We start from the raw sequence: 72,089 nt of genomic DNA on the forward strand, positions 1-72,089 counted from the left end.
GAGCACTAGCCCCGGTCTCCAGAGACAGTAATCCAAAAATCCTGTTTCTGATATAATTGTTAGTCAGAGAATGTCTGCATGGCTAGGCCGGTTCAGATTCCCAAGCTGGTTGACAGTGCCAGGCAGTTTAATAGACAAACTGGATTCTGAGGTTTTTAAAACAGAGGCGCACTGAACCTTTACCACGATTCAACCAGGAACCTCTCTCTCTTGTTCTCATTATTGCTCTCTCCTTCAAGACGCTGTGTGTAACCTACTCTCACTATCTCTAGACACCCTGATGAGCGAACAGCAAGTAGTGAAACAGATAGACCGAGAACCGAAAGAGTATCAAATCAACACTAGAGTTATCTGTATGTCTGTGTCTGTCGCCAAACGGCTGCTTCTCTCCTCTCTAGCCTCCTCGACTCAACGTCATCCATCGACTGTCGTCACTCTGTTTTCTTAATTAGCTGGTATTCATTGACTCTGTTTGCTCCCTCATTCAAACAGGAGGAGTTGTCAGAAGCAATCCAGCGCATCTCTGCTTTCCTGCAGTCAGTGGCAGATGACTCAACTACAGTAACAGTGATCATGCTGCGACAATAGAGACAGCAGCAGAGAACAAACAAGCAGGTCCGGATGCCATTGGATTGAACAAGAAGAAGATGCCTACAGTTCAGATAACAGTGTAATTGGACATTCACCTGGTCCCAGACAACTTACTTACCCCTGTACGCTTCACTAATTCACTATGCTCCCTCTCTCTCTCTTACCAGCAGCAGATCCATAACAATGAAACAGGTGACTTTCATGCTGCTGTCAGGACTGATCTAATTTTAGCTGGGTGAATGATTGCAATTGGCTTTGCCTCATCAGATAATTAATCTATGTCACCATTAATTGGAAAAGAGAATAATTACAGGCAGTGTTGACAGAAACTCTACGCTTCTCCAGATTTCGAGATCTAATTATGACTACTAAAACCCTCCGTGACCTTAACTAGCACTTAGTACATCACCTCGACCACCCTGACCAATGCCGAAGCAAAAAAACTTCCTCTCGGTAGACATTAAGCCCTGTTTTTGTTGTTTCATTTTTTCTCCCTCTCGTCACTTTTTCTCTCTCACTCTGTGCTCTCCTAGAAGCTGTCTCCCTCAATCACTTTTCAATGTTCAATCTTCATTTTGTGGAAGTTTGCATTTCAATGAGCTGGGATGAATGATTAATGAATAAATTAAATGCTTCATTTTGTCCATGGATCATTAGTTAGTCCTTTGTGGAAGGACCTGAGAAAGGAGTAAAAATTATTGAGACATTAGCCTGGAGCAATCTAGGGGTAAATAGTGCACATTATAAAATAATGTTGTGTAGCGAGTGCAGATCCTACTGCTTTCTAACTGAAGAACCCCCAGGTAACGCTGCTTTCAATTTAGGAATCCCACATAGTATTTATTGAGGAGAAAATGTATTATTTCATCAAGCATGTTCCCATTGCCTTATAGGCCTACTAATGATGTGGCACATTAATATTTATTACATTTAAATTTTTCTGTTTGATAAAAATTTGTGATACAAATATTGTACGACAACATTGTTATATAGATTATTGGATGACACCAATTTCAAACTATGGCTGGAAATTAGCTATTCGGCTATGGAGATGGCATATGATTATGTATGATATTTCTCACCAAGATGTTCGTCAACTCAACTCAACTCAACTTGAACTAGTGACAGTGTGATTCCTATTAGGTCACTCAGCCAGGTGATAGATACTGTTGTCCATTCGGTCTGCTGTCTTCTGGTTCGGTGTGTGGTAGATAGAGACGTTGTTTTTTGTTGATGGCACTGAGGCCTCTTCCCCTCCCTTGCCGCCAGCCAGGCAGAGGGGGGGGGGGGGGAGCATGAAACAACAAGATGGAAGGAGACATTGACATCACCATGACTTTAGCAAGACAGCTCCATTTCCTCTCTGAGCATGTCCATGGCCATGTAAGGTTTTCTTCCGGGTGAAGGAGAGGACCAAATGCAGCGAGCCAGTGTCAACATGTTTATTATAAGAACAAGTGAACACTACAAACAACTTAATAAAATAACAAACGTGCAAAACCGATACAGACTATCTGGTGCAGAAACACAAACACAGAGACAGGTAACAATCACCCACAAACAAACATTGAGAACAACCTACCTTAATATGACTCTCAATCAGAGGAAATGCCAAACACCTGCCTCTAATTGAGAGCCATACCAGGCAACCCTTTAACCCAACATAGAAACACAACACATAGAAATGCCCACCCCGCTCACGCCCTGACCAATAAACACATACAAAACAAGAGAAAACAGGTCAGGAACGTGACAGCCATGCTATGTCATAGAATAGCATCTTAAAGTGTGTGTTCAATTTGATCATTTGGTCTTTTTAAATCTAAAGACAGATACAGTTAAAGTTAAAGGCCCAGTACAGTGCAAATGTGATTTTCCTGTGATTTAAATATTTCCATATTTATATATTTTATATATATTTGGAATAATACTGTGAAATTGTGAAAATGCCCTTTTGGTGTTTGAAAAGATTTCCATGAAATTTCAGCCTGTTTTGGTCGGATGGAGTTTTGACCTGACTGGTGACATCACCAGAAGGTAAATTAGTTAATAGACCAATAAGAAATGGAGTTCCAAACCGCTCTGCAAATAACAGCTAGTCTTCAGTTTCCTCTCCCCAATCAGACCACTCCCAGAAACCTCTGGCAAGATTCTTGCTTATTAAGAAATTGCTCTTTGCTCCTTTGTTTCTTTTGACAATTTTTATTAAAAACAATCAAAGTAATGAGAATGGCGCCGGAGGAAATGGCTACAGTTTTATGGGCTCCTAACCAATTATGCTGTTTTGTGTGTTTCTTCACGTTGTTTGTAACTTATTTTGTACATATTGTTTCTGCCACCGTCTCTTATGACCGAAAAGAGCTTCTGGAYATCAGAACWRMGATTRCTCACCTCGAACTGGACAAAGATTTTTTCTTTAATGAGTCGGACGCAAAGGATTTACTGCTGACACCGGACCAGGCCCAAATCCCCTACATCGCATGAAGAAGAGACGCCGATACAGGGGACACAGGTCCGGGTGCCTTGTGAGAATTAGTCGGCAAATGCGTAACCCGCCTCTACCATCTGTCCTATTGGCCAACGTGCAATCATTGGAGAAAAAACTGGATTAGCTCCGTTCAAGACCATCCAAYGGGACATTAAAAACTGCAATATCTTATGTTTCCCTGAGTCGTGGCTGAACGACGACATGGATAATATACAGCCGGCTGGGTTTCCCGTGCATCAGCAAGATAGAACAGTTGCCACCGGTAAGACAAGGGGTGGCGGTCTGTGTCTATTTGTCAATAACACCTGGTGTGCGAAATCTAATATTAAGGAAGTCTCAAGGTTTTGCTCGCCTGAGGTAGAGTATCTCATGATAAGCTGTAGACCACAATATTTACCAAGAGAGTTTTCATCTATATTTTTCGTAGCTGTCTATTTACCACCACAAACTCCTGCTGGCACTAAGACCGCACTCAAKGAGCTGTATAAGGCCATAAGCAAACAAAAATGCTAATTCAGAGGCAGCGCTCCTAGTGGCCGGGGACTTTAATGCAGGGAAACTTAAATCCGTTATACTTCATTTCTACCAGCATGTTACATGTGCAACCAGAGGGAAAAAAACTAGACCACCTTTACTCCACACACAGAGATGGGTACAAAGCTCTCCCTCGCCCTCCATTTGCCAATCTGACCATAATTCTATCCTCCTGATTCATGCTTACAAACAAAAATGAAAGCAGGAAGTACCAGTGACTCGCTTAATATGGAAGTGGTCAGATGACGCAGATGCTAAGCTACAGGACTGTTCTGCTAGCACAGACTAGAATATGTTCCGGGATTAATCTGATGGCATTGAGGAGTATACCACATCAGTCACCATCTTTATCAATAAGTGCATCGATGACATCGTCCCACAGTGACTGTACGTACATACCCGAACCAGAAGCCATGGATTACAGGCAACATCCGCACTGAGCTAAAGGGTAGAGCTGCCACTTTCAAGGAGCAGGATTCTAACCCAGACACTTCTAAGAACTCTCGCTATGGTCACCGACGAACCATTAAACAGACAAAGTGTCAATACAGGACAAAGATTGAATCATACTACACTGGCTCCTCATCGGATGTGGCAGGGCTTACAAACGATTACGGACTACAAAGGGAAGCCCAGTTGCRAGCTGCCCAATGACACAAGCCTACCAGACGAGCTAAATGACTTCTATGTGTGCTTCGAGACAAGGAACACTGAAGCATGGATGAGAGCAACAGCTGTTCCGGACGACTGTGTGATCACGCTCTCCGTAGCCAATGTGAGTAAGACCTTCAAACAGGTCAGCATTCCCAAGGCCGCAGGGCCAGACGGATTACCAGGACGTGTACTCCGAGCATGCGCTGACCAACTGGCAAGTATCTTCACTGACATTTTCAACCTGTCCCTGACCGAGTCTGTAATACCTACATGTTTCAGGCAGACCACCATAGTCCCTGTGCCCAAGAACACCAAGGCAAACCTGCCTAAATGACTACTGACCAGTAGCACTCACATCTGTAGCCATGACGTGCTTTGAAAGGCTGGTGATGATTCACATCAACACCATCATCCCTAAAACCGTAGACCCACTCCAATTTGCATACCGCCCCAACAGATCCACGGATGATGCAATCTCTATTGCACTCCACACTGCCCTTTCTCACCTGGACAAAAGGAACACCTATGCTATTCATTGACTACAGCTCAGCGTTCAACACCATAGTGCCCTCAAAGCTTGTCACTAAGCTAAGGACCCGGGGACTAAACATTTCCCTCTGCAATTGGATCCTGGACTTCCTGACGGTCCACCCCCAGTTGGTAAGGGTAGGCAACAACACATCTGCCACACTGATCGTCAACATGGGGGCCCCTCAGGGGTGTGTGCTTAGTCCCATCCTGTACTCCCTGTTCACCCATGACTCCAGCACCATCATTAAGTTTGCAGACCCAACAGTGATAGGCTGATCACCAACAACGATGAAACAGCCTATAGGGAGGAGGTCAGAGACCTGGCAGTTTGGTGCCAGGACAACAACCTTTCCCTCATCGTGATCAAGGAGATGATTGTGAACTACAGGAAAAAGAGGGCATCATCGATGGGGCTGTAGTGGAGCACGTTGAGAGCTTCAAGTTCCTTGGTGTCCACATCACAAACAAACTAACATGGTCCATACACACAAAGACAATCGTGAAGAGGGCACGATTACACCTATTCCCCTTCAGGAGACTGAAAAGATTTGGCATGGGTCCTCAGATCCTCAAAAAGTTCTACAGCTGCACCATCGAGAGCATCCTGACTGGTTCTACTGGGCCGTAGTGCGTACGGTACATCACTGGGGCCAAGTACATCACTGGGGCCAAGCTTCCTGCYMTCCAGGACCTCTATACCAGGCGGTGTCAGAGGAAGGCCTTAAAAATTGCCAAAGACTCTAGCCACCCTAGTCATAGACTGTTCTCTTTGCTATCGCACGGCAAGCGGTACCAGAGCGCCAAGTCTAGGTCCAAAAGGCTTCTTAACAGCTTCTTTTTACACTGCTGCTACTCGCTGTTTATTATCTATGCATAGTCATTTTACCCCTACTTACATGTGCATATTACCTCGACTAACCTGTACCCCCGCACATTGACTCAGTACCGGTACCCCCTGTATATAGCCTCGTTATTGTTATTTTATTGTTGCTCTTTTATTTTGGTTCATTTTGTTAATATTTTGTTAACTCTTTTTTTCCCTTAAAACTGCATTGTTGGTTAAGGGCTTGTAAGTAAGCATTTCACGGTATTCAGTTGTATTCAGCGCATGTGACAAATACTATTTTATTTTGAATTGTTACCCAGAAATGATTTAATATTGAGTTAAAAACAGCTGTGTTGGACCTTTAAAGATGTTCCTGTTCGGGGAATGAGGCCCCCTAGGTGCAGTACTACTAAGTTGTGTTATTCTCATCACATGTAAAGGGTAACAATTCAATGTACTATAGATCAGGGATCATCATCTAGATTCAGCCATGGGCCGTTTTTTCTTTCTTGAGCGGATAGTCAGGGGGCCGGAAACATAATGACAAATAATTTGTAGACTGCAAATTGACCGCAAGAAGCCCAAACAGATATAATACTGTATTTGACAAAAAAAAAATTAAAATTAAAAACAATACAATAAATACAGACAATATAAATGGCCGCTCCCACAGCGGGTGTACTGGTCAGAGGGTGCGCTCGCCCCACCCTTCTGAGACGCCGGCAAGGCTCCGCACATGGCCGAAAGGGATTTTCCACAGCCGGGAAAAACCAAGCCCGACGCCTGGGCAGGAAGCGAGCGCACCCATAACTACCAGGACCAGCACACACACCATTCACAGCATGAAGCCAAAACACAAAACATAAATAACGAAAAGCARAACATACAATAATCCCATCCCCACCCTCAACATGATTGGAGGACCTCAAACACTTACACTGTGCATTTGTGTATATAATTATTCCAACACACATCAATTCCACCCTTTAGACAGCCACAGCCACATCATTCTTCCATTTCCTCTCACCATACTCCATTCTCCATTGGTGTCTCACTAAGGACTTGAACCTTCCGATCTTCAACATTTCTGCTGAAATTGCCCCCAAAATAAAAMATTTACCCAAGAGCACAATGATATTTCAAACCTTGCTTACATTTGTATACGATCACTTATATCTCTTTATTATGCATGGGAATACTTTGGAACAGATTTCGAAATTGTAAATCACTTGGAGCGGATTTGCTGGTATTTTTGGTGTTTTATGTGCCCCCCCCCAAAAAATAGAGATTTTTTTGGTCAAAGAAAATCACCCACGGGACAAATTCGGCACGGGGCCGACAGTTGAGGAACCTTGCTATATTGTTGTATTGTATCATCCGATTCCTCAACAGACATGTCTAAGACGCTTACATAGGTTAATGGTGCYAAGACCGTGTTTCAGATCAGCGTCTTACTAAGCTGGGAACCGGTTCACTCTCTAAAAGCACCTTGAGGACATGGGAGTGTTTTGAAAAATGCACTGACTGTCTGCTATCTCTTAAATATTATATGGCAATATATCAAAGGAAGGCACCGCCCCAACACATTCATCTCCTCTCCTCGCATCTAATCAATCCCCCAAAATAAATGACACTGAACCAGCGCCGGCTGTCATCACATTTGTCTGAAGGCTAGACTCAAGGTACACACACCTGAATGTTGCTACATTTTAGTGGGTGTACTGATGTAGACTTGTGTGTGCATGTGTTTGCACTACTGTAGTGTGTGGAGATATTGATGGAAAAAATGCTTGACAACTGAGATATACACATGTAGGCCCACTGTACAATATTTGACATTTATTACATGTTATATACACACACTGGTATTATTATGTGAAGTCTATGATGAGCAAACAAAATTAAGAGCATGTCTTGCAAACATAACATAACACAGCACAAGCATTTTTATTGTTGTAATAATTTGTGACGTGTCACAGTCAGTGAAGGGTCTTTCACTATTTCAAACAGACGGGTTGTAAAGATATGGTGGGAGGAACTGATTTACAGGTTGTCTAATACTGTCTGCCTGTTTGAGATCATGGAAAATGGGTGTCAGTTTGCCCCTTTGCCCTGTAAAGCCTTCCTCTCTGGTTGTTCATGAGAGACCAGCACTTAAAAAGAGTTGTTTCGGTGCGTGCCATTAGGCTATTTACTAAGTTTTACAGGAAGAAAAAGTGGTTATATTTTTCAACAACCTGGACTTAGGGGTAGACGTAACATAGTAAATGTAAATCCGGGCCACTCTAACTAGTATAATATGTTACATTTAGTATGGTATTAATATGTCGATGTACATCATCCATTTTCCTTTGATATGTTACGAATTACAATTCGTATGATATATTATGAATTGCAATTCGTACAATTTTGCCTTAACTTACTGTAAGTGACCTTCTGTCTTATGTAACCATACCAAATGTAACATATCATACTAATTTGAGTGTGCCGGAATTACTTTACTATGTTATGTCTAGTCTATGAGACCAAGCCAGTTTCAAAATGGCTAGAGTTGAGAGCAGTAGAGAGCTCATGGAGGCAAGGAAATAATAGAGTGGAGATGCAGCTGTGTCTAACATATCAATGAGGGAGATGCTGCCAAGTTTTAGTAGACACAACAGGAATAAGGTCTGTGCTTAACAAAGAGAGGTCCAATTGCTACTGTAGGTTCCTAGATGAACCTTTTCAGACTTTTAATTGTGTAGACAGTGCAGCCAAGCAGAGTTCTCAAGCTTTCAGGAGATATACAAGTAGGGTTGCGAAGCTACCGGTAATTTACCAAAGTTACCGGAATTTTCAGTAATTTTGGTAATTAACAGAAAATCTATGGCAATCTATCGTAACTTTGGTAATTTATGCTTAATTAAGCTATTTTCTATCTACTAGAAACTCATGGACAATATGAATACAGATATAATAAATGAATACGATAAGAATATATACTTTTATTCATATTGTCCATGAGTTTCTAGTAGATAGAAAATAGCTTAATTAATGAAACAATCAGCTAATCAACAATGCCACTATTTTCAATTAACTCTGCAACTCTTCCAACTATTGACTTTTTTCACTACTTCAACCAGTTTGACGGCAAAATATCGACAAGAAATACATACATACATAGTCAAATTAAATAAAAATGTATAAATAAAGGATATTTCTTGCTGAAACCCTCATATTAAACACCAATGGTATTTTACAGCTTTGTCATTCTATTCCTTTTGTTAAAATCATCTTGTTCAAGGCCACACAGAGGTCCAGAGACTATTACAGACACCTGTGATAATTTGAAGTACCCAAAAGGGCCACTAGATGTCTTGAGATAGATTACATAAAATCCTTGAAAGATAGCAAAATTCTGGTAGTTTACTGGTAAACTTCGAAAGTTTCCAATAATATACCTTTCCTCTGCAACCCTATGTCCAAGAAGGTTTTCTAAAAGGGTGGCATGTAGACTAGTGGTTGGAACGTAGGGCCAGTAACCGAAAGGTCACTGGTTCAAATACCCAAGGTGAAACATCTGTCGACGTGCCCTTGAGCAAGGCACTTAACCCTAATTAGCTCCAGGGGTGCCGTACTACTGTGGCTGACCCATTAAAACTGCACCTAACCGCTGTATGTGACAATAAAGTAACTAATACGCCTCTATTTTCTGTCTTTCCACCATCTCAGTGGAAGACCATTTATAAGTTGTCATTTGTTGTTTTTTAGAGTAGACAACTGAAGTTTGGATAGTACATAACTTTCCATTCATTGATAACAATACCAATCTTGCATGCCTACCAATATATTAATGTTGTTAATTCTCAGTCAGACTTTGAGAAGAAATTAGAAATCTGCACATAAGGTTTCCAGGCTACTTTTGCAACGTGTGACCAACAACACGTAAAAAACATGCCAAACAAAATGTATCACGCAAATAATACTCCATGTTCCCTGTGTTTCCACACTCCCTTGATGTCCAATACATTTATCTTAACAGGATAATCATTTGTGAAAGTCTGTGACATTTGTGGCTAGCTAGCATGATAATAAATCCATGGCTCTCAATTTTGTTGTTGTTAATTAGAGTCAATCAATCCAAACTTTGCTCACTTACCGGTTATGAAACCAAAGTATAATGAGCAGAAATCAACATGGTGATTGGAAAACAACAAATTACAGCTGTTAAAGAAAAAGGCATCCACTCCTCTTTCTGTTGATGTCAAATCCTGCTGTGAGGATTTAAACATGGTGTGACATTATTTTAATGAATGTTAGAAGGGAGGGAGAAAGTGATCCACAATCATTTCAAAACCTTTCATATCCCATGGTAAAACTGCATGCCAATACTGTCAAATCATCAAATCAAAATGTATTTGTCATATGCGCCGAATACAACAGGTGTAGACTTTACCTTGAAATGCTTACTTTCGAGCCCTTTCTCAAAAATGCAGAGGTAAAAAGTAAAAACATTTGCAAATTAAAGTAGAAAATACTAACACAATAAATAACAATAATGAGGCTATATCCAAGGAGTACCAGTACAGAGTCAAAGTGCAGGGGTACGACGTAGTTGAGGTAATAAGTACATGTACAGTACCAGTCAAAAGTTTGGACACACCTCATTCAAGGGTTTTTCTTTATTTTTACTATTTTCTACATTGTAGAATAATAGTGAAGAGATCAAAACTATGAAATAACACATGGAATCATGTAGTAAAACAAAGTGTCAAAGAAATTAAAATATATTTTATATTTGAGATTCTTCAAAGTAGCTACCCTTTGCCTTGATGACAGCTTTGCACACTCTTGGCATTCTCTCAACCAGCTTCATGAGGCAGTCACCTGGAATGCATTTCAATTAACAGGTGTGCCTTGTTAAAAAATGTTTTCCTTCTTATTGTGTTTGAGCCAATCAGTTGTGTTGTGACAAGGTAGAGGTGGTATACAGAAGATAGCCCTATTTTGTAAAAGACCAAGTCCATATTATGGCAAGAACAGCTCAAATAAGCAAGGAGAAATGACAGTCCATCATTACTTCAAGACGTGAAGGTCAGTCAATCTGGAAAATKTCAAGAACTTTTTGAACGTTTCTTCAAGTGCAGACGCAAAAACCATCAAGCGCTATGATGAAACTGGCTCTCATGAGGACCGCCACAGGAAAGGAAGACCCAAAGTTACCTCTGGTGCAGAGGATAAGTTCATTAGAGTTAACTGCACCTCAGATTGCAGCCCAAATAAATGCTTCACAGAGTTCAAGTTACAAACACATCTCAACATCAACTGTTTAGAGGAGACTGTGTGAATCAGGCCTTCMTGGTAGAATTGCTGCAAAGAAACCACTACTAAAGGACACCAAGAAGATGAAGAGACTTGCTTGGGCCAAGAAATACGAGCAATGGACATTAGACCGGGGGAAATATGTCCTTTGGTCTGATAGGTCCAAATTTGAGATTTATGGTTCCAACCGCTGTGTCTTTGTGAGACGCAGAGTAGGTTAACGGATGATCTCCGTATGTGTGGTTCCCACTGTGAAGCATGGAGGAGGAGGTGTGATTGTGTGGGGGTGCTTTGCTGGTGAAACTGTCTGATTTATTTAGAATTCAAGCCACACTTAACCAGCATGGCTACCACAGTATTCTGCAGCAATACGCCATCCCATTCTGGTTTGCGCTTAGTGGAACTATAATTTGTTTTTCAACCACACAATAACCCCAAACACACCTCCAGGCTGTGTAAGGGCTATTTGATCAAGAAGGAGAGTGATGGAGTGCTGCATCAGATGACCTGGCCTTCACAATCACCGGACCTCAACCCAATTGAGATTGTTTTTAGATGAGTTGGACCGCAGAGAGAAGGAAAAGCAGCCAACAAGTGCTCAGCACAAGTGGTAACTCCTTCAAGACTGTTGGAAAAGCATTCCTCATGAAGCTGGTTGAGAGAATGCCAAGAGTGTGCAAAGCTGTCATCAAGGCAAAGGGTGGCTACTTTGAAGAATCTAAAATATTAAATATATTTTGATTTGTTTAACAGGTTTTTGGTTACTACATGATTCCATATGTGYTATTTCATAGTTTTGATGTCTTCACTATTATTCTACAATATAGAAAATAGTCAAAATAAAGAAAAACCCTTGAATGTGTAGGTGTATCCAAACTTTTGACTGGTACTGTAGGTAGGGGTAAAAGTGAATAGGCAATCAGGATATATAATAAACACAGTAGCAGCAGCATATGTGGAGTGTGAAAGTGTGTGTATGTGTGTGTGTCTGTGTGTGACATCGATATGTGTGTGTGTGTGTGTTGGACACTGATGGAATAAGTACCTAATTGTCATATTTCAGTAAAAGTAAAGATGCCTTGATAGAAAATGACTCAAGTAAAAGTGAAAGTTACCCAGGAACAAATACTGCTTGAGTAAAAGTCTAAGAGTATTTGTTTTTAAATATACTTAAGTATCAAAAGTATATGTAATTGCTAAAAGATCAAAAGTAAACGTATAAACTATTACACATTCCTTGAATTAAGAAAACCAGACGGCAGAACTTTCTTGTTATTTTTATTTAGCCAGGGGCACACTCCAACAAATAATTCACAAACGAGGCATTTGTGTTTAGTGAGTACACCAGATCAAAGGCAGTAGGATGACCAGAGATGTTCTCTTGATAAGTGTGTGAATTGGACTATTCTCCTGTCCTGCTAAGCATTTAAAATGTAACAAGTACTTTTGGGTCTCAGGGAAAATGTATGGAGTAAGTATGTGTGAGTGTGTGGGTAGAGTTCAGTGAGTGTGCATAGAGTCAGTGTAAGAGAGTCACTGCGTTTTTTGGTTGATCGAAGAATTCAACACATTACAAGTATTCCTTTTATAAAGGAAAAACTTGATCTGCATGAAGTGTAACGGCGACTCTTGCCAAAACCCCTCAAACTTTGTCTTGTGTGTTGTTATTGTAATTGTGTGCGTGTACCTTGAGCCTGTGTTATATTTATGTTATGTGTGTTCGTCTTGTGTCTGTGTATGCTGTGCTCTTTATGTGGGATTGTGCTACCTATGCGCCTGTATGTACAGTACCATGCCTCTGTGCTGGTCAGTGGTGACCTTGCCTGAGTTGCTGGACATCGATGCATGTCCATGATGTACAGGACAGGACAGTCTGTGCTATGAAAGGGCACTGTATGTACTGTACTGTATATTTACGGTCAGGCTGTATTCATATTGTTCCTGCCATCCACCAGAGCTACAGCGTTATCAATGTAATGGTGTGAGTAATAACCTGGTAATAACCTGATGATATTACTAAGGTCTTGTAATGGGACCTATATCCATTCTAAGGTCGGAAACCAGACTGAGCATGTCTGTCCGTCCATACTGGGGACTGTGGTGACTACATCATCAGCTATGATGACCTCACGGACTGTGTGGTGACTACATCATTAGCTATAACCTCTCATTTAGCAGGAAGTAGTATTTTCCTCTCTATTAAGAGCTCTTCTAAATGGGAGAGCTTATGTTTAGTTTATGTCCCCGGGGTTGGTCATAGCGGCTTGCCATTGTATTAATCATTGTTGGGGAATCCAAGGGGTGTAGATAATACAGAATGCACTGGTTGGTCCCCATTTGTTTCACTTGTCAGTGGAGTGAATAATTGGGAGTGCTGACAATATTAGCCACAAAGAATATTCTAAAAGATACAACTGCGAGAGTAAAAAAATGAAAAGGCATGTCTGAGAATTTTTTGAATCAATATGACATCATGTGTAAGGTCCTCGGTGCCAAGAACATTTACTATGTCTGTTATATATTATATAATTATATATCAGTTCTGTCCTGTATCACAGCCAAACTCTGCTTTATGATAGCAAATGATGCTATACATCCCATTTCATACTACTATGGTTTTAATCAGTGTCGTAAAGTACTTAAGTAAAAATACTTTAAAGTACTACTTAAGTCGTTTTTTGGGTATCTGTACATTACTTTMCTATTTCTTTTTTCCAACTTTTACTTTTACTTCACTATACATTCCTAAAGAAAATAATGTACTTTTTACTCCTTACATTTTCCCTGACACCCAAAAGTGCTTGTTACATTTTGACAGGAAAATGGTCAAACTCACACACTTATCAAGAGAACATCCCTAGTCATCCCAACTGCCTCTGATCTGGTTGACTCACTAAACACAAATCCTATTATTGTAAATAATGTCTGAGTGTGCCCCTGGCTATCCGCCAATAAAAATGTAAAAATAAAATTGTGATGTCTGGTTTGCTTAATATAAGGAATTTGAAATGGTTTATACTTTTACTTTTATTTTTGATACTTAAGTACATTTTAGCAATTCCATTTACTTTTGATCCTTAAGTATATTTAAAACCAAATACCAGTATTTTACTGGGTGACTTTCACTTTTACTTGAGTCATTTTCTATTAAGGTATCTTTACTTTTACTGAAGTATGACAATTGAGTACTTTTCTACCAATACTATAGGGACTGGACTGTATGTTCCATTTAAATGATTGATTCTATAATTTGGTWAAAAAAAACATCTTACCAAAACTGGAAATACAGCATTGGTTTTGCAGATACCACATTTTCTTTGCATCCCTTAAAAAAATACTTTCATGGCTCAACAGCATTGATACAATTTGGGGTGGGGTAGTGAGGGGTTTGCTAATACAATGGGGCTCATCTTACAATTCTCCCAAGGAATAACTATCAGTCGTGCAACAGCAGCTCCAGCGTCCCTAGGTGACCGCGCCACTGAGCCCGTGCTTGCTCCACCGCACCCCACTCCACGTCTGCTGCCACCCTGAAGGTAGATGCATCACGCGGGGGAGACTGCACATTGGCACCCCCTTACTCCCCCCAGCCTCCAGCCCTCACACACCACTCTAGTCTACACCACAGTGGCTTTGGTTGGCCCCTTTTGTCCTCCACACCTTGGTGTCCTCTCCAGTCTCCACCACACCTCTTCCTGTCCCAGTAGCCTCTCCCTAGGTGAGTCTTTCCTCCCTCCTTGTCACTTCCCGGTCCCCTCCGTCTTTCCCTCCTCTATCGCTCATCCACTCTCCTTTTGTCATTTGAGAATGCCTCGCTCTCTCTCTCTCCCTCACACACACACACACGTACGCTCCTGTGCTCACTCTGGAGGGGACACCGCCTGTTCTTCTCTCTGCTCACCTCCCGGCTGCTGGCTGATTCTGTGAGCCGTGTCTGTGTCTGTGGTGCCTACACTCCGCCATGTGTGAGGATCTGGGGGTTTCAAAAAGCAGCAGCAGGCCCTCTCCATGGTCCCAGAGTTACCAACGACAGCAGTAGAATTAATACACGGTAGACTTTAGATGAGTACTAACACTAGCTTTGCGCTGACATGAAACCTGTACTGTAGCTGTACACATATTAGAGGAGTTGATCATTTAATATACATCACAGCTTTACTTCTCCTTACAGTGACGTATTAGCAGCTGGTGCTGTACAGACAACAGCACCTTTCACTGTGTAAATGATGGACCTCCTTCCTATGGTTATGGATCATTTTCAGTAACGGAGCAGGCCAGTAACTTACTTTTTTATAACTGGAATAGTTTGTCTCCAGCAAATTCCAACTGCTCTTTTTGTGACTAGACTGTGCAGAGTGGAGATGATTAAACTGGTAAAACTGGCGTCGGAGACAGTTAACAATGCATAAGGTTCTGGAGCAGTGAATCAAATCAAATCAAATTGTATTTGTCACATGCGCCAAATACAACAGGTGTACACCTTACCGTGAAATGCTTACTTACAAGCCCTTAACCAACAATGCAGTTTAAGAAATAGAGTTAAGAACATATTTACTAAATAAACTGAAGTAAAAAAWWTWATAAATAGTAACACAATAAAATAACAATAATGATGCTATATACAGGGGGTAACTGGTACCGAGTCAATGTGTGGGGGTACAGGTTAGTCGAGGTCATTTGTACATAGGGGTAAGGAGTAAAGTGACTTTGCATAGATAATAAACAGCGAGTAGCAGCAGTGTAAAAACAAAGGGAGAGGGGGTGTCAATGTAAATAGTCCGGGTGGCCATTTTATTAATTGTTCAGCAGTCTTATGGCTTGGGGGTAGAAGCTGTTAAGGAGCCTTTTGGACCTAGACTTGGCACTCTGGTACCGATTGCCGTGTGGTAACAGAGAGAACAGTCTATGACTTGGGTGACTGGAGTCTTTGACAATTTTTGGGGCCTTCCTCTGACACTGCCTAGTATATAGGTCCTGGACATCAGGAAGCTTGGCCCCAGTGATGTACTGGGCTGTACGCACTASCCTCTGTAGCGCCTTACGGTCGGATGCCGAGCAGTTGCCATACCCGGCGGTGATGCAACCCGTCAGGATGCTCTCGGTGGTGCAGCTGTAGAACTTTTGGCGACCCATGCCAAATCTTTTCAGTCTCCTGAGGGGAAAAGGCGTTGTCGTGCCCTCTTCACAACTGTCTTGGTGTGTTTGGACGATGATAGTTTGTTGGTGATGTGGACACCAAGGAACTTGAAACTCTCGACCCGCTCCACTACAGCCCTGTCGATGTGAATGGGGATGTGTTTGGCCTTCCTTACCCTGAACTGTATTTGTCCCCCACTTTATCTTTAATTTCCTTTACTCACACTAATAATATCCCTTCAACAGTAGTGAAACTCTTATCAAATACAATGAAAGCCTGCAGTGATTAAATAAAGAGGAAAGTGTTTGAGTTTACAGTAGACATCAGATGCAGAGGTCATTTGAGGTTACACTTGGGAAAGACTGCAGTTGCTATCGTATTGTCAATGAAAGCTGTTAAATCAATAGTAACTGATCATAAAACATTAATTGTACATATGTTATGTACAACAGACATTCTGTATGGAATTACTATTTGATGTGTATAATTTATGCACATTAAAATGGATAACGTTGGTGATCAAACACAAAAAAATTGGTGTACATACATTTTGCCACATAATGAGATTTTAGAAATGTGCTTCGCATCGCAATATCTTCATATTTTATTCATTTTCCAAAGATTTTTGGAGAAAGGAATATAAAGTCTTTAACCAAGAACACTTACATCGAAAATCTCTAAATTAGAACTTTCCCTCTGATCCAAGGTTGCCATACCATCACACTTAGTTAACAAAATATTTTTACAAACAAGATGATATCACCCTCTCCATGATATTAATATGATATGTTCTGTGATCTGTAAACAGCTGGTTATCTTGCTTTTCCATGATAAGAGAAAGTGCGGAGGATTTCCGGTTTGTGAGCACATTTGGGCTGAATCTTTCACACGTCACAAATTGCAGATGGGAAGCAGTGATCTTGAACAGCCGATCACATTTCCGTGACCATCTGACACCTTCCATTTAGGAAAATAATACTTTCTATCTTAGCATACCCTCTGCTGCTGCTGCTGTTGCAGCAGCCAGCAAAATGAATTATGCCTGGTAGACTTTGTTATGCTATAACTTCCAGATAGATTCTCCATGTTTTGTTTCATTGGATTGATTAGATTAAATGCTCTGATCTTTTATCTGTTCATTCTGGGCTGTAATCATTTGAGCAGTTTTGTATTATTTCGGTATTTCTCTGTATTGTTGTTGATATGCCTATCACTACAATGTTATTTCAATTATTGACATTGTAAGAGCATCGATATATTTAGTGATATCTTTCACAAAAGTAAATAGCTTAGTTCACATTTTGTCGAAATGCATAAAGCGTACCGTATTCACATTTCTTAACTATTCCTACATATTTCACACTAAATATGTTGTTTTCTTTCTCTGCATATCCTCTATGTAGAAGAGCAGTGGGCATCAACCCTAGTCTTTGACAGCTACAGGGTGTCAGCTTTTCTTTCAGCCTACCACAAACAGAATTGATTCTGCAAATCAAGGTCCTAATAATTAGTTGATTATTTCAATCAGGTGAGCTGAGCTGGAACAAAAGCCTGCATACCCTGTGGTTCTCAATGACCAGGACTGGAAACCACTACTAGGGTTAGCCCCAGCCTTAGACCTCACACTAAACTCAAAACACATTCATATATTCCATACATAAGCAGTACATCAACAGGTCAACTCCGGTCAACAGAAGTAAGTTGATATTTGAATTATGTCTTGAGGTGGTTGTAAAAGCATTTTGCTTCTGTTTAATAACAGAGTAGAAATAGTGTTCAATCTTATTTTTCAATTACGTTCCATAAAATATCTTGTAATTTCCTCTTCAAGGAATACATACGGTACAGTGTATGTAATGTGAATGTGACAGATAAATATGAGTTGGGTTAACTGGTTTAGAGAGAGTTGTAAATCACTGTACTGTGATTCTCTGTCTCAACGGGTTTAATTAGTCCAGAAACTCTTCTCTTGTCTGATGATTGACCCCCCCCACACACACTTCCTCCCTCCCCCTATCCTCACTGTAACAACCTACCACCATATAAATGCCCTGCAATTTGAAGACCAGTGGCCTCAGGAGACTGAGTTGCTACAAAGAGCTGAAAGAGTTGGAAATGGTCATTTCATAGCACTAGAATGGCTCGCCTGAGACCTGCGTAATGCCATCCTAATTGACTGTTGTATTTTCTTTGGCAAACATTACAGTCCCAGACATACCACAACATGGGTTATAGCTAGGCACTAGAATGTGATTATACTGTATGTTGAGTCCTTTGGAAGGATTGAAGTATAACCAAAACGAGTGTGTTTTAACATGATAAAACACTCATTCATTTAACAATATCTAGTGATGGACATTGCTTGAAACATGTATAGCCAAAGCACCAGATGAGTACGCAGGATGCTCAGATGGCCTGGTTCCACTTTACAAGATCAAATGGCTCTGCTAACAACATGATCTATACACCACTCTGGGTTGAGAAGTGGTCCTGTCCTGTTGTCAAACATTCAACCATCAAAAGGCATCAAGAAGGATTATCTTTGAGCAACATTATAACCCACTGTTTGTGTGGCCTGCTATTATCTGATGGTTGCCTGTGGTGTTACCCTATTTCATAGTACGTGAACAAGCCCATTTATCCCGATCTGTCATTTTCGAACTTGTGAGGAGGTATCTGTCAGTTCTCGTCCCAGGGGACAACTGGATGTGCAGGTTTTTGCTCCAATTGAGCTCTTCATTTAATTGACAGTTCAGTCCAACCTAATAAGTGCTTTAACAGATTTGAAATTGATTTGCTTGAATGCTTTGTTTTCACCGTTTACTTTGTGTGAAATACATGTTTGATTGACTTGCTTTGTTACATATAGTCCCTCAATATGGCAATTGTGATGAGGCATCAATTTTAATGCAGCATATAGTCAATTAAGAATGTGATAAGTGATAAGATACGGTACTACATAGTGGAAACACCAAAAAGTTGAACCAGACAGTTCTGGACATAAGATGTTACCTCCCAAGATGCGTGTAGTTTTACAACAATACTTTCAAAACAGAAATATGTATGGCTTTTTAACATATTTGTATGTAACATGCTCATAACAGTGGATATGTTCAAGAGCTCCTTTATTGAGGCCTTGAAGACGGCTGACTCATTGACCCACCTGAATATGGGTTATAAAAGACCAAATATCAGAGAAATATGTGGTGTGTCTTTATTAAAGTTGACAGTGCATCTGTACACCAACTATAAGGTGAAATTACTTACAAATGCTGTCAAAATAGGTTGAGGCCTATTTTGTATGAGCTCATTTGTAGTGATGCGTAGGCGGAATATATAGAAAGAGTATCTACCTACATCAAACCTATCCACACAGGATGGATCATGTGAGTCCGGTTCATATTACACTCATTCCTTCTATTGTGTAGGCCTACAGTAGGACTATATCCATGCAGGACTATATCCAATTAGTCTATCAAGCTACAAGTATCTGATAGTTAACTTGTGCTTTTAGATAATAAAATAATAATATAATGGATGTTTTTGTGCATAGCAATTTAAGTTGATACAATGTGGCTGGTTATTGGAATGATGGCCTTATGATTTGTCAAACATAGAAAAATATGTTTCATAATTCAATTTTGACAACTATTATACATGTAATATGATACTCTAAGTTCAAATGTGATGCATATAAAGCATTAAAGTTTGTATAGAGCATCTTTTGAAGGACTAGCAGGAGCAGAATGAGATGAGGGGTTATTTTGGTGATGGAGATTAAGGCAGCCTTTTTGTCATTTGTGCGAGACAAGCCATTCATCCATCCAGTTCACAGCCAAAAAAAGGCTGGTCCCAGAAATTAGCAGTTTCAGCTCAGCAGCAAAGTCGTCGGGCTGTGAAGGCAGAGAGAAATTGACTAATTAGCAATGCGCACTAAAACTTGACGGTTCTCTCTATAACAGCGAGGGAAGACTCGGTTTTTCTCCCCCTTTCTCTTTTCTTTCTTCCATAGATGTTTGAAATCGCAGTCATTTACGCTCGACAGTTTTTACAATAGCCTTGAGCCATAATTTTGCGAGTCTCTCCAGCATCCATACCCCTGCATGGTCTCTCTCCACCGGCCATGCACGACCGTTTCTCTCCCCAACCGTGGATTTCCTATTACTCTCGTTACGACTCACTGAGCCCCAGGCCCAAGGATAATGATGTGTTGTTTCTTGGTAGCATAATTTGTCACACGTATATTTCTTCTTCTTCTTCTCTTGCAGAAAGCACAGCTCCCTCTCACACACTCACACACTTCTTGTTAATTCAGAAGAACAAATTATCAACGTCAACAAATAACCTGAAATAGTGACTTTATGAGTTGAAATCAATCATTATTTTGAGGCACCGACCATAGACTTTTAAAGGAAAGGAATACAGCTAAAGAAAAGGAGAACAAAGGAAAGCCAAGTGAGAATATTGGGAACCTAAAGCTTTACTTTCTTTTTTGTCAAGATCGTAAGTCAGGTAAGTTTGGCTTGTTCTCAAGCAAGCTGCTCACATCATTTAGTTGTGACAGGCGCTTTAGAAAATGTGGCGACTATGAAACAAGGTAGTAGAGGACGCTTATATCAAGTTTACAAACATATTTCACACAGTAAATGCATGTTTAGCGTTATACAGCAACATACTCATGTGCGTGTTTCATTTATATTTGTTGGATAGCTGCATTGAATTAATAATTTCTGATACTCACGTCTGAATAGTCGTAACTCAGGTATAAGGGAAAACGCACACGCACAGTGATGATGTCGGCTGTGTGAGGGACAAACTAATTGCTTTTGTATCACTCCGTGCGTGCATTTGTGGATGTGTAAATTTGATCATTGTGAGAGTGCAGCAAGATAAGAGGAGAACGATAAGTGTTAGCTGAATGCTGCATAGTATCCGTGCACGGCACCGTTGGGGTTGCCTTTTCCTCTTATCCAACAACTTAAATTGCGTTATCGAAGATGATAAGGCGATGCAGCATCTCCTATAATATTTTGTTTTGACAGTGCGCTTCAAACAGCAGCGTCCATTTCAAATGATCTTGTCTTGAACGACTGACAATAGCAAGGGAATAGCACATTATTGGGACTATACGTTTTTGTTTTCTCTTCCGACCTGAGCCAAAGTTCAAATGATACCGGACTGAACGATATTGTTCACTGTAGAACAATATCGGAGGGAGCAGCATGACGGTTTACAAGTTCAGTCGTGTGTATATCCACCATTTAACCATTATGCTCGGTATAACGTGAAGGTATTAGAGACAATTTCACCCTGACTGTAATGATGATATCATGTTATGTTATTCACAAATAAATGGTCTAGAGGTAGGCTAAATGGCTTGCGTGGTGTATTTGTTGCCTAGGTGGCGTTAACAGTCAGGAAGTCATGTCCAGATCCGGTGATAGAACCTCCACCTTTGACCCTACACACAGTGACACCCTGCTGCACGGGCTCAACCTGCTATGGAGGAAACAGCTTTTCTGTGATGTGACTCTCACTGCCCAGGGACAGCAGTTCCACTGCCACAAAGCCGTGCTGGCGTCCTGCTCACAGTATTTCAGGTCTCTCTTCTCCAGCAGTCATATGCTCAACAACGAGGGGACCAACAACAACAAAGACCAGGGGAGCAGTGGTACCCCGTCTTCCTCCCCCGATGACAAGCTGATGGCCAGCCCCCGGCCCATCAACAACTTGGTCCTTCAGGGCTGCTCCTCCATCGGACTACGGCTAGTGCTGGAGTACCTGTACACTGCCAATGTCACGCTCTCCCTGGACACTGTGGAAGAGGTGCTCTCGGTCAGCAAGATCCTCAACGTCCCTCAGATCACCAAGCTCAGCGTGCAGTTCCTCAACGACCAGATCTCTGTGCAGAACTACAAGCAGATCTGCAAGATCGCGGCGCTGCACGGCTTGGACGAGACCAAGAAGCTGGCCAACAAGTACCTGGTGGAAGATGTGCTGCTGCTGAACTTTGAGGAGATGTGCGCCATGCTGGAYGCTCTGCCGCCCCCGGTGGAGTCGGAGCTGGCTCTCTTCCAGATGTCTGTGCTGTGGCTGGAGCATGACCGGGAGACTCGCATGCACTACGCCCCAGACCTGATGAAGAGGCTGCGCTTCGCCCTCATTCCGGCCCCGGAGCTGGTGGAGAGGGTGCAGTCGGTTGACTTCATGAGGAGTGACCCAGTGTGCCAGAAGCTGCTGATGGATGCCATGAACTACCACCTGATGCCCTTCAGACAGCACTGCAGGCAGACCACAGCCAGCAGGTGAGGAGACGCACACACACACACACACACACACACACACACACACAAATAAGGGTTAGGAGTGGTGTGTAAGAAGTCGTTAGCAAAGGTTAATAAAGGTACTACATACTGCATACTTGCTTACGGTTTGGGTTAGTGAGGATGCTTTAGAATGGTCTACCTTATTTTGCATACCATCTCAATTCCAACGCTACACTATCTAACTTAGTTAACTCTTGGTAAAATTGTTTTTTCTCTGTAAAGGTTTTAAGTGCTGAAAAAATGGAGGAACGTACATTTAGTCAATAGTTGTACAGTACATTCAGGCATTTCTTCTGAAATAAGAAATTATTCTTATTTCCTATATATTCCAAAAATATATAGGTCACTCATAACTTAACGTAGGCACACATGTAAAAATATGACATAAGAGCACATGAGCATTTGTGTTGACATAACCTGGGTAGATATCACCTATAACTTATAACCTATTTATACACAACCAGTAGGTATATTTCTTTATTAGCAAGGACAGGAAAACAACTCATGGGTTATAGAGTTATAGGTCTGAGTGATCCATACTTAGGAAAGTTGCTTGGTCTGCCTCACCTACAGTACACAACCATGGGAGAGTACTGCATGGCCAGGTATGCTTGTCATGGTCTGTTTGTCATGATGAGCATTTTCAGAGATAATTAATGGACAGGATGTTGACAGGAAGATGATTGATTGGCAGTGCTTTATGATGCTGTTGTTTATAGAACACAATTTAGTTATTATAAGTCTCAAGTATTATGGAGCAATTTTGACTTTTATATTTGTCTAACGTTATCTGCTTCATTCAGAAACAGTAGACTATATGATTGGAAAAATATTCTCACAGTATTGTAGAAAATAGAAACAGTTGTGGGGTACTATTTATTTACCAGGGTAATTTATGGCATGGGTAATTTCACAATTTCTTTCTCACAATATCTTTATAGAGCACATAAGTGGAAATCCAATAAACAGTTTTATCATAAATTCAGAGTAGAAACAGCTGTGATATTACAAAGCTGATTTTCTGTATTTAGAGGTAACAATATTATTAGGAAGTATTATCATGTACATTCACATGATTGTTAAGATGTTACAGCTATGATCTACTGTATATAGCTCATATAGCGTTGGCCAATATGGACTTTTCTCCATGATAGGGAACATTATTTTGTTATCTAAATCTTCCATATAGAAAACAGTTACAGTGCTATCAGAAAGTACTCCAATAAATAAATCCAATAAAAAGCTATGTGGAATAGAGAGGGCCTGCATGTGCTGTAGCATGTAGCCATTGCCTAGTAGTCTCAGTGAGATACCCATAGATGGGTCCAGATACAGCAAGATCTAGGGTCTAGACTTCTCAAATTAATATCACAATCCACTGTTTCTCTCCCCTTAATTAATTAGCCTTATCTATGTTTAGTGGCCATTTGCAGATGAGAATAACCCCCAAAACACGAGTCGGCCAGTATCCAAGTGGGTGCATGAGAGGGCGGTCATTTAGTCAATCGTAAAACGAGAACGATGCAAATGCCTGGAATTAATGGCCAATGTTGTTTAAACGACTGTTACTTTGTGGTTAGTTGTTTAATTGCATTGCACTTAATTAGATGACTGGACTCAATGTACAGTAAAGTATGTGGCCCTGAAATTGTGTTTCACAAACCAACCCCACAGCTCAAGAATATGCTGCACAATTGGCTCAGAACTATCACATGGAGAGTCTTTGCCAATGGAATAGCAACATTTTATGTAGTAGTTGATCTACTGTGTATTGTCCAGTCATAATATTATTTGCCTCACTGTATGGCACCCTAGCACCCTGTAGAAAAGTTCTGATGAGTTCACACCTAATTGAACAGATATCTTTAGGCTSTAAACCCTCTTTAGACCGAAACCGAATGAAAAACAAGCCATTGAAAGCTTTATCATAAATTCAGAGAAAAAACAGCTGTGATATTACAAAGCCGATTTTCTGTATTTAGAGGTTACAATATTATTAACATTTTGTTACCAAATACATAGGAAGTATTATCATGTACATACGCATGATTGTTAAGACGTTACAGCGTTGATCTACTGATATATAGCTCATTTAGCGTTGGTCAATATGGATTTTCCACCATGATGGGAAACATTCTTTTGTTATCTAAATCTTCYATATAGAATACAGTTACAGTGCTTTCAGAAAGTATTCAGACCCCTTGACTTTTTCCATGTTTTGTTACTTCACAGTTTTATTCAAAATTTTAATTGAATCATTTTCTTCCYTTGTCAATCTACACACAATACCCCATAATGACCAAGCAAAAACAGAATTTTTATGTATTAAAAATAAAAAACATTTACATAAGTATTCAGACCCTTTACTCAGTACTTTGTTGAAGCACCTTTGGCAGCAATTACAGCCTCGAGGTTTCTTGGGTGTGACGCTACAAGCTTGGCACACCTGTATTTAGGGAGTTTCTCCCATTCTTCTCTGCAGATCCTCTCAATATTTTCAGGTTGAATGGGAAGCGTTGCTGCACAGCTGTTTTCAGGTCTCTCTAGAGATGTTCGATCGGTTTCAAGTTTGGGCTCTGGTTGGGCCACTCAAGGACATTCAGAGACTTGTCCCAAAGCCGCACCTGTGTTGTCTTGGCTGTGTGCTTAGGGTCTTTGTCCTGTTGGAAGGTGAACCTTCGCCCCGTCTGAGGTCCTGAGCGCTCTGGAGCAGGTTTTCTTGAAGGATCTCTCTGTACTTTGCTCCGTTCATCTTTCCCTCAATCCTGACTAGTCCCCTAGTCCCTGCCGCTGAAAAACATCCCCACAGCATGATGCTGCCACCACCATGCTTCATCGTAGGGATGGTGCCAGGTTTCCTCCAGACGTGACGCTTGGCATTCAGACCAAAGAGTTCAATCTTGATTTCATCAGACCAGAGAATCTTGTTTGTCATGGTCTGAGAGTCCTTTAGGTGCCTTTTGGCAAACTCCAAGTAGGCTGTCATGTGCCTTTTACCGAGGAGTGTCTTCCGTCTGGCCACTCTACCATAAAGGCCTGATTGGTGGAGTGCTGCAAAGAATGTTGTCCTTTTGGAAGGTTCTCCCATCTCCACATAGGAACTCTGGAGCTCTATCAAAGTGACCATCGGGTTCATGGTCACCTCCCTGACCAATGCCCTTCTCCCCCGATTGCTCAGTTTGGCCAGGCGGCCACCTCTAGGAAGAGTCTTGGTGGTCCCAAACGTATTCCATTTAAGAATGATGAAGGCCACTGTGTTCTTGGGGACCTTCAATGCTGCAGAAATGTTTTTGGTTACCTTCCCCAGATCTGTGCCTCGACACAATCCTGTCGCTGAGCTCTACGGACAATTMTTTTGACATCATGGCTTGGTTTTTGCTCTGTCAACTGCGAGACCTTATATAGACAGGTGTGTGCCCTTCCAAATAATGTCCAATCAATTGAATTTACCACAGGTGGACTCCAAGAAAGTTGTTGAAACATCTCAAGGATGATCAATGGAAACAGGATGCACCTGAGCTCAATTTCGAGTCTCATAGCAAAGGGTCTGAATACTTATGTAAATAAGGTATTTCTGTTTTTTATTTGAATACATTCGCAAAAATTTCTAAAAATATGTTTTCACTTTGTAATTATGGGGTATTGTGTGTAGATTAGTGAGGAAAACATTTAATTTCATACATTTTAGAACAAGGCTGTAACGTAACAAAATGTGGAAAAAGGAAAGGGGTCTGACTACTTTCGAAATGCGCTGTACATGGTGTCATGACTGTCCAGAGAATCCAAATAGATCAGTTTTGCAATGAATAACTTCAATCAGACCCACTCTCACCCGCAGAGGAGGGAGAAAATAACTAGTGGGGATTGACACTCACGTCCTGTTGTAAATGAAGGGAGAAGATCCAGGCCTGCGCTCTCAAGATTCACCAAAGGAATGTGCTTTGTCTCAACAGACCCTTTTTCCTGCTGAAACTCTAACACGTTCAAAAGCGAATAGTGGAACAATATTTCTAACGTAGAACGTGGGGTATGGTCTGAGGCGAACTATAGAACACTAATGTAATTTTGTTTGTTATTTTGTGATGTCATTAAAAATGTTATTAAAAAAAGGAAATACTGAAACTTGGAAAGTATACACACTACATATATGAAGTTTCCACACTATGCGTTGTGCATGTAATATGAAAAATGATAAAAGTGTTTTCCATAACTTTGCACAGTGACTAATCACCGCCCCGGAGTGAGGTCAGGGAGCGTGCTAGCCTGCCGGAACCGCCCCTTTCGAGCAAAAGGTATAAAGGATGGGTTAAGAAGTTAACACGGCACCAGAAAAGCGTGAAGCTTCAGCTACATGTTTAAAATGGTTTGAACTTTGAATCTCAACACGAGGTGGAGACGATAAACTCACCTCCCGGACAATCACTGGTATGGCGGATTAGCTGTCCTAAGTAAAGTATCTTCGAAAGGGAATTTAAGCTCAAACCATCGTATTACGCTACTCTCATCACCACACTGGGGAACCATCGATACGGCTGGTAAGCCTTTCTTCAAAGAAGCATCTTCAAGAGAAAATGGAAGGAACATCAACTCTGTAGTTCTGTTCAGGACTAAACGACTAGTCACCGGATACCGGATAACTACGAAGAAGGACAACAGTAGAAGACTTGTTGGAACCCATTTTGGACTATCAGAGCCTTACAAGCGTGCCGAGAAAATGCCCTACCCCCTTTCCAAGGCTGCCCGGTTCACTGAGAGACCGCCGGCGAACCCAGGCATTTCACGTAAATACATTCATGATTTTTCTCTCAAAGCGGGCGGCTGTTCGTGTGCAAAGTATATGGTTACTTTAGGTGGTAGTAGTTTCTGAGTGTTGCAATGTTAAGTGTCTCTGTCTCTCTCTCTATCTCTTCTTTAACAAGCAGCCATGTTATTGTCATTCCGCTAGGGACCTGTTTTCAGCGTGTTAAGTCTCCAGTCAATAACCGGTGCAGAATGTGTATGTTTATCTGTATTCCCATTTAAGTAGCTAGTAAATAAATAATTCAACCAATTTGTGCAGTACTGAATCATAATTCAGACTCCAGTTTTTGCAGATGCAAGGTTACGACTGTTCAGAATGATGATATGGTACAAGGTTATGATTAATACGTTGACTGTTTATAGATGTGATAGGTAAAGGCCTTATAGAGTTTAATTCGGGAGATGGTAACTCTTTAAAGAACCGCTCTCGTGGTGCCCCAGATCCTAATGAGTTAGTTACATGATTAATTGAATTGGGTAACAATTAAACATAGTTAGTTAATTAGATAAAGAACAGTCTTCAGATTAATGTTAAAGTCAAGTCACGACAATGGGCTACAATTCAATGAATTTGTTGGGATTAGTTACAATTGGCTTTCTACGTAATCCTTCTAACCCCCCCCCCCCTTAAAAGAGTTAGATGCACTATTGTAAAGTGGTTGTTCCACTGGATATCATAAGGTGAATGCACCAATTTGTAAGTCGCTCTGGATAAGAGCGTCTGCTAAATGACTTAAATGTAAATGTACTCAACAAAAACAGTTCTCTGTTTGTTTATGTGTGCAAGTGGTTGTTTTATTTAATCTATATCTGTTATGTAATCTACGTTTCCCGGCTCTTGTCCCCCCCAACCCAACCCACTCCATACCCTAACCCACCTCCACATCCCAACGCCTAAACCCGAATCGCTCCAAATCCCAACCCCCTCCACACCCCGAAACCCTCAACACCTCACCCACACTACTCCAGGATTCGTTCCAATAAGAGGATGCTGTTGTTGGTGGGTGGCTTGCCCCCTGGACCCGATCGACTCCCCAGTAATCTGGTCCAGTACTACGATGACGAGAAGAAGACATGGAAGATCCTCACTAGTGAGTAGAAACCCTATCTTTTACCGATATGCTCTTTCTGTTATAAGCTTATTTAATAAAGAGGGATCAACATTCCAACGTGTCAACGTACACATTTTTCTACTTCATATTCATCATCTCCAGGAACATCCCAACATCAACATATGTGAAAATGGAGCGTTTCTATGTTTTGTAGTCAGAAAGATAGAGGAAGATAAGTGTTTACAAACCTTTGCCTACTTATAGTTGGTTAGAATCACATAATGCACACCAGATGAAAAAAAATKAAAAAAAATCGAATTACATCGTTGATCATCTGATGTGCATTTTTTTGACTACAAATCATAAAAATATAAAATTTTCACATATGTTGATGTTGTGGTGGGGCTGGAGATAATGAACCTTAAGTTAAACAATTGTGTAATGTCCCTTTAATCGATTTTTGGGTTGAATTCACAAAAAGTAATCGACATAATAATTTAACCAGATTTCAATCACAAATCAATGACAGAATTTTAAGAAGTGGTTTATTTCAAGTTGAACATTCCTGAGCACAGGTTCATTTCCAGGTAAAATGAAGGGAAGAACAAAATGAGTTCCTTAAATCCTAGAGGTAATGATGTTCACTATCACTTTTAATGTACGTTTTTTAAACTGAGCGTGGCTTTACAGTCACAGCCCTGTGGCGTGGAGCTTTCTGCCTGGATTCCCTTGTTTTTGCTGAAATCTCTTGGCAAAGATGCATGGCCAGATTTATAATAATCTAATAATCTTGTGAGGTGTAGATGTAACATTATATAATTAAATGTTACTGTCCAGCTGCTTTAAAATAAAATAATATTAAGTTATAATATATTATTATAAATATTGAATATGCCAGATATATAGCAGAGCGAGGGAAGGAGAAAACATCCCTCCAAGATGATAAAACCATTTGGTAATTGGACATGCATGAACGTCTTGAAAAACCTTGCAAAGCCAAAAGATAATTGTGTGGGTATTTTTTTGCCCAATAATATGTTAAAATATAATTTTTCCCGCAAATGTTGACAATGAATTGAATAATTCTAAAATTCATAATTACATTGATTTTATGGTACATTTGAAGTTGGAAGTTTACATACACCTTAGCCAAATACATTTAAACTCAGTTTTCACAATTCGTGACATTTAATCCTAGTAAAAATTCCCTGTTTTAGGTCAGTTAGGATCACCACTATTTTAAGAATGTGAAATGTCAGAATAATTGTAGAGAGAATGATTTATCTCAGCTTTTATTTCTTTCATCACATTTCCAGTGGGTCAGAAGTTTGCATATACTCAATTAGTATTTGGAAGCATTGCCTTTACATTGTTTAACTTGGTTCAAACAAGCTTCCCAGAATAAGTTGGGTGAATTTTGGCCCATTCCTCCTGACAGAGCTGGTGTAACTGAGTCAGGTTTGTAGGCCTCCTTGCTCGCACACGCTTTTTCAGTTCTGTCCACAAGTTTTCTATAGGATTGAGGTCAGGGCTTTGTGATGGCCACTCCAATACCTTGACGTTGTTGTCCTTAAGCCATTTCGCAACTTTGGAAGTATGCTTGGGGTCATTGTCCATTTGGATGACCCATTTGCGACAAAGCTTTAACTTCCTGACTGATGTCTTGAGATGTTGCTTCAATATATCCACATAACTTTCCTGCCTCATGATGCCATCTATTTTGTGAAGTGCACCAGTCCCTCCTGCAGCAAAGCACCCACACAGCATGATGCTGCCACCCCCGTGCTTCACTGTTGGGATGGTGTTCTTTGGCTTGCAAGCTTCCCCCCTTTTCCTCCAAACATAACGATGGTCATTATGGCCAAACAGTTCTATTTTTGTTTCATCAGACCAGAGGACATTTCTCCAAAAAGTACGATCTTTGTCCCCATGTGGAGTTGCAAACCGTAGTCTGGCTTTTTTATGGCGGTTTTGGAGCAGTGGCTTCTTCCTTGCTGAGCGGTCTTTCAGATTTTGTCGATATAGGACTCGTTTTACTGTGGATATAGATACCTTTGTACCTGTTTCCTCCAGCATCTTCACAAGGTCCTTTGCTGTTGTTCTGGGATTGATTTGCTCTTTTCGCACCAAAGTATGTTCATCTCCAGGAGACAGAACTAATTTCCTTCCTGAGCGGTATGACGGCTGCGTGGTCCCATGGTGTTTATACTTGCGTACTATTGTTTGTACAGATGAACGTGGTACCTTCAGGCATTGGTAATTGCTCCCAAAGATGAACCAGACTTGTGGACGTCTACAATGTTTTTCTGAGGTCTTGGCTGATTTCTTTTGATTTTCCCATGATCTCAAGCAAAGAGGCACTGAGTTTGAAGGTAGGCCTTGAAATACATCCACAGGTACACCTCCAATTGACTGAAATGATGTCAATTAGCCTATCAGAAGCTTCTAGAGCCATGACATAATTTTCTGGAATTTTCCAAGCTGTTTAGAGGCACAGTCAACTTAGTGTATGTAAACTTCTGACGCACTGGAATTGTGATACAGTGAAATTTGTGGAGTGGTTGAAAAACGAGTTTTAATGACTTCAACYKTATATAGTTGATGGTAGAACTCTACCAGAGTATATAATGCGCACAGAACACAAACAAATGATCTATTGGCTACTGCAAGTACAAAGAACAAGCTTTCTATTACACTACTATCCCATAATGAAAAAGCAAAAACAGGTTTTTAGAAATGTTTGCTAATTATTAAAAAAAACTGAAATATAATATTTACATAAGAATTCAGACCCTTTACTCGGTACGTTGTTAAAGCACCTTAGGCAGCAAATACAGCCTACAGTCTTCTTGGGTATGATGCTACAAGCTTGGCACACCTGTATTTRGCAAGTTTCTCCCATCCTTCTCTGCAGATCCTCTCAAGCTCTGTCAGGTCGGATGTAGAGCTTCGCTGCACAGCTGTTTTCAGGTCTGTTTTCAGATGTTCGATCGGGTTCAAGTCCGGGCTCTGGCTGGGACATTCAGAGACTTGTCCCGAAGCTACTCCTGCGTTGTCTTGGCCGTGTGCTTCTGGTCTTTGTCCTGTTGGAAGGTGAACTTTCACCCCAGTCTGAGCACTCTGGAGCAGGTTTTCATCAAGGATCTCTCTGTACTTGGCTCCGTTCATCTTTCCCTCAATCCTGAATAGTCTCCCACTCCCTGCAGCTGAAAAACATCCCCACAGCATGATGCTGCCACCACCATGCTTCACCGTAGGGATGGTGCCAGGTTTCCTCCAGATGTGATGCTTGGCATTCAGTTCAAAGAGTTAAATCTTGGTTTCATCAGACCAGAGAATCTTGTTTGTCATGGTCTGAGTCCTTTAGGTGCAAACTCCAAGTGGGTTGTCATGTGCCTTTTACTGAGGAGTGGCTGGAGTGCTGTAAAGATGGTTGTCCTTCTGGAAGGTTCTCCTATCTCCACAGAGGAACTCTGGAGCTCTGTCAGTGTAAGCATTGGGTTCTTGGTCACCTCCCTGACCAAGGCCCTTCTCCCCCGATTGCTCAGTTTGGCCAGGCGGCCAGCTCTAGGAAGAGTCTTTGTGGTTCCAAAATTCCTCCATTTAAGATTGGTGGAGGCCACTGTGTTCTTGGGGACCTTCAATGTAGAAATGTTTTGGTACCTTTCCCCAGATCTGAGTCTCGACACAATCATGTCTCGGAGCTCTACTGACAATTCCTTCGACCTCATGGCTTGGTTTTTGCTCTGACATGCACTGTCAACTGTGGGATCTTATATATACAGGTTTGTGCCTTTCCAAATCATGTCCAATCAATTGAATTTACCACAGGTGGACTCCAAGAAAGTTGTTGAAACATCTCAAGGATGATCAATGGAAACAGGATGCACCTGAGCTCAATTTCGAGTCTCATTGCAAAGGGTCTGAATACTTATGTAAATAATGTTTTTCTGTTTTTTTTATTTTTAATACATTTGCAAAAACGTCTAAAAACCTCATTTCACTTTGTAATTACAGGATGTTGTGTAGATTGATGAGTGAACTTTTTAGAACAAGGCTGTAAGTCAAGGGGTCTGAATACTTTACAAATACACTTTATAGTTTTTTTTTACAACCTTAATGTTACTAGACAAGTCAGTTTAGAACAAATTCTTATTTACAATGACGGTCTACTTGTAAAGCCCCCCCGGCCAAACCCTCCCCTAACCCAGATGACGCTGGGCCAATTTTGCACTGTTCTACGGGACTCCCGATCGCAGCCGCTTAGGATCGAACCCGGGTCTGTAGTGAGGCCTCTAGCACTGTGATGCAGTGCCTTAGACCACTGCACCACTCAGGAGTTTAGTGTCCTATGCTCAGTCTCACCTGGTTATGTTGACCCTTTGAGACACACCATTATATTCTTGCCACATTCCAAAGATCAAACAGGTGCTAATGTTAAACCTTATCTGTCCTTTGCAGCGGGCATCATCATCATCTTTTGTCTCTCAGTTGAGTTGTTGTCCTCTTGTCTGGCGGGGAGCATCTCTCACTAACGTCTCTCCATTCATAGGTATTAACCACTGGCCTATGCTGTCAAATACCCTGTATACTCTCTCACAATACAATACAACTTTCTAGTCCATTTGTCACAACTGTTCTCAATCCCACCCCAGACAACACACAAACAACACTCACTTTGTGCCCATAGTTATTTCTGGTCATGGTCTGGTGGTGCGAGTATCATGTACCATGATACCATTTTAACACATACCATCTGTAGCTAGATTGAATTGTAGTAGTGTTCCCAAATATTACCCACCTGTTTACTATCTGTCAATACTCAGCAAGTTAATTATCTGCTCTATTAACTGTTACGTTAATGGTATTTTAACTATTTTAACATTTGCCTTAGGTTTTTTCATACATGTACATGATTTGGAAAGACAGGTATGCATACACAATGACTTACAAGCCCCCATTGATATTTCACTGTTGACGTTTTTTTCCATTAAAACTAATCGATATGTGTAACAGTGTAAAACAACTAAAAGGTCAATGGGGATTACCATTATTCAAAACTTAAAGTTAACGCTCAGATGGTCCGTGTCTGAGTGGAAGGACAAAACTGCAAAATCATCCCCTTAACGTAACACATCGATCGCCACCTGATGGAGCTGCTACACACTGGATGTGAAATAGAGGATGATTAACATTCAATCATAACTTTTCAAGAAGGCAAAGCCTGAGAGGGACAACGTTTGATTAAGACGTTTATCAACACAGTTTAAGGAGAATCTGATCGCTCTCGTCGCGTCAGATCACTGCAGCTCGTCTGCTCTAGAAACTAGAGGAACACTTGCTTGCCATCTAGTGTACCTATAGCAGCGTGAAGAAGCAGGGGAGGAAAGTAAGACAGAGACAGTGGCTCATTGAAAGTAGTRACTGTCTGTCCACAGGCTGATTCTACAGTACCCGAGTCAACATTGCATTAACACCTGATGGCTTCAAAAATACATCTTTATCCAAACACAGTACTGAACAAAAGAATGCAATGCGGTGGGATGCAACACTAATGACGTTCGATGGCAGTAGTAACGCAACGTTGGTTGGTCCAGTTGCGGTTGAGTTATTCAGTCGACCCCGACCAAGCGTGTTTCAATGCGAGGTATCTAACTCCCTCTAGTGAGCCTGAGAGTTTACTGTAAAGCTAAGACAAGGCCAATTCTAAGGGGCTGGGTTTCTGCCCCATAGTTGTCTTACTGTTTAGGCTCCAGTCGTAAGTTAGGGGACAATTAATTGACAAAAATGTTTGATATCAACATCTTTCAACATCATGATCCCTGATCAAATTAATTAGCCAACTTGAACGTGTTATGGATAGTAAAACCACTGTTTTGAGTCGTGTTATTACCTTTACCCCTTATTGGAGGCAAAGTGTCTGGTTACCTATGTAAATAAGGTATCTTTTTTTTTTTAATGATAAATTAGCAACAATTTCTAAAAACCTGTTTTTGTTTTGACATTATGGGGTATTGTGTGTAGATTGATGAGGGGAGAAAATGATGTAATCCATTTTAGAATAAGGCTGTAACGTAACAAAATGTGGAAAAGTGACGGGGTCTGAATACTTTCCGAATGCACTGTTTAAAAAAATATATATGTTACTTCATTATATATTTTACTCCCCTAATTGGAGTAAACTAATGGGCAACAACATTTAGGCTTCTACTTCCAGCTTATACATACTATGTACATTTTACGGACACAGTATTTTTTACATTAGTTATCTTGTTGTTTTTTGCCCCTCCCTTCAACTGAACCCCTCCCATCTATCTCTGAACACCATTTTGATTTCTGTTTTCCATGTAGTTTCCAACTGTGCTGAGATGTTTCACAAGTTCTGAACCTTTCCATTCTCATAGTTTTTAAAGATTGTAAATTACATTTTTTTTGGTTAAGAGCATTATTATATTATTGATCGATTGACTGTGACTTTTTACATCACCCATTAGTGCTATTTGCAGAGTTAGCGCCAGGTAAATGTTGCAATTCTTTAGCCATTCCTGAACTTGTGACCAAAATCAAGTCACATACTGTATGGACAGTACCAAAACAAATGATCTAATGGTTCTGTCTCTTCGCAGCAAAATCTGCAGAGCTGTGATGGTTTATCCCTCCTATATATAACATTCTATTGGTTGCAAGGATTTTGGATAATCATTTAAATGGAAAAATTGTAACTTTTGAATCAAGCGTTTTGTGTATCAGATCATAAATTGTGTCATGGAAACGATACAAAGAAAATCTCTTCCCAACTATTTTGCAATCTATATGGCACAGTTGTTAATCCTTAAAATAAACTGGTATACTTTTCTATTTATCACAATTTTCTTTAACCAATTTTGGTCTTTAATGCAGAAAGGTTCCTTACTTTATCCCACTTCCACTTGCTCTCTTTCATTTTTGCCGTAATGCTGCAATTAGTTGGCTGTAATTTTGAGTAGAGCAGACATTTCCTACCCTAACCAGAAACCGTGGATGGATGGCGGCATTCGCACGAAACTTAAAGCGCGTTCCACCGCATTTAACCATGGAAAGAGGTCTGGGAATATGACTGAATATAAACAGTGTAGTTATTCCCTCCGCAAGGCAATCTAACAAATGCCAGTACAGGTGGACAAGGTGGAGTCGCAATTCAACGGCTCAGACACGAGATGTATTTTGCAGGGTCTACAGGAAATCATGGACTACAAAAAGAAAACCAGCCACGTCACGGACACCGATGTCACGCTTCCAGACAAACTAAACACCTTCTTTGCCCGCTTTGAGGATAATACAGCGCCACTTGTTAGCGGCCTGCTAACAAGGACTGCGCCTCCCCCTCTCCTTCTCCATGGCTCACGTGAGTAAAGCATTTAAACGCTTTAACCCTCGCAAGGCTGCTGGCCCAGACGGCATCCCTAGCCACGTCGTCAGAGCATGCGCAGACCAGCTGGCTGGTGTGTTTACAGACATATTCAATCGCTCCCTATCCCAGTCTGTTGTCCCCACATGCTTAAAGATGGCTATCATTGTTTCTGTACCCAAGAAGGCAAAGATAACTGAACTAAATGACTACTGCCCCGTAGCACTCACTTCTGTCATCATGAAGTGATTTGACAGACTTGTCAAGGATCATATCACCTCCACCTTACCGGCCACCCTAGACACTCTTCAGTTTGCATATCACCCCAACAGGTCCACAGACGACGCAATCACAATCACACTGCACTCTGCCATATCCCATCTGGACAAAATTAATACCTATGTAAGAATGCTGTTAATTGACTACAGCTCAGCATTCAACACCATAGTACCTTCCAAGCTCATTATCAAGCTGGAGGCCCTGGGTCTCAACCCCGCCCTGTGCAACTGGATCCTGGACTTTCTGACGGGCCAACCCCTGGTGGTGAAGATAGGAAACAACATCTCCACTTCGCTGATCCTCAACACTGGGGCCCCACAAGGGTGCGTGCTCAGCCCCCTACTGTACTCCCTGTCCGCCCACGACTGCGTGGCTATGCACGCCTCCAACTCAATCATCAAGTTTKCAGATGACACAACAGTAGTGGACTTGATTACCAGCAACAACGAGACAGCCTACAGGGAGGAGGTGAGGGCACTCGGAGTGTGATGTCAGGAAAACAACCTCTCACTCAACGTCAACAAAACAAAGGAGATGATTGTGTGCTTCAGGAAACAGAAGAGGGAGCACCCCCATATTCACATTGGAGGGACAGCAGTGGAGAAGGAAGAACGTTTTAAGTTCCTCGGCATACCTATCACAGACGAACTGAAATGGTCCACCCACACAGACAGTGTGGTGAAGAAGGCGCAATAGCGCCTCTTCAACCTCAGGAGGCTGAAGAAATGTGGCTTGTCACCTAAAACTCTGACAAACTTTTACAGATGCCCAATCGAGAGCATCCTGTCGGCCTGGTACGGCAACTGCACCGCCCTCAACCGCAAGGCTCTCCAGAGGGTGGTGCGGTCTGCACAACGCATCACCGGGGGCAAACTACCTGCCCTCCATGACACCTACAGCACCCGATGTCACAGGAAGGCCAAAAAAGATAATCAAGGACATCAACCATCCGAGCCACTGCCTGTTCACACCGCTACCATCCAGAAAGCGAGGTCACTACAGGTGCATCAAAGCTGGGACCGAGAGACTGAAAAACAGCTTCTATCTCAAGGCCATCAGACTGTTAAACAGCAATCACTAACTCAGAGAGGCTGCTGCCTACATTGAGACCCAATCACTGGCAACTTTAACAAATGGATCACTAGTCACTTCATACAATGCCACTCTAAATAATGCCAGTTTAATAATGTTTACATATCTTACATTACTCATATCACATGTATATACTGTATTTTATACCATCTATTGCATCTTGCCTGTGTGGCTCAACCATTGCTCATCCATATACTTACATGTACATATTCTCATTCACCCCTTTAGATTTGTGTGTATTAGGTAGTTGTTGGGGAATTGTTAGATTACTTGTTAGATTTTACTGCACTGTCAGAACTAGATGCACAAGCATTTCGCTACACTCACATTATCATCTGCTAACCATGTGTATGTGACAAATAACATTTGATTTGATTTCCATATATATTTGCTAGCTGCATGTGTGACATAACTCCACCAGTCATATTTATAATATAATTTACAAAGATTAAATAGTCTTTTTTTTTATCAATTAGTATATTTGAATTTAACCATAATGTTTGTTGTAATATTTGTTCAGTATTTTCTGGTGGATTAAACTGAAATTACAACCTTCAATGGCTTGTTTTTAAAATAGCGATATTTTKGAGATGATTTCATTTTAAAATAACCTAAAGTGAGAGGTTGTAATCTGAATATTGGGAAAAAAAGCCATTATTGAACATGGGGTGAGACATTCTTACTAATCTTCTAGAGAACCAGTTCGGATTTAAGTATTGCTTTTGTATGATTGAAGCCTTTAGTGAGAGGTCTAATGCTTAATATTTAATAAGTGCTGCCCTCCGAATTCATATTCATCATATAAATAGGCCTGCTTAATTTTGTCTTGCTTGCCGTTCCAAATAAAATTGTATATGCTTTGCTCATTTAAAAAACAAGTTGCTAGTGTAGGCCATAAGTTAAAAGGTAAATTGGGATATGACTAAAGAGTTAATCAGGGAGATTTTTCCACAAATAGACAGGTATTTTCCTTTCCATGGTCACAAGATCTTATCTATTTTTGTTAACTTTCTATAAAACAAATTGTAGTGAGATAAGTTCTCTCTTCGGGATATGATTACTGAGTATGTTCACTTCATCATCAGACCATTTTATTGGTAAACTACACGGTAATGTAAAAGTTGTATTTTTTAGTGATCCAATCCGTAATATAGTACATTTATCATAATTTGGTTGTAATCCAGAGATGTTAGAAAAATTGTATAGATCCTCTATGAGGCTGTGGAGGGATCCAAATTGTGGATTTCAAAGAAAACATGAATCATCAGCGTACAATGACACTGTTGTTTTTAAGCCCTGGATTTCCAGCCCCTTGATATTATTGTTGTATCTGATTTTAATAGCTAACATTTCGATGGCCATAATAAATAGATATGCCGATAGTGGACAACCTTGTATTACTCCTCTTGACAGTTTAATACTTTCTGAGAAGTAGCCATTATTTACTATTTTACACCTAGGGTAACAATACATAACTTTAACCCATTGAATAAGAAATTCTTCAAAATTGAAATATTCCAGGCATTTATATATAAATTCCAGTCGTACTTTATCAAATGCCTTTTCAAAGTCAGCTATGAATACCAGGCCTGGTGTCCCAGATTTTTCATAGTGTTCTATCGTTTCCAGTACTTGTCTTACATTATCTCCAATGTATCGTCCATGTAAAAACATATCTGATTAGAATGGATAATATCCAACAATATGTTTTTAATACTTGTGCTATCCATTTTTCTAGAATTTCTGCATCACAACAGTGAAGTGTAAGGGGCCTCCAATTTTTTTAATGGACTGGATCTTTTTTTCTATCACTTGGGTCCTATTTCAGTAACAATGAAAATCAGATCTTCTTGTTGAGAATCTGATAATCTATAATTTTTATGGTTAAAACATGCTAATAATGGTCCTCTGGTATACCTCCATGAATCTACTTGTTCTAATAAATCCATGATATTTGTGATTTCCTTAAATGCATGAGGGTAATAGTTTGTAGTGTGATTTCCTTTACGGTCCATTGAGGTATTTAAAACCGTATTATAATCTCCCACCATAATAACAGTCTTGTATTGCTTGTAAGCTTGATCAATTATTATACATATTTTTAAAGAAGCGTTGATCATCATTATTTGGACTGTAATTTAAAAAGAATCCATCTACTAATTAATATCATCAACCCTTTTGAATTTCTTTGGGAGAACTATATTCTGTTCCTCATCAATCTACACACAATACCCCATAATGACAAAGCAAAAACATGTATAAAAAAAAACAGAAATGCCTTATTTACATAAATATTCAGACCCTTTGCTATGAGTCTCGAAATTGAGCTCAGAAGCATCCTGTTTCCATTGATCATCCTTGAGATGTTTCTACAACTTGATTGGAGCCCACCTGTGGTAAATTCAATTGATTGGACATGATTTGGAAAGGCACACACCTGTCTATATAAGGTACCACAGTTGACAGTGCATGTCAGAGCAAAACCAAGCCACGAGATTGAAGGAAATGTCTGTAGCGCTCCGAGACAGGATTGTGTCGAGGCACAGATCTGGGGAAAGGTACCAAAACATTTCTGCAGCATTGAAGGTCCCCAAGAACACAGTGGCCTCCATCATTCTTAATTCTTAAGCCTAGGCGTCCCGCCAGCGGGACAACTTCCGGTAAAACTGGAGGGCGCGCAATTCAAATAAATAATCATAAAAACTATGGATATTAAACATTTAGGTACATAAGTGTCTTATATCGGTTGAAAGCTTAAATTCTTGTTAATCTAACTGCACTGTCTGATTTACAGTAGCTATTACAGCGAAAGCATGCCATGCGATTGTTTGAGGATGGCGCCCCAAATCAAAATATGTTTCCACCGGCACAGGTTTCATAAATTCACAAATAGCAATTAAATATTCACTTACTTTTGGAAAATCTTCCTCTGATTTGTCATCCAAAGGGACCCAGCTATAACATGTAGTGTCGTTTTGTTAGATAAAATCCTTCTTTGTATCCCAAAAAGTCTGTTTAGTTGGCGCAATCAATTTGAGTAATCCACTCGTTCAACATGCAGAGAAAGGAATCCGAAAATCTACCCCTAAACTTTGTTTCAACAAGTCAAAATACGTTTCTATTTACTCCTCAGATACCCTAAAATGTAATCAAACTATAATATTTCTTACGGAAAGAAGTATGTTCAATAGGAAACCGATTCTGGATGGTTTTTCTTTGGATTTTCTCCTACCATATCTATTGTGTTATATTATCCTACATTATTTTAATATTTCTACAAAATTCAAAGTGTTTTCTTTCCAATGGTACCAATTATATGCATATCCTGGCTTTTGGAACCACCAAGGCTCTTCCTAGAGCTGGCTGCCTGGYCAAACTGAGCAAAGCGGGAGGAGAAGGGCCTTGGTCAGGGAGGTGACCAAGAACCTAATGGTCAATCTGACAGAGCTCCAGAGTTCCTCTGTGGAGATGACCAGTCAGGCCTTTATGGTAGAGTGGCCAGACGGAAGCCACTCCTCAGTATAAGGCACATGACAGCCCGCTTGGGGTTTGCCAAAAGACACCTAAAGGACTCTCAAACCATGATAAACAAGATTCTCTGGTCTGATGAAACCAAGATTGAACTATTTGGCCTCAATGCCAAGTGTCACGTCTGGAGGAAACCTGGCACCATCCCTACGGTAAAGCATGATGGTGGTAGCATCATGCTGTGGGGATGTTTTTCAGAGATCTTTGATGAAAACCTGCTCCAGAGTGCTCAGGACCTCAGACGGGGTCAAAGGTTCACCTTCCAACAGGACAACAACCCTAAGCACACAGCCAAGACATTGCAACAGTGGCTTCAGGACAAGTCTCTGGATGTCCTTGAGTGGACAGGAAAAGGGTCTGAGCTTGACCCAAGGAAAGAAAGAATAAGCATCCAAAAACACCCTTAAGCTAGACCAGCCTATTTCAACAACAGCTAACTAACTATCCAAAAATACAGTGGGTGGTCCGCCCAGTTCTAACTAGTGTATTGAACAAAGTTTACCTACGGGTAGTGTATGCCCATGGGCRCCCTGTTTGGTTACCCTCTTTTCCCACTATCAAACACACTCAAACACCATAATAAACACAATACTCACAGGTGGGGACAAAGTGACATGTAGATGCTAAACCACACAAGTGATCTACAGACATATGGCATTTACAGAGAGATTGCTACACAAAGAGATCGAGCTCCAGAGGAAACAACGGACAGGGTTTTTAAACCAAGGGAAAGGAACTGTGAGTAGGAGAAAAGGAGCAGGTGTCTTCTGATTAGCGATTGATTGATGACTGATTGGGGAATGATGATTGTCACCTGTGAGTAGGGGAGAAGGAGAGAAAAGAAATACACAGGATACACACAGAATACTTGTATCCGTAACAACGGCCGTGACTATAACCRAAGAAAATTATCTTAAAAGATAATACGGTCGGCATTTGATTGTGAGGTATTCTAGATCGGGTGAACAAAAGGACTTGAGTTTCTGTATGTTATCACAATTAAGCCATGAGTCGTTAATCATGAAGCATACACCCCGCCCTTCTTCTTCCCGGAGTGATATTTATTCCTGTCTGCGCGATGAACTGAGTATCCAAATGGCTGGTCCGATTCAGACAGTAAATCCCGACAGAGCCATGTTTCCGTGAAGCAGAGTATGTTACAATCCCAAATTTTTCTCTGGAAGGAGATCCTCGCACTGAGCTCGTCAACTTTATTATCCAGAGACTGAACATTAGCGAGTAATATACTCTGAAGTGGTGGGTGGTGTGCTCGCCTCCTAAATCGGACTAGAAGACCGCTCCACATCTCCTCCGCCCGCGTTGTTTTGGGTCAGCTTCTGGAATCAGTTCAATTACCCTGGGGGGTGCAAACAAAGGATCCACTTCGGGAACGTCATATTCCTGGTCGTAATGCTGGTAGCATTGTTCCATCCCCGAGCCCAACTCAAGAGAAGACTTGATGTGCGAATGCACATACAGTTGTAGCTTTTTGAGTAGGCATGCATAATTGAGTAAGAATAGGAAGATTTGATTAACCAATGTCAAGTCCTAGCTGATGGAGCTCAGATATACCCCCCTACCCTGAAACACATATGCTGGTCCCCCGTTGTGACCATTTTCCCAAGCATCTCTGTGCAGTCAGACCTTTTGATTATGTTGTGCTACCAGGGCCACAATCATTTACCCCCTCTCTGATTGTCCGAGTGTGACGCCCTCCCCGTGGGTTACTGCAGCTAGTGTTGCCAGCACTGCCACTACCTGGGTGAGGGCACCCCACCAGAAATCCCACAGGATAGGTACAAGGTCATCAAGGTTCTCATTAGCAGCTTTGAGAAATTCCTTGTATATTATGCTCACACATCTGGGGACTTTGGCATTGTTGGACCAACCCTGCCAGGCAGGCTCAGACTCTTGAGTGGCTATTGCTGCTTTAGTGGGTCTCTGACCGCTTTTATCGGCTAGTACTTACAGTAGGCCTATAAAACAGATAAGGACTTCTCCTTAGTGTGTGGGTCGCTCAGGTGGGTGTCTAGGTTATAGGGTTGGGGACCGTTCCATCATGATAGGACAATAAATATATATATATAGAGAGAATTAATTTAAAATGTATATCCCATATCTGATACAACCCCCAACTGTTGCGAACCAAATAGTAATAAGGAAAAAATTATGTGTAGGTGCTTTTTTCCCGAGGGAGATTACGTTTATGAATTTCCTGCATGGGCTGCGGGACAGTGGAATTATTACATTTCCCATACCAGAAACCATGGATAAATGGAAGCATTCACACAAAACTGAAAGCGCGAATCCCCGCATTTAACCTAGCAACCCCAGACTCTCCAGAGTGTGGTGCGGGCAGCCCAACGCACCATCGGGATCACACTGCCTGCCCTACTGGACATCTACAGCACCCGGTGTCACAGGAAACCCAAGAAGATCATCAAGAACCTCAGTCATCCGAGCCACAGCCTGTTCATGAAATGAAGAAGGCAAAGACAGTACAAGTGCATCAAAGCTGGGCCGAGAGACTGATAAACAGCTTCTATCCCCAGGCCATYAGACTGATAAACAGCCACCACTAGATAGCCTCTGCTCAATACCCTGCACTCTGCCAAGTACCCTACTCTGCCCCTCAGTCACTGTCACTAGCCAGATAGCACCGGGCACTGTACCCTGCACCTTAAGGACTTCTGCCATWWGTACATAGTCATTGAACACTAGCCACTTTAATTATGTTTACATACTATTTATATATCTACTGCTGTACAAAATGTTTGATTATTTTAAAATGTTGGATTATTGTGTGCTTGTTGACATTTACTGCATTGATTGATAGGAACTAGGAACATAAGCAYTTCGCTGCACCCGCCATAACACCTGCTCAGCGGTGTATGCGATCAATAACATTTGATTTAACTAAAAGAACCACTCGTTCAAATCTTTAAACATCAACTGAATGTTAAATATTAAGGCATTTAAGGAAATCTGACACCTACACGCTCCTTCCATTGTGATGCACTGAAGTCAGGGACTATAATCCCCTTTCCTCATTCAAGATAAAGCTGTGTTAGTTCCCCTATCTGTCTGAGGCTCAATGGAAGACCTCTGCATGTCAGCCACACACACACGCACACACACACACACACACACATACACACACCCATAAACACAACATTACACACACACATTCACACACACACACACACATTAACACACAAAGGAGATAAAGCTGTGTTAGTCAGTCCCTATCTGTCTGAGCTAGACTCCCCTCGATGAATGGAAGACTTTCGCATGTCAGCTAGCCACAGCTATTGAGATTGCAGCTGAGGAGTGAAGAAAATAAATTAGATTCAAGGCTGTCTAATTTTACAGTAACTGCGATCCATCAGACTAGCGGGAGGTGACAGTGGAAATGACGGATGGAGACAGACAGGTGGCCTTACCATTTCACTGATTTACGCTCAAAAGCACGGCACGGGCCCCTAGATTTATTGAGTGAAGATGATCCTGTTCATTATGACTGTCACCTAAGACCATTTCTCTCCATCTCAACGGGGGTCACTTTAGGAAGATGGAAAGGAGAACATGAGAGGGATAGGAGGACAACTTTAACATATAGACAGTGTACAGGCAGGGAGGTTGGGGGGAGTTTTTTGGCCCTGTGAGCTGCCGAGTGTTGTCAAATTTAAAACAACAATCAATGAAATGTATTTTTTAAAGTCCTTTTTACATCAGCAGTTGTCACAAAGTGCTTTACAGATACCCAGCCTAAACCCCCAAATGAACAAGCAATGCGGAGGCAAAAGCAGAAGCACAATGGCTTGGAAATACTCCCTAGAAGTCAGGAACCTAGTAATAATAATAATAATACATTTTATTTGCGCCTTTCAAGATATACAAGGACACTTACAGAGTAAAACATAAAATAGCAAATATAAACATGGTAATACTAAAAGCAAAGGAACTAAGTGCGCATAAATGGAACGTAAATTAGATTTTTATGCACTTTTCTCTCTACGTGTATTCTGACCTTGAATTTAAACAGGAGAATAGCATGCTATTCACCCGCTATTTGTTTGGTGTGGAGATCAAAGAAATGAAGGTGCGGCGGAGGTATTCTTATCTCGACTCAATTCCCACATAATTCAACCGCCTTACGTTCCAAGTGGAACAACATCTACTTTCTTTTCCCCCCAGATATAAATAACACCATTCTCCATGAGTAAGCCGTTTGGATGAGGGGATTGTAAATATAAATGACAATTGTTTTCGATCTATTTTACCTTACGATTGCTGGAGGCAGATGTGAAACCTGTCATATGGCAGAAAACTGAAGCATGTCAACATATCACCTTTTCCACAGTGAAGTTTATGACTTTGGTTGAAATTTGGAATCCCAAATTATAGGCTTCTGTAGCCATGCACAAATTACAGTATAGTAGTACCAAWCCTACCAAGTTGATTTATGATCGTCGAGGGTGATGCCTTGGACTGAGTTGGAAAATTCACATGCTGTGTGAAATTGAAACAGTCCAACAGGGAAAGGAAATCCGCCGCAAACTCACAAGTGCTGGAGTCCACATGGATGTTTAAAGTGGAACTTACAGCGTTTTAGCAACATGAAACCTTATAAAAATCTGTTCATATACACCCCCAGGAAGAATACGACACAATGTTTTACATTTTCTGACAAGCGAGCACTTAGATATGGTCATTTTCACCTTTTCATCAATTCATGGACTGTTTGGGAATGACGTATATTTAACGATTTGTGAAAATTCTATAGCAATACAGGGTGGGAAAGCCACTGCAGTTAATAAAACCAACAACAAAAACATTTGTCTTGTCCAGGGCCGGAGTCTACGCAGACCGTTGCGCCAATCAGAGCTACAGTAGGCCTATATGCAAACAAGCCATTTGCCACACGGGCCTGCCATCATTCACTTTAAACTGGACTGTGTGTTTACAGGCAGTAGCAACAGCACAACTTTAGATCATTAGAACGCATTCGCCAAAAGCCACAAAATACACTTGAATGGATTTCTGCAAATAAGTTTTTCCTAGCCACCGTGCTTCTACACCTGCATTGTTTGTTGTTTGGGGTTTTAGGCTGGGTTTCTGTACACCACTTTGTGGCATCAGCTGATGTAAGAAGAGCTTTATAAATACATTTGATTGATTGATGTAAATACCACGGGAGTCCTCTTACATTTCACAGTCCTATTGAGCAAACAACCAGGTAGGCTCTCTCTCCCTCAGTTGCCTATGGACATCAACAACAACAAGATCAACAACTAATGCTAGCCAGAGCAAGATGAGCTAAATTCTAACAAGGGAACATTAGATAAACCCTCTCAAACCTTTTCAGCTAGTTGGCCGTCAAAATTGCAATGATAAATGATGGGGAATAGCCTACTCCTACTCCTGCAGCTTGTCTGCCAATGCATGCTTGTCCCAACCTACGCTTTGACAACTGAATTGGAACTTGCCTCCCTCCCCGCCCATTTGATCGATGCCAAATACATTTGTTTGACAACTAAGAGATATGGATAACAGTCGTTCAAGTYCAGCCTAGCTAGCAAAGTGATTCACCTTTCTTGCTAGCTAACCAAAATACATCTGCATCTCTAGCTGTAGCCAGTACCCACCGAAAAATACAATATGATGGGAAAAAGTCTGTCACTCACCCACTCCTCCAATGACATGACATCTTCCCAAAAGCTAGTTAGCTAACTAACGTTAGGTTTCATGTTTTTAGCTTGCTATATAAATARCTAGCTACATAAATAGATCAGCTAGCCCAGGAGTGTCAAACTCAATCAGCGTATGGGCCATATTGGAAAAATAAGGAATTTGCAGGCCAGACATACAGTAGACGATTCTTATTTTTTTTTCAACCTGCAACTGCGACCCAAACTGTCCAATGTTTGAAAAAATATGGCCCTTAATAATGTCTGCTTACAGTATGTACACTTACATTTGAAGTCGGAAGTTTACATACACCTTAGCCAAATACATTTAAATGCAGTTTTTCACAATTCCTGACATTTAATCCTAGTAACAATTCCCTGTCTTCGGTCAGTTAGGATCACCACTTTATTTTAAGAATGTGAAATGTCAGAATAATAGTAGAGAGAACAATTTATTTCAGCTTTTATTTCTTTCATCACATTCCCAGTTGATCAGAAGTTTACATACACGCAATTAGTATTTGGTAGCATTGCCTTTAAATTGTTTAACTTGGGTGAAACGTTTCAGGTAGCCTTCCACAAGCTTCCCACAATATAGGCATGAATATAGGATTGAGGTCAGGGCTTTGTGATGGCCACTCCAATACCTTGACTTTGTTGTCCTTAAGCCATTTTGCCACAACTTTGGTAGTATGCATGGGGTCATTGTCCATTTGGAAGACCCATTTGCGACCAAGCTTTAACTTCCTGACTGATGTCTTGAGATGTTGCTACCTGAAACGTTTCACCCAAGTTAAACAATCATTGAAAAGTGAAAGACTAAAGTTACATACATGGGATGCTTTAGTGAATTTCAGAATGTCTGGAATAGAAAAGGCAGAAATAAAACAATTCAATAAGCATTCGCAGCCAGTCATCCAAAACATAGTCCTATGCAGTCGTTAAATTCCTATAGAAGGCTGAGGATGTGTGTTCAACAGGCAGACAAGTTTCAAACCATTTAAATGCATTCAAATCATTTTTGTGAAGAACTTTAGGGTTATTGTGGCATACGGTGGTTACATTCAGATGCGAGTCCCCTTCCCCCCCACTGTCTCAAGTGTAAAAAGTTGATAACATTTCATTACTGAAACCCCATGAATGCTGGTCTACCAAATACTAATTTAGTGTATGTAAACTTTTGATCCACTGGGAATGTGATGGAAGAAATAAAAGCTGAAATAAATCACTCTTGTCACGCCCTGACCTTAGAGATCCTTTTTATGTCTCTATTTTGGTTTGGTCAGGGCGTGAGTTGGGGTGGGCATTCTATGTTCTGTGTTCTTTGTTTTGTATTTCTTTGTTGGTTGGCTGGGTGTGGTTCTCAATCAGAGGCAGCTGTCTATCGTTGTCTCTGATTGAGAACCATACTTAGGTAGCTCTTGCCCACATGGGTTTTGTGGGTAGTTGTTTTTTTGTCTTTGTGTCTGCACCAGACAGAACTGTTTCGTGTTGGTCTATTTTTGTTATTTTGTCTTAGTGTTCTGAGTTAAAATAAATATTATGAACACGTACCACGCTGCACCTTGGTCCGATCCTTCTCATTCCGACGACAACCGTTACAACTCTCTACTATTAGTCTGACATTTCACATTCTTAAAATAAAGTGGTGATCCTAACTGACCTAAGGGAATTTTTACTTGGATTAAATGTCAGGAATTGTGAAAAACTGAGTTTAAATGTATTTGGCTAAGGTATATGTAAACTTCCGACTTCAACTGTATGTCCTGCACCATTCTGTGTCCTTTCATAACCAGTTTCTGACATCCTCCAATATGCTGTGTTGTGTCTTCCAGTAATGCCTTACAACAGTGCCCATCACTGTGTGGTGGAGGTGGAAAACTTCATACTACTGCTGGGTGGAGAGGACCAGTGGAACCCCAATGGTAACATGACTACTGATACTACTACTAATACCAGTAGTAATACAAAAATATATATAAATGTTTAGTATTTATATTCATCATTTGCAATTTATTTCCAATCAACATTGTTTGATTAGATAAGTATGGCCATATTAACTATTTATGGATCTTGATTATGACATGTATTTTGCAGGAAAGCACAGCACCAATCATGTCAGCCGTTATGATCCACGATTCAACAGTTGGATACAACTTCCTCCTATGCAGGAAAGGTAAGTCAATGCAAACAAGATTGACGAAGTAATGCAATACAATAGATGTGTGAATTATTGCACTGATTATTAACACTGAATGATTACGGTGTCTGTATGTGACATTACACTTTTTAGGAGAAGAAATCTTAACTTTTCTGGAGTACTRCGAAAGGTTCAAAACACTATTTTGGTGTTTCGAGTTATGTTTAGTGGAGAATTAGATACTCAACAATATATGTTAAATTTTTATTTAGAATGGACCATTATCACGCACCTGTCTCGAAACAGGGGCAGCGGGGRAAAATACATGTCATCTATGCACTTAAATAGCGAGTGTAGGATGTTTTTCCCGTGATTCATTTTCATGCCAGCCTAGTAGGCTATACTCCTGTTTGTAAAGAGAAGCAATGTGCTTAATATTAGGAAAGTTGATAAATAAATATAGCAGGCCTAGCCTATAGAAAGCTGATGGAATACTCCACTTTTTAGTAGTGGCCATCACTCTGTTTTCTCGCGCAATTGCATAGCCCATAGAAATGTTGATCAACATAAGCTCATAGGCTCTCATTAAGTTTTTGATTAGATTTTCAATTACATTTGTATTGATGTCAGAGTGATTATAGGGACAATAGAGTGTGGAGTAGGGAGTTAGCAAGTTTTGTAGGCTACTAATGACCATCAGCAGCATCAGAGCTTGCAGAATCCTACAGTAATTACTGTGACTAAATGGTCACGTGGAATCTGACTGCCGTCACGAATCATGACTGACGGTGTGGTGTTAATACGGTCACCGTATCAGCCGTGCACACACACACACACAAACACACACACAAACACACACACATATCAGTGTTAATGTCGTCAACAATAACTATGATAAAAAATACTTTTCAACAAACTGTTTTTCCTGACGAAAACAAATGACAATAACGAGATGAGATGCCCTGAAAAAAAGAGAAATATTACCAATGGCTTTTCATTTTAGTTTACGAATAGGTAACGAGATGAGAATTCCATGTGAGACTAATGGTCATTCCATTTGACATGAAACGCCTTTTCATCCGTTTTGTCCAATCATAAGCATGCATCCCTGTGCATAATATATAACGCAATCCTCTCATTGGCTGCTAAAGTCTTTCTGTTGCGTGGGCTGTTTGCATTGATCTGGCTCCCCCACAATCACAGCTCCCGGTCACTTCAATCACTCGTCTCTGTCTCTGTTTTGAACTGATGCGCAGCCAGGACACTTGTAACAAACTAACCTAAATTAGAAACAATAATGTCTTTCGTCATCTTTGCTTTTTCACATCAGAAGCTCTGTTTTGCCATGTGCGCTGTTATTCATCTGTGTTGGCAATAACACGTTTTGATGAATATTAGGACTGCAGTAATACTTCTAGCATTGTTGCAAAGCTCATATTCTCCACTTTAAGGACATCACTGTTATTTAACCCCTTCGATGGTTATGATGCTGAAAAAAATCAGAACCTAAATTGTTTAACCTGTAGGATTTATATCCTATAGTCTATGGTAAATTATGGCTGGCATTGGTTACCAGCTAAGGAATACATGGCGATAGTGACGCCTCTATTTGGACAAGGCTATCTGAGTGTGCACATGGTGCAAGTAAGAGCTAAATATGAATTATTTAATGGAAAATGCAYCGACTAATATGTGACTAAAATGACTGACTAAACCAGACTAAAATTGTCCAGCGTTTTCGGCGACTGATAATAATTAAAATGAACAAAGGATGAAAAGACTAAAATGTGACTAAGACTAAAATATATATTTTTTTGTTGTTCTTGTTACTTTTTACCCCTTTTTCTCCACAATTTCGTGATATCCAATTGGTAGTTACAGTCATCCCATTGCTGCAATTCCCGTACGGATTCAGGAGAGGCGAAGGTCGAGAGCCATGCGTCCTCCGAAACACGACCCCGTCAAGCCGCACTGCTTCTTGACACACTGCTCGTTAAACGCGAAAGCCAGCCTCACCAATGTGTCGGAGGAAACACTTTACAGCTGGCGTCCGAAGTCAGCGTACTTGCTTCCGGCCCGCCACTAGGAGTCGCTAGAGCGCGATGGGACAAGGACATCCCGGGCCGGCTAAACCCTCCCCTAACCCGGACGTCTTTGGGCCAATTGTGCGCCGCCTCATGGGTCTCCCAGGCGCGGAAGGCTGCAGAATATATTTTAAGACCAAAACTCAATCTAAAATAGCTGCCAAAATTTACACTGACACACACACCACTGGCATAGCACACACCCCCACAGCCCCTGGGGGGCCCAAGAGCTATATATATTTGTTTTTAATTACAAGAAATGTGCTTTAAAACTGCAAAATGTTCTCTCATCCTTATGGCAAAATGTGTAGAATAGCAGGAAATTTGCTCTATAACGGCAACATTTTCTCTCAGCCTCATGGCAAAATGTGTAACATAGCATGAGATTAGCTATAAAACTGCACATTTTTCTCTCTGCCCCATGGCAACAACAAAAAAGATGTGACCCTTGCTCGAACCTTGTGGGTGGGCCCCGCAAAACTGTGCATACCACTGACACACACACACACACACTGTCCTGCTTGTTTTAATTATGTTGTCTGGTTTACACCTCCTGCTCAGGAGAGCCAGTTTCTTCGCCTGCTGCCTGGATAAGCACCTGTATGTGATTGGCGGGAGGAACGAGTCGGGCTACCTCTCCAGTGTGGAGTCCTACAAGCTGGAGACTAACGAGTGGAACTACGTGTCCTCCCTGCCCCAGCCTCTGGCCGCACACGCTGGAGCAGTGCACAATGGGAAAATATACATCTCAGGTCAGACCTCACTCAATTTATAGAACCTTTATTTTACAAGGTTGTCCCATTGTCAAAATACCTATTTTTCAAGGGAGACCCACTGATCATCTTATTCATGGAAAATTAGTTCATGTTGGAAATTAAAAGCTGAAAAATTATCCACTCAGACACAGTCAAAATGAAAGAACAAAATCTTCTGATCTGTGTATTGTGATGAGTGCAGGACTGMTAAATATCACCTATCAACGCATATAGACTTTCCAAAAGCAGAGTCTTGTGTCTATGGATCCTGATCCTGCCATTCGCAGCTAATAGGTCTTCATGTGTGTATCTGCCATACCACTACAGGAGGAGTCCACAATGGAGAGTACGTATCCTGGCTGTATTGCTACGACCCCATCATGGATGTGTGGGCCAGGAAACAGGATATGAACACAAAGAGAGCTATTCATGCCCTGGCTGGGACGAACGACCGCCTCTACGCTATCGGGGGCAACCATCTGAAAGGTAAGGACTGACATGTCTCAGCTACTGTACTGTACTGTGCAAAATAGACTGTGGAATACAAGATGGATTTTTTGAATAGTTGTACTTAGGGCTGTTGCGGTGAGCATTACCACACCGGCAGTCATGAGTCATGACTGTATTAAAATTCTACGTGACCGTTGAAACACGGTAATCTCCTCTTATGCACTCTGGACCTGCGTTATTAGAACCAAACTCACTAACGACCATCAGGTCGCTGATGGCTTGGTACTCAGCACTCTATTGTCCCTCTAACCACTCTGACATCAATGCAAATACACTTATCATCATGTGCTTTTAAAACTCACCTCGATGTGGTTGATCAATTTGAAGAGAGAAGTTAAACAACAGGTTGAAACTGAGTGGAAAACATGGTTGTTGTGGATGTTGTTTCACAGCCTAACACAACGAAATGGACAGAGCTTTCTAAGGTCATTCTTCATTCAAAACACCTGTAGGCATATTATGCATATGCATAGGCCTATGAACCCAAGCCGGGAAAAAAATATGGAATTAACATTATATAGCCTACCACATATGCACGCAAGAAAAACATTTACATGTTTTATTTATTTAAGATGTCTTTGGTACATAATTGGTTTAGCCTATACTCCAAAATTAAACAAATTCTAGTAATCGCATTTGAGTGTGGAGTGTATTATTATGCMTACTGGATGGACTTGTTACYTTCTGCTTCGCTCTAAACTTTCTATCCATGAGTCTGGGAGAGAATGTATAGGCCTAGGCGATGCTGTTGGTTCATTGATTGTGCAGAGCGGCTTACAGAGTCAGCCTAAAATTATAGTGAATTTCTATTTGAATAATTAATAGGCTGACACATTACCTTTASCTGCAGAATATCTCACCAATGTGAGTTTCCATCTCCTTCCCTCTCTTCTTCATGCTTTTCTTGAACGCGCATAGAGGCGGTCAGAACTATATACATTGACATTTGATTGGTAAAAACAGTAGGAGTCCATTCCAACTTTGATGTTGAGGTATAGACACCTGAGTTGCCTAAGCCGTTCACAGGATTGGTTCACTTTTGAGGTTCCTCGGGTCTCCACCGAGTTAGGTATATCTGGTTTTAGTTTTAATCTGCCGTATTGCTGGAATAAATTCAAAATACTTTTCATCTTGATGTTCTGGTGCAGTTCGAGCAGTTCAGAGTATTGATTGGGGACTTGTGGAGGAATGTAACTGTTTTTCTGGGTGATGTGTGATGTTTTATTTGTGCTTCCCGTGACTGTGTTTTTGTATTTTGAGGGAAAATTCCACCCAAAAACTAGCCCCAAAATTTGCTTGTCAGCGATCAAGTTTTCAAGATATGTAACTTTCCAAAAACATGAATCATACCTGTTTGATGCATTTTACATCATATGATACTTTGTTTTGCATCATATGTATCATTTCTGTATTTTGAAAGTTTTATATCTTGAAAACSTCATTGCYGACAAGCAAAGCATTTTGGGACTATGTCAAGAATGGACCAATGAAACAAATACCAAGAGATCCTTTTTGGGTGGAATTTTCCTTRTGTATATATTACAGTACCAGTCAAAAGTTTGGACTCCTACTCATTCAAGGGTTTTTCTTTATTTTTACTATTTTCTACATTGTAGAAAAATAGTGAAGTCATTAAAACTATGAAATAACACATATGGAATCATGTAGTATGATAAAAGTGTGAAACAAATCAAAATATATTTTATATTTGAGATTCTTCAAAGTAGCCACCCTTTGCCTTGATGACATGTGATAATGTATCTGTGACACTGTGATTCTGTMGCAGCTGATCGGGCAGGTGTTTACAAAACATTAAGACCTGTGTGATTAATAAGTGCCTTCTCAGAGAAGGCCCATTAGACATTTCTGTGCTGAGGTTGCAACTTGTATTAAACCARCTAGATTTTGATTGACTTTATCTGCGAATGCTCTTTTTTATTCACCTGTAAAATCGCATGTATCATTAACTGTTATTTTGTGCTCAGGGTTCTCTCACCTGGATGTGATGCTGGTGGAGTGTTATGACCCCAAAGCGGACCAGTGGAACATCCTCCAGACGCCCATCCTGGAGGGCCGCAGTGGCCCCGGCTGTTGCATACTGGACGACAGCATCTTCCTAGTGGGCGGATACAGCTGGAGCATGGTAAAGACACATCTCACTATCAACTTGATATCATTAATTCACGGCAAACCTAGGTAGGTCGTTTCACAAAAAGAGTGCCTTTTGCGTCCCTTTGATATTTTAAGTAGAAATTGTGCACCAATATTGAATTTAAAAATTCTGTTATATTAAAGGGATACTTCGTCATGTTGCCAATGAGKACCTTTATCTACTTCCCTAACGTTAGCACAGTGACTGGCAGTCCATGGTTATCTGCTAGCATGCTAGTAGATAGCCATAGACTTCCAGTCATTSATTYCGCGAATGCTAGTTAGCATTGGCTTGAGAAATTACCTTTAACTTCCTTCATACTGGACAGAGACATAAAAATGGTATCCGCAAATGAATCTGGCTCTGGGGAAGTATATAAAGGGCGTAATTGCCAAAATCGCAAAGTATCCCTTTAAATTAAATTCCCTTTAATATAGACCACATGGATATTTCAATAAATCAGAAAAAAAATTGCATTTTGACATGTCCCTCCATCAACTCTGTATCACTTAAAGGGAAGTTTTCAACCCACAATCCAAACATTTCTCCAAGTTTCATCATCATTGTAAAGCCTTAGTTATTTTGTTGCTTTGGCAAAGTCATTTTTTGAAGATTGTTATTAATTTAATGTGATTAGTGATTCATTTATGTCTGTCCCTCATTTTAAGGTCAACCCTGTTATGTGAACTGGAAAACTGAGCGGGTCTGGCATAACACGTCAACCCCGTTACCCATAGATAGACAGGCTAGAAATGTTTTATAAATGTCATACATTTTTTTGTGAAGGTTGAGTTCAATTGCCACTCACTGTTGTACACAACAAGCTTCCATTCCCTCTGTCACGAGGGGATTTATGGTTGATTTAAGAAAATCGGCAACTCTATTTCGGTCATCGCTGTTATTATTATTATTATTATATTGCAGGGAGCCTACAAGTCTTCCACCATATGCTACAGCCCAGAGAAGGGGACCTGGACAGAGCTAGAGGGAGAGGTGGCTGAGCCCTTAGCAGGCCCATCCTGCTCCACTGTCACACTGCCTGCCTGTCTGCCCTTCAACAAATAACACATCACTAGATACAGAGCAGGATGAGGAGGAAAATAGGTGAGGAAGAGGATGGGGGATGGAGAAAAGGACCATCGATAAACGAACATTTGTAAACAAATTTTGTGATGAAGTACTCCAATCAGCCGATGGGATGTGTATAAATTATTTTTTTACAGGTTTGACAAAAGAGCACTTTCGTTATTATTGCCTACTGAAGGTTTGAAAAAGTAAGTAATCATGTATTTCATGTATTTAAATCCCCATCTGTGTTGAACTTTTTCCAGACAATAGTCACATTTCATATCAGATTTTTTCTTTAATCGATAGTAAGTGTTTTTGGCTTATCTTGATATAGCACGCATAGTGTTTAACTGAATTGTTATAGCTTTAAAAAATCAATTTGTATCTTGTTATTAGTAGGAGACATAAATCCAAAACAGAATGCAGTGTTGTTAAAAAGAATTGACACTGGAAACAACCTGTCTGGCGACCAAATCACACTGAAACTGAGTTCTGGTTAATATGCTCTTTTTTTCCCAACCAAAATCGTGATTCTGTGTACAGTATATTGTAAACCAGAGACTAACTAACAGTTCATCTGCAGCAAATTAATCATTCTTTAAGCTGCAAGCAAGAACAATTTTTACATTCAACATCGATTCTGACCTTTGTAAAAACGGCACTAAAAACTAATATGGTTATTTAAGGATGGTACAATCAAATGATTATTATTCATTGCTAGCCATTGGTATACACGGGTAGCAATTTTAACTGAGTGATAAGGTAGGTTTTATGTTTTATGTTCAATGTTACCTGTTAATGTTTAACAGAGCCTATTTCCAGAGAGCACACAATAAATTCCTCAAAAAGGGTACATCCCATTTACGATTATGATAAAGCACACAGTGGTCCTCAATGCACTAATGGTGAACCTTAAAAACAGTTGTGTGTAAGAATGGTTCACAAAACTAAAAGTTTGATGAATTGTTGTTATTTTTAGTATACTATGTTCAGAAACATGATGAAAAGTGAATTCAACTGTCATGTCTGCGTTCTACTATTTTGTCTAAGTAAGTGTGCAAGGTCCACACTGAATATTGGTACCTGTTGAATTACATATAGATACAGTATGTTACTTTCTTCTTGTAAATAATAGCTTGCAGTGGAACATTTTTGTGCACTCAACCTGGGATTTATTCTCAAATCCTGTTATGTCCTTTGCATTTTAGAATATGAAAATAAAAAGGAAACTTGACAATTACAACAGTCTCTGCAGCTTTTTTCAGGTACTGCAAATATTTCCAGTCAACAGACACTCACTTTACATTGAACTTCCAGTATACAAGGACATTCACGGATCCATTCAAACAATGAAGCAATTCAGACATTTCTTGAATATAATAACTATCAAGCAGGGTTGGGTAGGTTACTTTCTTAATGTAATCCGTTACAGTTACTAGTAACCTGTCCAAAATTGTAATCAGTAACGTAACTTTCGGATTACCCAAATTCAGTAATGTAAGCTGATTACATTCTGTTACTTTTAGATTACTTTCCCTTTAAGAGGCATTAGAAGAAGACAAAAATGTATGTTACCATTTGAATGACATCTATTGCAGGATAAATCAATGTTAAAGCTTACATAGCTGGCATATATGGATGTTAAATTTAACCCTATGGGCTGGTTATGTAGGATTCTTGTAACCCATTCCTTTCTACTACATATAATAATACGATTAAATTGTCTTCACATTAAAAATCTAAGTCTATCAGAATTCCAGTCATTCCAATAAATGTTATACCCCTTAGGACTTGGAAATATTGAAGTGTAGATTAGCCAAATTGTTTTACCTGASCATGACCCCAAAACGAAGGACTTATTAGCCAGGCCTATTCTGTTTATGAATTTGTTGTCATAGAGGACTGATTGGGCTCATTGATTCGAGTTGAAAAATAAATGCTGTGCTCATGGAATGGCATGCTTTGAGCACTACTGAAAAGTGCTATTTACATGTGAAGAATGAATGCCATATGCTGCATTTGCTATAGGCCTATTGTTTAAATGTTTTGTTGGTGACACTTTGATATCTTCATAATATGCAGCTGTTAAAGGGCAAGAAACTGAAGCTCTCGTACAACGCTGTGTACTACTCCCTTCACAGAACAGCGCAAACCGGCTCTAACCAGAATAGAAAGAGGAGTGGGAGGCCCCGGTGCACAACTGAGCAAGAGGACAAGTACATTAGACTGTCTAGTTTGAGAAAGACACCTCACAAGTCCTCAACTGGCAGCTTCATTAAATAGTACCCGCAAAACACCAGTCTCACCGTCAACAGTAAAGAGGCGACTCCGGGATGCTGGCCTTTCAGCATGAAAGTGCACACCTCATGTCACAAGGATCTGTACACAATTCCTGGAAGCTTAAAATGTCCCAGGTCTTCAATGGCCTGCGTACTCACCAGACATGTCAGCCATTGAGCATGTTTGGAATGCTATGGATCGACGTGTATGACAACATGTTCCAGTTCCCGCCAATATCCAACAACTTTGCACAGCCATTGAAGAGGAGTGGGACAACATTCCACAGGCCACAATTAACAGCCTGATCAACTGGTGGTCAGACCAGATACTGATTGGTTTTCTGATCCACGCCCCTACATTTTTTCGAGGTGTCTGTGACCAACAGATGAATATCTGTATTTCCAGTCATGTGAAATCCATAGATTAGGGCCTAATTAATCAATTTAAATTGACCTGATTTCCTTATATGAACTGTAACTCAGTAAAATCTTTTAAATTGATGCATGTTGCATTTATATTTTTGTTCAGTATATGTAAGAAGTTTTGGGTTGTTCTGCTGGTTAACTTTCCTCTCGTTTATCTGGTTAAGTCTTATTTAGGACTTAATTATTGGCAGTGTACAAGATTTTTTGTCAATGCATCACACAACAGAACACTTAAACTGGAACGACACTCAGTAAAGGTTGCACAAAAAGAACTGTGGCAAACCACGCCCCCAAATATTCTAATGAGCCCCTGTCTCTACATGAAATATCTTACTTGGGTGTGGGATAGCACGTACTGGGTTTGGTATGGGTTAGCCCGTGTTGGGCTGGTGTGTGCTAGCCTGTGTTGGGCTGATGTGGGCTTGGTGTGGTCAAGCCAGATGGGCTATAGGCTAGCCTGTGTTGGGCTGATGTGCAAGTGGTGTGGTCAAGCCCTTGTTGGGCTTGGTGTGGGCTAGTTTGTGCTAGCCCACACCATATGGCAGACAGAAGCAGTCTTGACACACACACACACACACACACACACAAGGGTTGGGCTCAATTTGATTTGAAGGCAGTCATTTCAGGAAGTGATTTGAATTTAACATTTAACAAAAAAAGTACTTTTACAGGTCGAGAGTCATGCATCCTCTGAAACACGACCCTGCTAAGCCGCACTGCTTCTTGACACGCTGCTTGCTTAACCCAGAAGCACCAATGTGTCGGAGGAAACTGGCGGCGAAGTCAGCTTGCAGGTGCCCGGCACGCCACAAGGAGTCACTGGAGCGCAATGGGACAAGGAAATCCCGGCCGGCCAAACCCTCCCCTACGCTGGGCCAATTGTGCGCCGCCTCATGGGTCTCCCGGTCACGGCTGGCTGTGACACAGGCTGGGATTGCACCCGGGTCTGTAGTGACGCATCAAGCACTTGTAATTGTAATTTTAATTTACTTCCTGAATTCACTGCCTTCATTTAGAATTGATCCCATCGATGACACACACACACACACACACACACACACACACACACACACACACAGCAAGACAAATCCTGCTTATGCCTCATCTGAACCTCTGAGATTACAGGGGTGAATTCTGGAGGACCACTGATAACCTTCAGAGTCAGAATATACAAAAAACACAAGTAGCAGAATTACAGTATTTATTTGATAGAGTTGAGGACACCAATGGTGTACTCCAGCAGGTTTTCAAAGAAGCTGTCAGCCATCCTCATTTTTATGGCCAACTCCTCTTGAATCTCCTGATGCAGAAAGAGCCCAACAGGTCCAGCAGTGTGTGTCAGTTTTGGACAATGATAACACACTTGTCAAAAGCTTACCAGAATGTGGTCCACGCTGTCCAGCTTCCTCTTGCTTGAGGCTTGTTGGGAAGGTCTGGCCAAACCTATTGGTTAGGGCCACCTCTACCTTCTTGCAGCCATAGGCCTTTAAAACCTCACAAGCAGTGTTAATAAACATGCACGCACGCACAGACGGACACCCACACAGAAACACACCCACACAGAAACACACCCATACAGAAACACACCCATACAGAAACACACCCATACACGGGAAGACTTGACTCCACAAATCCTGCTTATGCCTCATCTGAACCTCTGCCATATTATCCAAGCTGAGGGTGCACTTGTAGGTGTGGTGTCTGTCCTCAGGCTTCTCCCATGGCAGCCTCTTAACTTTTCCTTCTGGGAAGATGTTTTTTTAAATTTATTTTTATTTCACCTTTATTTAACCAGGTAGGCTAGTTGAGAACAAGTTCTCATTTACAACTGCGACCTGGCCAAGATAAAGCATAGCAGTGTGAACAGACAACACAGAGTTACACATGGAGTAAACAATAAACAAGTCAATAACACAGTAGGAAAAAAACAAAATGAGTCTATATACATTGTGTGCAAAAGGCATGAGGTAGGCAATACATAGGCCATAGGAGCGAATAATTACAATTTAGCAGATTAACACTGGAGTGATAAATCATCAGATGATCATGAGCAAGTAGAGATACTGGTGTGCAAAAGAGCAGAAAAGTAAATAAATAAAAACAGTAAGGGGATGAGGTAGGTAAATTGGGTGGGCTGTTTACAGATGGACTATGTACAGCTGCAGCGATCGGTTAGCTGCTCAGATAGCAGATGTTTAAAGTTGGTGAGGGAAATAAAAGTCTCCAACTTCAGCGATTTTTGCAATTGTTCCAGTCACAGGCGCAGAGAAACTGGAAGGAAAGGCGGCCAAATGAGGTGTTAGCTTTTGGGATGATCAGTGAGATATACCTGCTGAGCGCGTGCTGACGGGTGGGTGTTGATATCGTGACCAGTGAACTGAGATAAGGCGGAGCTTTACCTAGCATGGACTTATAGATGACCTGGAGCCAGTGGGTCTGGCGACGAATATGTAGCGGGGCCAGCTGACTAGAGCATAACAGGTCGCAGTGGGTGGGTGGTATAAAGGTGTTTTAGTAACAGAACAGATGGCACTATGATAAACTGCATCTAGTTTGCTGAGTAGAGTATTGAAGCTATTTTGTAGATGACATCGCCGAAGTCGAGGATCGGTAGGATAGTCAGTTTTACTAGGGTGAGTTTGGTGGCGTGAGTGAAGGAGGCTTTGTTGCGAAATAGAAAGCCGATTCTTGATTTGATTTTGGATTGGAGATGTTTAATATGAGTCGTGAAGGAGAGTTTACAGTCTAGCCAGACACCTAGGTATTTATAGATGTCCACATATTCTAGGTCGGAACCGTCCAGTGGTTGATGCTAGTTGGGCGGGCGGGCAGAGGCAGCGAACGGTTGAAAAGCATGCATTTGGTTTTACTAGCGTTTAAGAGCAGTTGGAGGCCACGGAAGGAGTGTTATATGGCATTGAAGCTCGTTTGGAGGTTAGATAGCACAGTGTCCAAGGAACGGCCAGAAGTATACAGAATGGTGTCGTCTGCGTAGAGGTGGATCAGGGAATCGCCCGCAGCAAGAGCAACATCATTGATGTCCTTTAGGATCTCCCAGCTGAGGTCAAAAACAGAGACATACGAGGGTCACTCCAAACCACACAAACAATGAGCAACCACCTGTAAAAAGAATGTGTCAGGTCAGGAGATTTCCATTCCCTAGTGTTCCATATCATGTTAGCTAATTCACACTTATTGGGTGAAATAGCTGATTGCCTGAATCGATGTGTGAAAAGTGGTAATCTATGCATTTACAACAAGGCTTACCATCCTGTAGCTATGCTGCTTTGGGTATCAAGATCACATCCCTCTGCATATATCCCCAGAGGGATGTCTGGTTTGTCCTTGTCAGCCAGGATGCGTGGCCCGTGCCAGGTTGCAGTGGGTCCAAATGTGCCCAGTGGCCAGATGCACCAGCCTGGTCACCTCAGGCACTGTGTGGGCCACCACCATAGGGATCTTAGCCTTCTTTGGCTTAGGCTTTGGCTTGTTTGGTTCTTTGGCAGGCTCTTTTGCCACCTGCTTCAGCCTGGAGCTGCTGGTTTCCACCTGCCTTTGCCAGTGGCTGCTGCAGCTTACTGGGCTGCTTCATCTTTGTCCCACTGAGGCCGAAATCATCATCGGACCACTCATCCCCGAGCAAGTACAGAAGCTCATCGAGCTCATCTTGAGGTTTGTTCTTTTTCACCTCTTTGGCTGGACTGACTTGGGCGACTGTGGTGCGGCTGGCCTGTGTCTGGACAGAGTGTGGAACAGGGAATAGTTCTAGTAGGAGACTGTACTGGACACTTCAAAGAGGAACTTTTCGAGACACGGACAATACAAAAGCATCCAAAAACATCAACCAATATGAAGGGATAACTCACCTGGCTTTTGCTCTGCTCAGGAGGAGAAGGTAAGTGCTTGTCAGTGCTGTTGGTGCTGCTGCTTTGGCCACTGCTGGAGCTGTGGCTGAACCTGGAGTTGCTCTCCTTACTCTCACTCTCCCTAGAGGACTGAAAGTCCTCCTCATAGTCAGCCTCAGCTTGGTGACAGACACATTCAGTTACCCACAGTAACAGGACATTACCTATGGCCAATAACTAGGTACTACATGTATATTCCAAGTAAATAATAAAAGTTACTCTGTTACCTCATCCGACGACACCTTCTCCTCCTTCTTCTCTCCACCTCACTAACAGCATCTGTACTCGCCTGAGAGTGAATGTGAAACCCATGAGAGAACTTCTAAGCTAACTAAAGTTTTACACAGAACAAGAGATAGCTGAGATGTGTTCGCAGTGTGGTCCAACTCAGTTTACCTGCAGCTGCTCCTGAAGGCTGACTATCATGGCCTCAGTGGTGGAGTGTGTGTCCTGCTCCTTGTCGTCAGCCAAGGACACTCCAACACAGGAAGAAACAGTCTTCAAACAAACAATCAGAACAGCACAGAGTAGGAGTCTTGTCTGTGTAAAGTGGGAAGGAACCCTACAGAGAACTTCAACCTACTAGAGYAGTGATTCCCAAACGTTTTATGTCCTGTACCCCTTCAAAGATTCAACCTTCAGCTGCGTACCCCCTCTGACCAGGGTCAGCACACTCTCAAATGTTGTTTTTTGCCATCATTGTAAGCCTGCCACACACACACACACACTATACAATACATTTAAACATAAGAGTGAGTATGAGTTGTTGTCACAACCCTGCTYGTGGGAAGTGACAAAGAGCTCTTATAGGACCAGGGCACAAATAATAATATAATAATCATCAATAATTTTGCTTTTTATTTAACCATTTTACATATAAAACCTTATTTGTTAATTGAAAATGGTGAATTACTCACTACAGGTTAATGAGAAGGTTGTGCTTGACAGGATGCACATAACTCTGCAATGTTGGGTTGTATTGGAGAGTCTCAGTCTTGAATCATTTTCCACTCAGTCTGTGCCTGTATTTAGTTTTCATGCTAGTGAGGGCCAAGAATCCACTCTCACATAGGTATGTGGTTGCAAAGGGCATCAGTGTCTTAACAACGCGATTTGCCAAGGCAGGATACTCTAAGCGCATCCCAATCCAGAAATCTGGCAGTGGCTTCTGATTAAATTACATTTTCACAGAACCGCTTGTTGCAATTTCGATGAGGCTCTCTTGTTCAGATATCGGTATGTGGACTGGAGGCAGGGCATGAAAGGGATAACGAATCCAATTGTTTGTGTCATCCGTTTCGGGGAAGTACCTGCGTAATTGTGCACCCAACTCACTCAGGTGCTTCGCTATATCACATTTGACATTGTCCGTAAGCTTGAGTTCATTTGCACACAAAAAATCATACAATGATGTGTGTTGTCCTTGTTAATGCAGACAGAGAAGAGCTCCAGCTTCTTAATCATAGCCTCAATTTTGTCCCACACATTGAATATAGTTGCGGAGAGTCCCTGTAATCCTAGATTCAGATCATTCAGACGGGAAAAAACATCACCCAGATAGGCCAGTTGTGTGAGAAACTCATCTTCATGCAAGCGGTCAGACAAGTGAAAATTATGGTCAGGATATGAAAACTTTAAGCTTGTGTCAATACTTTGCCCCTTGATAACCAGCGCACTTCTGTATGTTGTAAAAGCGTTACATGGTSGCTGCCYATATCATTGCATACTGCGGAAAATACACAGGTGTTCAGGGGCCTTGCTTTAACAAAGTTTACCATTTTCATTGTAGTGTCCAAAACGTCTTTCAAGCTTTCAGACATTCCCTTGGCAGCAAAAGCCTCTCGGTGGATGCTACAGTGTACCCAAGTGGCGTCAGGAGCAACTGCTTGCATGCACGTTACCACTTGACTATGTCTCCCTGTCATGGGTTTTGCGCCATCAGTACAGATACATCTTGACAAGTCCATTTGATGTCACAAAGCTGTCCAGTTTGTAAAAATATCCTCTCCTGTTGTCCTGGTTTCCAGTGGTTTGCAGAAGAGGATGTCTTCCTCCTCCACAATAGTATGGGGCTTGCCTGTCCTAGCTACTTTTTAGCTCACCATATAAGACGCTTCATTAATGGTATCTGTTGCTTTTATACATGTCTTACTACTCGAAAGTCGTCTTAATTCAAAAAACTCCCGTGGCTTATTTTTCAAATTGGCATGTTTTGTTTCTAAATGTCTGTGCAAGAGTGAATGTTTAATTGAGTTGTGAGATAGTACTTTTGCACATATAACACACTGTGGCTGAGGAAAGGCACTACTCCCAATATAAGTGAACCCCAAATCAATGTAGTTCTCATCATATTTGCGCCTCTTCGATGGACCAATATCCCTGTCTGTTGTTCGGTGCTATACCGGGTAAGGGGGCAGTAGCTCTTCAGCTGCATCAGATTCACAACTGTCAGTGTCCATTCTAGCCGGACTAACAACAAATGTAGAATTACTGATGTTAGCATTGGATGTGCTCATGGAAGGAGAACAACTTGTGTCGTCGACAGGTGCAGGTGTAGTACTGCTGGTCGTAGCAGTACTACCAGTAGAGCTGGTATGTGTCTCTATGGATGCGGGTCTTACTTTTTTTAACCATTTATCCATTTTAGAGCAAACAAAATGAGTAGCAGCTACGTTTGGCTAAATACGGGCCGTTAGTGGAATTCCCACGAGAGAGTAACGGTTAATGTGATTGGATGTTAATTATTTGACTAGGCTACCTGAATTTGACATTGCAAATGTATTAAAAATAAAAAACAGAAATATCACATGTACATAAGTATTCAGACCTTTTGCTCAGTACTTTGTTGAAGCACCTCTGGCAGCGATTACACCCTCAAGTTTTCTTGGGTATGCCGCTGCAAGCTTGGCACACCTGTATTTATAGAGTTCCTYCCATTCTTCTCTACAGATCCTTTCAAGCTCTGTCAGTTTGGATGGATAGCGTCGCTGCACATCTATTTTCAGGTCTCTCTAGAGATGTTCAATCTGGTTCAAGTCCGGGCTCTGGCTGGGCCACTCAAGGACATTCAGAGACTTGTCCCAAAGCCACTCTTGTGTTGTCTTCACCCTCCAATAGGTCGTTGTCCTGTTGGAAGGTGAACCTCCAACCCCCCCCAGTCTGAGGTCCTGAATGCTCTGGAGCAGGTTTTCATCAAGGATCTCTCTGTACTTTGCTCCGTTCTTTCCCTCGATCCTGACTAGTCTCCCAGTCCCTGCTGCTGAAAAACATCCCCACAGCATGATGCTGCCACCACAATATATATWTTTTTAAATGTACTTCACCTTTGTTTAACCAGGTAGGCCAGTTGAGAACAAGTTCTCATTAACAACTGCGACCTGGCCAAGATAAAGCAAAGCAGTGCGACACAAACAAGAACACAGAGTTMTACAAAAACAAACGTACAGTCAAAAACACAATAGAAAAATCTATGTACAGTGTGTGCAAATGTAGAAGAGTTGGGAGGTAGGCAATAAATAAGCCATAGAGGCGAAATAAATACAATTTAGCATTAACACTGGAGTGATAGATGTGCAGATGATGTTGTGCAAGTAGAGATACTAGGGTGCAAAAGAGCAAGAGGTTAAGTAATAATATGGGGATGAGKTAGTTGGGTGTGCTATTTACAGATTGGCTGTGTACAGGTACAGTGATCGGTAAGCTTCTCTGACAGCTGATGCTTAAAGTTAGAGAGGGAGATAAGACTCCAGCTTCAGTGATTGTTGGAATTCGTTCCAGTCATTGGCAGCAGAGACCTGTTAGGTAAGGTGGCAAAAGGAAGTGTTGGCTTTGGGGATGACCAGTGAAATATACCTGCTGGAGCATGTGCTACGGGTGGGTGTTGCTATGGTGACCAGTGAGCTAATATAAGGCGGGGATTTACCTAGCAAAGACTTATAGATGACCTGGAGCCAGTGGGTTTGGCGACGAATATGTAGTGAGGGCCAGCCAMCGAGAGCATACAGGTAGCAGTGGTGAGTAGAGTGTTGGAGGCTTTTTTGTAAATGACATCGCCGAAGTCAAAGAAGGGTAGGATAGTCAGTTTTACGAGGGTATGTTTGGCAGCATGAGTGAAGGATGCTTTGTTGCGAAATATGAAGCCCGATTCTAGATTTAATTTTGGATTGGAGATGCTTGATGTGAGTCTGGAAGGAGAGTTTACAGTCCAACCAGACACCTAGGTATTTATTTATTTTTATTTCACCTTTATTTAACCAGATAGGCTAGTTGAGAACAAGTTCTCATTTACAACTGCGACCTGGCCAAGATAAAGCAAAGCAGTGCGACAAACAACACAGAGTTACACATTGAGTAAACAAGCGTACAGTCAATAACACAATAGAAAAAAAGAAAGTCTATATACAGTGTGTGCAAATGGCGTGAGGAGGTAAGGCAATAAATAAGCCATAGTAGCGAAGTAATTACAATTGAGCAAATTAACACTGGAGTGATAGATGTGCAGATGATGATGTGCATATAGAAATACTGGTGTGCAAAAGAGCAGAAAAGTAAATAAAAACAATATGGGGATGAGGTAGGTAGATTGGATGGGCTATTTACAGATGGCCTATATACAGCTGCAGCGATCAGTTAGCTGCTCAGATAGCTGATGTTTAAAGTTAATGAGGGAAATATAAGTCTCCAGCTTCAGCGATTTTTGCAATTCGTTCCAGTCTCTGGGGATGACCAGTGAGATATACCTGCTAGAGCGCGTGCTATGGGTGGGTGTTGTTATCGTGACCAGTGAGCTGAGATAAGGCGGAGCTTTACCTAGCATCGACTTATAGATGACCTGGAGCGAGTGGGTTTGGCRACAAATAGGTAGCGAGGGCCAGCTGACTAGAGCATACAGGTAGCAGTGGTGAGTAGAGTGTTGGAGGCTATTTTGTAAATGACATCGCCGAAGTCGAGGATCGGTAGGATAGTCAGTTTTACGAGGGTATGTTTGGCGGCGTGAGCAAAGGAGGCTTTGTTGCGAAATAGGAAGCAGATTCTAGATTTATTTTGGATTGGAGATATTTAATATGAGTCTGGAAGGAAAGTTTACAGTCTAGCAAGATACCTAGGTATTTGTAGTTGTCCACATATTCTAAGTCAGAACCGTCCAGAGTAGTGATGCTAGTGGGCGGGCGGGTGCGGGCAGCGAACGGTTGAAAAGCATGCATTTAGTTTTACTAGCGTTTAAGAGCAGCTGGAGGTCACGGAAGGGGTGTTGTATGGCATTGAAGCTCGTTTGGAGGTTTGTTAACACAGTGTCCAAAGAAGTGCCAGATGTATACAGAATGGTGTCATCTGCGTAGAGGTGGATCAGGGAATCACCCGCAGCAAGAGCGACATCGTTGATATATACAGAGAAAAGAGTCGGCCCGAGAATTGAACCCTGTGGCACCTCCATAGAGACTGCCAGAGGTCCGGACAACAGGCCCTCCGATTTGACACACTAAACTCTGTCTGAGAAGCAGTTGGTGAACCAGGCAGTCATTTGAGAAACCAAGGCTGTTGAGTCTGCCGATAAGAATGCAGTGATTGACAGAGTCGAAAGCCTTGGCCAGTTCGATGAAGACGGCTGCACAGTACTGTCTTTTATCGATGGCGGTTATGATATTGTTTAGTACCTTGAGCGTGGCTGAGGTGCACCCGTGACCAGCTCGGAAACCGGATTACACAGCGGAGAAGGTACAGTGGGATTCGAAATGGTCGGTGATCTGTTTATTAACTTGGCTTTCGAAGACTTTAGAAAGGCAGGTCAGGATGGATATAGGTCTATAACAGTCTGGGTCGAGTGTCACCCCCTTTGAAGAGGGGGATGACCGCGGCAGCTTTCCAATCTTTAGGCATCTCGGACAATACGATTGGGAGGTTGAACAAACTGGTAGTAGGGGTTGCAACAATGACGGCGGATAATTTTAGAAAGAGAGGGTCCAGGTTGTTCAGCCCAGCTGATTTGTACGAGTCCAGGTTTTGCACCTCTTTCAGAACATCTGCTATCTGGATTTGGGTGAAGGAGAAGCTGGGGAGCTTGGGCAAGTAGCTGCGGGGGGTGCGGAGCTGTTTCCCGGGGTTGGGGTAGCAAGGAGGAAAGCATGGCCAGCAGTAGAGAAATGCTCATTGGAATTCTCGATTATCGCGGGTTTATCGTGGTGACAGTGTTACCTAGCCTCAGAGCAGTGGGCAGCTGGGAGGAGGTGCTCTTATTCTCCATGGACTTTACAGTGTACCAAAACTTGTTGGAGTTAGAGCTCTACAGGATGCAAATTTCTGTTTGAAAAAGCTAGCCTTTGCTTTCCTGACTGACTGCGTGTATTGGTTCCTGACTTCCCTGAAAAGTTGCATATAGCAGGGACTATTTGATGCTAGTGCAGTCCGCCACAGGATGTTTTTGTGCTGGTTCGAGGGCAGTCAGGTCTGGAGTGAACCAAGGGCTATCTGTTCTTAGTTCTACATTTTTTGAAAGGGGCATGCTTATTTAAGTTGGTGAGGAAATTAATTTTAAAGAACGACCAGGCATCCTCGACTGACAGGATGAGGTCAATATCCTTCCAGGATACCAGGCCAGGTCGATTAGAAAGGCCTGCTCGCAGAAGTGTTTTAGGAAGCGTTTGACAGTGATGAGGGGTGGTCGTTTGACCACGGACCCATAGCGGATGCAGGCAATGAGGCAGTGATCGCTGAGATCCTGATTGAAAACAGCAGATGTGTATTTGGAGGGCAAGTTGGTCAGGATAATATCTATGAGGGTGTCCATGTTTACAGATTTAGGGTTGTACCTGGTGGGTTCATTGATAGTTTGTGTGAGATTGAGGGCATCTAGCTTAGATTGTAGGACTGCCGGGGTGTTAAGCATATCCCAGTTTAGGTCACCTAACAGAACGAACTCTGAAGATAGATGGGAGGCAATCAATTCACATATGATGCCCAGGGCACAGCTGGGAGCTGAGGGGGGTCAACAGTGATAGACTTATTTCTGGAGAGATTAACTTAAAAAAATTGAAGCTTGAACTGTTTGGGCATAGACCTGGAAAGTATGACAGAACTTTGCAGGCTTTCTCTGCAGTAGATTGCAACTCCTCCCCCTTTGGCAGTTCTATTTTGACGGAAAATGTTTGGTGGCCTTCCTAAGCCAGGATTCAAACACGACAAGGACATCAGGGTTGGCGGAGTGTGCTAAAGCACTGAATAAAACAAACTTAGGGAGGAGGCTTCTAATGTTAACATGCATGAAGCCAAGGCTTTTATGGTTACAGAAGTCAACAAATGAGAGCTCCTGGGGAATGGGAGTGATGCTGGGGGCTGCAGGGCCTGGGTTAACCTCTACATCACCAGAGTAACAGAGGAGGAGTAGGATAAGGGTAAAGGGGTCACCTCGCCATTGTTCCTGTAAACAGACGAGGGATAGGGTGGAGAAATGCAACCACTCACACTCACAGACAGTCATGTCCATAGACCAAAATTAAAGTTTACAATGATTTTTCTGTAAACAATGTAAGTGTAAACAAAATTAAAAAAACAGTGCACAACAAGCTCACATTTTAGTCTCTGACAGGGCAAGAGAAATAAGGGATCCACAAGTCACATTCAATCAAAATCAATAGGCACCATCAAATCAATCACCAACCTCAATGTCCTCCGAAAAAAACACAAAGAAATGCTCCTCCTACCAGTAAAGCACAGGGGTGTCAAATACATATTCATTTTTGTTTTAATAAGAATGCCATCAGAGTATAAATAAATACAAATGTTTTGATTTGTTTAACACGTTTTTGGTTACTGCATGATTCCATATGTGTTATTGAATAGTTTTGATGTCTTGACTATTATTCTATAATGTAGAAAAAAGTAAAAATAAAGAAAACCCTTGAATGAGAAGGTGTGTCCAAACTTTTGACTGGTACTGTACATCTGAAATTGCACCCTTAGGAAGCTTGTTCAGCTCAAAGATGCTCTCTATAGCTGTACTCACAGGCCTATTGGGAAATTCAGGTGTGTTAGCTCTAACAAAGTTCCTAGTCTGGAGATAGTGGAAGAAGTAGGATTGGGGAAGTTTGAACTTTTCCTGTAGCTGAGCAAAAGAGACAAATGTATCATCAAAGAATAATTGGGCTGGTGAGAAGAGGCCCAGTAGGTGCCAGATGCCAAAAGCCCCATAATTGATTGGGCCTGATAGAGAGAAAAGCCTCGAAGGCTAAATGCTAAACGGAACTGATTCCAACTTTTAAGAGACTGCTTTACAATTGGGTTGACACACCTTTTGCCGAGGGATATTGGGAGAGACGAGCACAACACAGAGGAAAGTGCAGGAGGTTTACATGATTCAGATTCGATCTGAACCCAGAGAGGTCTTGGGTGAGTAGGATCCGTCTGTAGCCAGTACAAAGGGGTTCTGAAATTTGCAGCCCAATAGTATGTCTCAAAATATGGTAGAGCTAAAACACCCAATGCCTTATWCTTCGGTAAATGTTTTCTCCCAATCCGTGGAACCTTATCCACCTTTCTTTAGGGACTTTTTCAGCGCAACATTTTCTCTTGATTGCAAGCTGTTTTTCCCCAATCAATGCACAAATAAATATACCAATCAAATTTAATAGAGACATTGGTGATTTTATCAATGTAATCAGATTGAAAATATTAGGCTGTTATTGACATTGAACTGATTATATAGCCTACTAACCAGATGTGTTAAAATTTGTGTTTAATCTGTAGCATATGAATTGGGCTGCCATTATGTTCTGTTCCTCCAACTTTTAGCTGAGAAAAAAATTGTCCCAAGCCCAAACCTATTGCCGACTCCTGCTGTACATAGTTTAGCGGGATAGGAGGGGGGCGGCAGTTTTTTGTCTCGCCTAGGGCAGCAGAATGTCCATGGCCGGCCCTGCCAGTAGGTGTACAAAAACATTAMATGGATTCTTTTTGAAAAGTGGGGTTACAAGTTTACCAATTTTCAAAGCAGAATTACTTTCACATTGTTCCTAGTGTATGATATACCMTTTTCTAGCTCTGAGTGTTTACTTTTATCCAATGTAAAAAACACAATTAAAAATGTTGCTACTTAAGAACRAATCGAGCCGGTCGGTCAGTTACAAAACGGGTTGTTTGGGTCCTGGATGCGGATTGGTTGATAGCAGGGAGTTATAGCACCACAATTTCCATATTCCATGGGGAATGCCTGTTAACAGTTCAGTAAGATTTATCAATGCGCATCCACTGTCCCACAGCCCAGCCAGTAAATTTATAAACTTAATCTCCCCTGGAAAAAAGCGTCTAGACAATATTTCGTCCCCATGTAACAATCCTAGCGTGTCCGACATATGCAACATGTTGCAGTTTTGTTTGTCATCTCCACTGTGCCATGAATGTGATGAGACTGACAACTTCTCTGACCGAGGCAAGTTAATTTATTAAGGATACATTATTATAATGGATAAACAGTTGAAGATGGGAAGTTTACATACACCTTAGCCAAACACATTTAAACTCAGTTTTTCACAATTCCTGACATTTAATCCTAGTAAAAATTCCCTGTCTTAGGTCAGTTAGGATAACCACTTTATTTTAAGAATGTGAAATGTCAGAATAATAGTAGAGAGAATGATTTCTTTCTTTCATCACATTCCCAGTGGGTCAGAAGTTTACATACACTCAATTAGTATTTGGTAGCATCGCCTTTAAATTGTTTAGTTTGGGACAAGCATTTCGTGTAGCCTTCCACAAGCTTTCCACAATAAGTTGGGTGAATTTTGGCCCATTCTCCTGACAGAGCTGGCGTAACTCAGTCAGGTTTTGTAGGCTCCTTGCTCGCACACGCTTTTTCAGTTCTGCCCACACATTTTCTATGGGATTGAGGTCAAGGCTTTGTGATGGCCACTCCAATACCTTGACTTTGTTGTCCTTAAGCCATTTTGCCACAACTTTGGAAGTATGCTTGGGGTCATTGTCCATTTGGAAGACCCATTTGTGATCAAGCTTTAACTTCCTGACTGATGTCTTGAGATGTTGCTTCAATATTTCCACATAATTTCCTACCTCATGATGCCATCTATTTTGTTTAGTGCACCAGTCCCTCCTGCAGCAAAGCACCCCACAACATGATGCTGCCACCCCCGTGCTTCACAGTTGGGATGGTGGTCTTTGGCTTGCAAGCCTCCCCCTTTTTCCTCCAAACATAACGATGGTCATTATGGCCAAACAGTTCCATTTTTGTTTCATCAGACCAGAGGACATTTCTCCAAAAAGTACGATCTTTGTCCCCATATGCAGTTGCAAACCGTAGTCTGGCTTTTTATGGCGTTTCTGGGGCAGTGGCTTCTTCCTTGCTGACGGCCTTTTCAGGTTATGTTGATATAGGACTCGTTTTACTTTGGATATAGATACTTTTGTACCTGTTTCCTACAGCAGCTTCAACAAGGGTCCTTTGCAGTTCGGGAAATGATTGCACTTTTCGCCACCAAAGTATGTTCATCTCTAGGAGACAGAATGCGTCTCCTTCCTGAGCAGATTGTAACGACCGTCATATTCGTT

At 41.4% G+C, this 72,089-nt stretch overlaps 2 protein-coding genes across 3 annotated transcripts in view; both read left to right on the forward strand.

Annotated features, from left to right (window-relative positions):
• Positions 1 to 1,099, forward strand: part of LOC139029275 (coiled-coil domain-containing protein 178-like) — a 14,542-nt gene extending 13,443 nt beyond the window's left edge. The window contains exon 4 of the mRNA XM_070448832.1: positions 493 to 1,099. Within this exon, the coding sequence (XP_070304933.1) occupies positions 493 to 588 (96 nt within the window). The 3' untranslated portion in view covers positions 589 to 1,099. The remainder of the gene's footprint in view (positions 1 to 492) is intronic.
• A 19,166-nt stretch (positions 1,100 to 20,265) lies between these two features.
• On the forward strand, positions 20,266 to 56,162 carry klhl14 (kelch-like family member 14). Of its 2 annotated transcripts, XM_024009181.2 has the most exons (9): positions 20,266 to 20,574; positions 21,464 to 22,367; positions 28,158 to 28,279; positions 48,052 to 48,141; positions 48,314 to 48,392; positions 51,002 to 51,192; positions 51,523 to 51,681; positions 53,691 to 53,848; positions 54,782 to 56,162. In XM_024009181.2, the coding sequence occupies exons 2-9, from the start codon at positions 21,487 to 21,489 to the stop codon at positions 54,920 to 54,922; spliced, it is 1,821 nt and encodes a 606-aa protein (XP_023864949.1). In that variant the 5' UTR covers positions 20,266 to 20,574; positions 21,464 to 21,486; the 3' UTR covers positions 54,923 to 56,162. The 2 variants fall into 2 exon arrangements, with proteins under 2 accessions (XP_023864949.1, XP_070304934.1); XM_070448833.1 differs by lacking the exon at positions 20,266 to 20,574 and having other exon boundaries at positions 21,292 to 22,367.
• The last annotated feature ends 15,927 nt before the right edge of the window (positions 56,163 to 72,089 follow it).

This window comes from Salvelinus sp. IW2-2015, linkage group LG19 (assembly GCF_002910315.2).
Source record: "Salvelinus sp. IW2-2015 linkage group LG19, ASM291031v2, whole genome shotgun sequence".
Lineage (NCBI taxonomy): Eukaryota > Metazoa > Chordata > Actinopteri > Salmoniformes > Salmonidae > Salvelinus > Salvelinus sp. IW2-2015.